Genomic DNA, 72089 nt, shown 5'->3' on the forward strand with positions numbered 1-72089 from the left:
TGATCCAAATTCTAAAGTCATGATGGCACCTACTATAAATCCACCAGTAGGTAAGCCTAACCCCGTAGTCGGAACCACCATCACAAGTGGAAGAAAAGAAATGAATAGTAATGATAATAATAATAAAAATTACAATGAATGAGATAAATATAACAAGATAACCTCCAAGACCTGGTATCAATCGGTGTCGATCTACTAAAATAAATAAGAAAGTACAAGGTTTATACATATACAATAATAGTAATAATAATATAGATTGTCTCCGAATACCAAATAAAAACTAGTCCAAAAAAAATAGAAGGAGATAGGCAACTCCAAACACCAAGAGCTCACCTAAGTCTCAAAGATTCAAGAGCTGCTCTTCACGACATCCAAATCAGTAGTGAAAACTCGTACTATGATCTGTAGGGTGTAGAAGTGTTGTATGAGTACCAACAAGAAGAAGTCAATAGGCATCGGCCGACTGAACTCCAAATATAAAGCAAGTATAAAAACATGTAAGGAAGGAGTATAAATATCATAAGTAACTAACAAGATTAATACAGAAGCATGCAATAAGAAACATCTGATATAAGAAAGAGAGAGATAGGGAACAAGCAAGGAAACCAAAGATGTAACTGGTGGCGCCATCCCAAGTCCTAACCCTGATGACATACTACAAAAGAGGGAAACCACTAAGTGACAACCTACTAATCGAGGGAAACACAGATATCACATAAAGACCCAAAGGACTGTATCAACTAAATCCCTACACAAAAAGGTAGATAAATCATAACAAGGACAGCAACTACCTTCAAACAAGAGACCACCCTTTATACCGCCACAAGTTCATATATAGTAAGACAAGAATTCCCGAGCCCTAGTGTGCTCAGGAAGTTCACTCACAAATAAGTAAACCCGCATGGTATCATACTACCCACAAGTACAAGTTACTATAATGGTGATAGGTAAGGCATATATCCATGAAAGTCGTTCAGTAAAATCGGTAATACCATCTATACCAAGTACCTCATACCAAGGTATATACACGAACTTCTAGTCCTAGCAAGGAAGTAGGAACGATACCCCTTTACAGGATTGCCATGGGGGGCTCGAGAATGCCTCTATATACTTCCTGGTCCCAACCCAGGTCTTATATCAATCTGTAAATGAGCGCATCCTCGATGCCTCGAATTAATCTCATAAAATGAGTACATCCTCGATGCCTTGAATTAATATAATAAAATGAGCGCATCCTCGATGCCTCGAATCAATCTCATAAAATGAGTGCATCCTCGATGCCTTGAATTAATATAATAAAATGAGTGCATTCTCGATGCCTCAAATTAATATAATAAAATAAGCACATCCTCGATGCCTCGAATTAATATTGTAAAATAAGCACATCCTCGATGCTTCCAGTCTACTAAAAATAGTAGTAGTAAAGGTAGTATGACCCCCCCCCCATTCGAAAATCAGTATAAAATAGTTTGAGTTACAACCCAGCTTTCTAAAATCAATGCCATGAACCAATGTATGCACTAGATTCAACTACATCCATGAAAAAACAATGATCCAATGTAATGCATGTCATCACTATCTCCCAAACAACACTCATAATCACATACAATAATGATTCCACAAGCACCTTACCCTCTAGAGCATAGAAAGAGGACTAGCAGATGCAAGTGACCTCTAACTAAGGCCTATGGCTCAACTCTACTCCTCAAACTCAGTCACAAAGCCCAAAAAGGAACTCAACCCTAATTGGATAACAAGAAGGAGCAAATGAGGGGAACATGTGTTCAGCTAGACAATTAAAATATCCAAATTCCACTGGGAATACACCTTGAGATTACAACCATAGCTAGACCCGCCAAACAACAACAAGAAAGAGGGAAATTCTAGCTCTAAATCGAGAAATGAGATCCAATAATAGAACTCAAGCCTAACCGGGTGGAAATAGCTATACCAAGGCTTCAAGAAGGGTCCTATAATAGTGACGAGTACTAAGCCTCACCAATTCCGCCCAACAATGGCTACATCAACTAAGTCACATCCCAAAATCAATCCTAAGGCGCAAATCCACCAATCACCATAAGCATCGAACAAGCCACCTAAATAGGCTAGCTAAGGCCAAACTAAGGCATAATTATTAATTTTAATAACTAGACTGGAAGTCTCATATGGGTAACCTAGCCTAAAGCTCTCACCAGGACAAATAACCAAGAGTTTAGGAGTCAAACCAAACCTGCCACATACAATCAAAATCACAAGTAATTTATACTAACCAATACCTCCTGAAGCTCAATCAAAATAAAGAAGACAGTAGCCTACCCTGAAGCCGAACACGCACACTCCAACTCTACTTTTTGATAGTTTTTTTCTCCAAAAATAACTTCATATGCCTCTACGCTATCAAAATATTGATCACCTCATCAATATGAATATTTGGACAGTAAAATTATATTTTTTTGGAAACGAACCTAAATTTGGGTAAAAATAGGATTGTGGGACCCATGATGGGAATCCCAAAAATGACTCTGTGAAAGTATTCTAAATGTATTATTGATCTTGTAACCCAAATTGGAGCATAAATCATTTTCAAATCATCCTAAATCAGCCAAATAAAAAAACACCATTTAAGCACTAACTAAGCTCGGTCAATAGCCCGAACGGAGAATCGGAGACGTTAGTCGAGCGACCTTGAAAAAGATAGCCGATTGTTATGGAACCCCTTTGTTTCTTCTTCTTTGGAAAAATCCGAATTTTAACAACTTTCAACAACTTGTATGTTAGCTATTATATGGACCCAAGAATTTAAAGCCCGAATGGATTCTCGGAAATGTTAGTCGAGCATAACAGAAGACATGACCGATCTCGACCCATGCAAAGGAAATTGGGTATACTTGATTTTCTTCAATTTAGCTAGGTTCTGTACCTTAGTTGAATAGAACTAGTTTCCTATACTTGATCTTCCTAGTCGAGAGGAGTCCTCTCATTAGATATCTTCCATTTTATTTTTCGGAGGTAAGGCCTTTCACGTCCCCCTCCTTGTACTTGTAAGCTTACTTTTATATATATAAGATGAAACATTCGATTAAAAAAAAGCTCTGTCAACCACTTTGGGGTGAAACTTACCTCAAACCAATGCTTTCACACTTCCCTAAATCTACCAACACGTATCCAGGATTAACACGAACCCACTGGGCTTGGAATCACTCAAATTGGAGCTCCCTAGAAGGATGGGTCACTTCAAATGTGCATAGACTACCGACAATTGAATAAGGTAACTATTAAGAACAAGTATCCACTTCCTAGAATAAATGACTTGTTTGATAAATTGCAAGGGGAAAGTCACTTCTCCAAGATCGATCTTTGGTTCGACTATCACCAACTAAGAGTGAAGGAGTGTGACATTCCCTAGATGGCATTTCGGACAAGGTATGGTCACTTTGAGTTTGTGGTAATGAGTTTTGGGTTGATGAATATGCCAGCGGTGTTCATGGATCTATTGAATAGGGTGTTCAAACCCTACCTTGATACTTTCAATGTGGTGTTCATTGATAACATTTTGATCTACTCTTAGACTGAGGAAGAACATAAGGATTATTTGGGAGTTGTGCTCCAAATATTGAGGGATAGGCAATTATTTGTAAAATTTTGCATATGTGAGTTTTGGTTGAAGTATGTGGCATTTTTTGGTCAAATAGTGTCCAACAAGGGGATTAAGGTTGATCCTAAGAAAACGGAGTCAGTCAAGAAATTGCCTAGACCATTGTCTCCTTTGGATATTAGGAGTTTCTTGGGTCTAGACGGTTACTATAGGAGATTCGTCGAAGGGTTTTCTTCCATCTCTTATCTTATGACAAAGTTGACTCAAATAAAGGCAAAATTCATATGGATGGATGAGTGCAAAAGGAGTTTCCAAAAATTTTAAGATCGACTTACCTCCACTCCTATTTTGACTCTAACAAAAGAATTAGAAGGGTTTGTGGTTAAATTGTAATGCTTCAAACATTGGTTTGGGTTATGTCTTAATACAAAATGGTAAGGTCATAGCCGATGCTTCTAGACAATTGAAAGTGCATGAGCATAACTACTCTACCCATGATCTTGAGTTGGCGGCTATTATTTTTGCTTTGAAAATTTGGCGGCACTACCTCTATGGGGTACATGTAGATGTGTATACCTATAACAAGAACAATAGATGCAGACATTCTGGAATCATAAACTGGAAAACCGATCATAAAAGCCTTCAATATGTATTCACCCAAAAGGACCTTAATCTAAGATAAAGAAGGTGGGGACTATGATATTAGTGTGCATTATCATCCGGGTAAAGCCAATATGGCTGCCGATACACTTAGTAGAGTGTCTATGGGGAGTGTGACACATGTTGATGAGTAAAGAGAGAGTTGGTGAAAGTTGTTCACTAGTTGGCTAGACTAGGGGTGAAGTTGTGCAGTACCGGTGATGGTGGTATGGTTGTCCAAAATTGGTCCTAATCCTCTTTGGGGGTTTATGTTAAGTCGAAACAAGACCTTGATCCGACACTTGTCAAGTTAAAAAAGTTGGTAAAGGAAAAGAAGGTAGAGGTTGTTTCATAATGGGGAGATGGGGTGTTATATTATCAAGTTTGGTTATGTGTTCCGGATGTGGAGTGCCTAAGGAGTTTGATCTTGATGAAGGCACATAATTCTGCATACTCCATTCACCCCGGTTGGACCAATATGTATCGAGACTTGAAAGAGTTGTATTGGTGGGGTGGCATGAAGAAGGGCATAGCGAGGTTTGTGTCCGAATATATGAATTGGCAATAAGTGAAGGCCAAATATCAAAGGCCGGGTGGCCTAGCCTAAGATATTGAGATCCCTACATGGAAGTGGGAAGAAGTGAATATGGATTTTATAGTAGGTTTTCCTCACACTCCGAAGTGTCATGATTCGATTTGGGTAATTATTGATAGAATGACTAAGTCAGCTCACTTTCTACTGGTTAAGACTTTATATAGGGTTGGAGATTATGCAAATTAGTATATTCGGGAGTTGGTGAGGTTTCATGATGTGGCATTGTAAATCATTTCATATCGTGCTACTCAATTCACTTCTCACTTTTGGAGATTATTTCAAAAGGGCCTCAGTACAAAAGTAAAGTTAAGCACTGCATTCCATTCTCAAATCGTTGGGCAAGCTGAAAGGACAATTCAAACGCTACAGGATATATTAAGGGATTATGTGTTGGAGTTCAAAGGTATTTGGGATGATTACCTACCTTTCATTGAATTTGCTTACAATAATAGTTATCACATGAGTATTGAGATGGCACCCTGACGCTTTATATGTGAGAGGATGTAGATCTTCGGTTGGGTGGTTTAAAGTCTGTGAGATGACCTTGTTAGGTCTGATTCGGTACTTGATACTTTATATAAGGTGAAGATCAATAGAGAAAGGTTGAAGAAGGCTCAAAGTAGCCAAAAGTCATATTCTGACACTAGGAAAAGAAATCTTTAATTTAATATAGATGGTTGGATGTATTTGAAGGTTTCACCTATGAATGGTGTGGTTCAGTTTTGTAGGAAAGGAAAGTTTAGCCCTAGGTATGTAGGGCCTTATAAAATCCTAAAGCGGGTTGGCAAAATTGCATATGAGTTGGAATTATCTTCGAAAATGACCATGATTCACCTAGTGTTCCATGTGTCAATGTTGAGAAAATATGTGGGAAACCCTAACTCCATTGTACCTTTGGAGGTAGTGAATATTGGAGAGAATTTGACCTATGAAGAAGTCCTAAATGAATTTTTGGACCGGCAAGTCAAAAGGTTGAGTAACAAAGAAGCTTCCTCCGTTAAAGTCCTTTGAAGGAGTCAACAAGTTGAAAGTGCTACATTGGAAGCGGAAGAGGATATGATGAAACGTTATCCCTATCTCTTTCATTCCACTCAAACCTAAGGTAAAATGTCATTCATGTTCAAATGTTTCAGAATCTTATGTTTCTGTTTTTCCAAGTCATTATGACCATGCATATTCATGAAGTTGAATTTTGAAGTTATGTTTTAAGCTCAAGTTTAAGGATTTCATGTTTGATGTATCTTAAGTTTCATTGTATATATGTTGGGTTGCTACTCCTCGTGCCATGTACTTTTCTGTGTCAATAATTCTCATTCGAGGATGAATGTTACCAAGGAGGATATTGTAAGACCCCAAAAATATAAAAGGTCCTAAACCAAAGAACCAAGGATGAATTTTTATAAAGTTGCACAAAACTGGTACCAAACGCTGACCATGGAAGCCTTCACGGACCGTGGTGCGCCACCGTGGTAAATATTCATAGGCTCACTCTATAGAGGAGGAACAACAATGGAGGACCACGTACCGTGGTGAGTACCATTGGCCATGAATCCCTCCATGGTGAGACCTCCCCAAAGTCCTAAGGAATTTTCCCAAGGCAGGGTCCATAGACGATAACCACGGGCCGTGTTGTGTTTCACGGACCGTCAAAGTGTCTGTGAAGAAAATTTAGAGACTACCCTATAAGTACCTTTTCTAAATTTCTCTAAGTCACTTATCATGGGACCCCACCACGTACCGTGGTGAGCACCACGGACCGTGAAGGCCCCTTGTGAAGTCTCTTCCGGCCAGATTTTTAAAGGGGCATTCTAGTCTTTTTCTATGTTTTAAATCAAAATGGTGTCATTTTGAGGACTGAATTCTCTTACCTAAACATTCTCAACCCTTCCAAGATCTCATTATTCACATTTAGACTTAAGGATCTCAAATTCTCTCTTTCCAAACTCTCTCAAGAACCTCAAAGCAAAACTAGGGCTTCCAAATTTTAGGCATTAAAGCCTTCTTTCTCCCTCAAGTGTTCTTAGGGATTTCATTTCCCCCAAGGTAAGTGGGTTTTCATCCATGGGTCGTTCCACCCATAGAGTCCAAATGTTTTCTCAAACTAGCTTTTAAATTTTAAATGATTACATATTATGGGATTTTACATGATGACTTTAAATGCATAGATCATGATATATTTGAAGTTTCCTTACATATATTTATGTATATTGACTCATGTTTTCAAGAAATTACGATGTTATTAAAGTTCCTATATGAAGGCTTGAAAAGAGTTTTAAGTCATATATGGTGGGTTGCTTTAAGAATGTGTATTTTATGCATTCCCATTACTCTTATCCATGCAAGAATTCTTTAAAGGCATTAAAAGGTTTTTAGGGAATGAACCCACCTAGTTTCTTGTGATAAAGCAAAGTTGAAATGAAGTTTGACTCCAAATAAATATTATGAAGTAAATGCTTGTGAATGGGAGATTTTATGAAATAATTGATTGATGACGGGCTTCTTAGCCAAAGTAAGGTTTTAATGTGAAAGGACAATTTTCTCATTGAATCAAATGAAAGGTTTTAATGACTTATTCCACCAATTGATGTTTTAATGTTAAATTTATATAATGTTTTGTTATGTTAATGTTTAAATGCTATTTCATGGGACTTGACAACGAATGTAGCATGTAGATGGGGGCTCGACCGAAGGTGTCCTTATGTAAAGTCTCATGTTGCATTAACTATGTGCCACCATAAAGGCCTTTCTCAACTATTTTAGGCTAGTGAATCCACGATTAGCCATTAAAGTAAAAGTTAAAGAATGTTTAAAGTTGATTGGAGTTCTACCTGGTAAGTAGTCTCCCTGTTCCAACATAGAGGGATATGTTGGATTCCATGTAATAGCTTGCATGGCCTTAAATGTCGGTTATGGACACTTCCCTACAAAATAAATGTTTTAATGTTTCACATGATGAATTTCTCTTGCATGCATTCACTTATGCATATTGGTTATTATGTTTCTCTTATGATCTTCATTCCATAGCATACTCAAATACTTAGTACATTCAAAGTACTAACGCATACTTTTGCCTACATGATATCATCATGTAGGGATTGACGTCGCTCTACACTCTCCTCCCCGTGGCTAAGTTGAACGTTGAAGGCTACCATTTTGGTAAGTTCCGATGTTGCGGTAACGGCACTCTTATCTTATATAGTTTATCTTATGTTTAGACATGTAAATGACGTTTGGTATCTTTTTGACTTAATATTGAAGGTGAGCTAGGGACATGTTTTAGCCCCCGCTAAATCTTAATGTAAAAGGTATGGTTGGACATAGTAAAGGATGTTATGTTGTCTTTGACTCTTATTGATGTGAAGCCCCTTAGTCTGTATATCCCTTATGTTTTCGCTTGATTTGTTTATCATTAATAATGAAATGCTTAATGAATGCTAAGAGGTTTGGGTGAGGTACCTCCGAATGTATCATTCGTCGTGTCACATCTAGGCCCTAGACTTGGGTCATGATAATTATCCATCTAAGAAGGAATGAATTCCAAGAAAGTATTTAGAGATTGATCGAATAAATTTCACACGATAAGGAATCAAGAATAGAGTTTCCCTAAAATGCTAGATAGCCTCCCGAAGATAGGAAATAGACGTCTCTAAACCGATCTGTAGGACATTCCTATGCACTTGCTCATATCCGACGAAACTGGAGAGCCTAAGCTCTGATACCACTCTATCATGACCCAATTTGTCAAATCATGATGAGACCAACTATCAACCCACTAGTAAATAAACCTAACCCCATAGTCTAGAACCATGGGCAACAGACCCTCACAAGTAGAAAAAAAGAAACCAATAAGAATTATAATACTAATAAGAAGAAGAAATGCATGCCATCACTAGCACCTAAACAACATGCACAGTCACACACAATAATGACTCCATAAGGACCTTACCCTCTAAAGCATACAAACAGGACTAACACATGCAACTGACCTTTAACCAAGGCCTATGGCTCAACTCTACTCCTCGAACACAATCACAAACCTCAAAAGGGAACTCAACCCTAACTGGGTAACAAGGAGGAGGAAATAAGGGGAACATACATTCAGCTAGTAAATCAAAATCTCCAGATCCAACTGAAATACACCCCAAGATTACAACCACAGCTAGCCCCGCCAAATGGCAACAAGAAAGCATAGGAAAATTCTAGCTCTAAATCCAGAAATGAGATTCAACAATAGTTCACAAGCCTAATCGAGTAGAAATCACTACACCAAGGCTTTAACAAGGGTTTTACAATAGTGAACGACAGTAAGCCTCATAAATTTCGACGAACAATGGCTACATCAACTAAGTCTCAACCCATAACGAATCCTAAGGTGCAAATCCGCCAATCACCATACACTTCGAACAAGACACCAAAATAGGCTAACCAAGGCGAAACTAAGGCATAATTATTAATCTTACCAACTAGAATCGATGCTCAAAACGTCCTAAATCAGTCTAACAATTAAAAGAAAAAACATCATTAAAGCCCTAACTAAGCTTAGGCAGCCCCTTTGGGGCAAATGATTTCTCAAACCGATGCCTTGCATGCTTCCTCCAACCTACCAACATGTACCTACGATCAATACGAACCCACCAGACTTGGAGTCTCTCAAATTAGAGTTCCCTACCTCCAAAAATTGTCAAAAGAGGGAATAGGGTCGGGGATGATCGCATCTGTCTTTTAACTTAAAGACCAACAAAATTGGACTTCGCAATCATGGAAGGCACTTCGTGAACACAAAGGATAAAAAGACCTCACTATCGCAATCGCGGAAAAGACCTCGCGATTGCGTATATCTAGATGGCTGGAATTTGCGAACCCGACCACCAAGGCTCGCGATCGTGAAGGGACATGTTGCTTGCAGCAGTAGATGCTGCACCAGCTCAACTTTGATCTTTAAAAAGCGCCGACAAGGTGCTCGGGATTTGTTCGGAGTCCCGCACATGCAAATGAACTATGTTACCCCCATCAAATTCGACGTTTTGCAGTCAATGGTGCAGCCAAAATTTCTATCTGAGGTCATCTCAATAAAAAGTGGGTCCCACATCAATGCATCATTTTGCCAAATCTACAAAGAGGCTCGAACTGAGACTGAAAGTCTCGGGACACGAACAAAAAGTTCTAGACCAAACTCAACATTTTGGAGCTAACCGCACTGACATAATTTCAATCCGTGCATATTTTCGAAGAGTGTTGACCAAACTCGCACTAATTACCTCGATGCTCGTGCAGACCATGCTATAAACTTAATTTGATCATTTTGGAGCTGATAGAACCGTCAAAATTTTGTTCTACGGTCGTTTTCTTGGCTTTTTGATCGAATTCAATTGTTCAAACTCCAAGAGCTCCAAAATAGGAAATCGGGCAGAAAACCCAAACGAACGATCAGGCGACCGAACGGTCACTGCCAACAAGTCATAAATGACTTGAGATGGTTATAGAAAAACTCTAAATGCTAAAAATATTGGAGAAAGGCGAAAATGACCTTGAGAGAGTCATTACCTAAAGATTCAACATTGTCATTTAAAATAGTGAAACATCATTTTACTCAAGCATATCAATATTCTTTTACAAGAGAAAATAACTATTCTTGTCCCATCAATTTTCATGCTTTCATCACTCATTCACAAGTTGCAATAAAAATTCAAAGATCAAATAAGTAAATGACATAATAAAATATTCAATTTAAATATTAATATGAAACTTTTAAAAATATATCATATATTTACTAGGGCAGTCCGATACACTAAAACTCCCGCTATGCCAGGGTTCGGAAAAGGGCCCGATCACAAGGGTCTATTGTACGCAGCCTTACCTTGCATTTCTGCCAGAGGTTGTTTCCAAGGCTTAAACTTGTGACCTCCTGATTATATGGCAACAACTTTACCAATTACTCCAAGGCTCCCCTTCATATCATATATTTACTAAATAATTGATATTTTTTAAATATCAATTTTGATGCTTTCATTACTCTTTGATCAACATTGTTTTAGAATTCTTAAGTTCCACATCATCAGTGTCAATCAAGCAAGTATTTTTTTCGGAAGACCATTCCAACCCATATCTAATTGCAAACAAGTATTTGTAAGATGTAAAAATATAAACTCCTTCATAACTACAAATATAAATAATTTTTACTTTATATAACTAATCGATCAATTTTTATAAAATTTATTAGAAAAGATCCATAAAATTCAAGAAGAATATATGAATACATATTTAATAAGATGAAGAGTCCAATACCCACTTTCCATTAGATTTCTTGTTAACCTTTTGTTAATCCTAGAGAAATAAAATCACAACATACACAAAGAAAGAAAGAAAATAATATACTCACAAAAAAGAAATTAGCAAAGAGCATGGCTATTGTATCATCTCATTGATTAAATATATTATTAAACAGAATTACGAAAGTGACAAGAAATTAACAAAAAAGAAAAAGAAAAAACGTCCTTTTCTACTGTGAAATCTCACAAGACCAATTAAACGAATACCTTGTTTACTCATAATAAAAAGGAAGCAAGAGAAAATGATATACAATTTACATTGGCTGTTATGAAAAAAAAAAGTTGAAATTCAAAAATTAGGGATAGAAAAGTGACGATTCACTTTCTTTTTGATGCTAGCCTTTTAGGGTTTTGATTATTAATATAAGAAAGAAAGAGGTAATTTCGGCATAAAATAATTAGAGGAAAATAGTTTGGAGGGAAATCATTCTACTTTTGTTTTCATTTTTGTATTATTAATGAAAAGTTGTTCCTTTCAAAAATTGATACAGCTCACCAGTTTTTAATATATTAGAGGTCAATTTCTGTGAATTCATCAATTTCGCTCCTAATACTTGGAACAAAAAAAATTACTTATTTAATTAAATTATTTTTAAAATATAAAATTATAAGAACCTGAATAGCTACAAATTTTGTCACTTTCGTTGCTTATTTTCTCGTAGTTGAGAAATTTGTTGCCAATTCAACACTAAATATGATTAATGATACATTTTTTCTATTTAGTTACAATATTTGTTTGTCGCTAAATCTTATTTTTTTTAGTAATGATTAATTATGAGTAAGATCATATAAAATTATATTGAATCAAACTTTATATAAACATCTAATTACATGAAATCTGTTAAGATTATTTTGAATAATATTTATCCAAGTCAAATAACAATTTCCAGGTAGTACTTGTTTAAGACGAAGGTTGAACTACACTAATTATCAGTGAAGATTTGATTAAATTATATTCAAATCTTACTAATAAGGGCAGCCCGGTGCACTAAAGCTCCCATTATGCGCGGGGTCCGGGGAAGGGCCTGACCACAAGGGTCTATTATACGCAGACTTACCTTGCATTTCTGCTAGAGGTTGTTTTCAAGGTTTGAACCCGTGACCTCCTAGTCAAATGACAACAACTTTACCAGTTACATCTTACTAGATATAACTAAAATAATAATTACATATCAGGCGTAATCTTATAAGTGATTTTTGGGAGAGTGATGTATATGTAGACCTTATCCGTGAAGGTAGAGAATATATTTTTGTAAGACTCTTGGCTCAAGTAAAATAATACAAAATTGGTTTGACAAAACAATATCGTAGTGAACAATTCATTTTGAGAAGAAGAAAGGAAAGAACAAAGTTATTAATATGATAATATTTATTCAAATTATATTCGAAACTTACAAATATATATGTCTGTAAAACATAATTGAATTGAACGATGAGCACCTATTATTAGACCAAAATATACCTTTTCAATAGAATAAGTTCGAATCAAATAACAACTCTCAAAACACTTGATCAAGATGAAGTTTGAGGTGGGATTAGTGAAGATTTTATTTACCTTTCGAACAATTAATTAATAAATATTAATTAGACATAACTCCTATTTATTTAAATTATATTTAAAACTTAAAAGTTAAGATCTTGTAAAATTGAATTGATAGAAATTTCAACTTCTATAATTAAGCTAGCTCGATAAATGTATTCCAAGTGGACTGAGTCATTTAAATACAAAATGAAGCACCTCAAGGCTTACGTTTGATCTTGTGTTAGATAAAACGTCTCACCTTGTATTAGATAAAACAACTCAGGTGATCAATTGTGCTCACATGATATTTATTTAACGTCTTACCTCAGTTGTGCTCACGTGATAAGATTAATCTTGCGTTGATTCTCTGGTTTATTACATGATATTGATGAATTTTGTTGTTAGATAAACACCGCTTATATATAAATAAATGTTTATTGAGAACTACAGTTGCTAATTCGTTTGATTTGTAAAATCAGGTGAAATTTATCCCATCATCTAGTCCTTCTAGTTTTACCTTACCTCATAAGTTGCGTATTACTTTGTAAATGACCTCATATGCTCAGTAATATGAGACATAGTTGAGCGTTCATAAAAAATGGCGTCGTTATGATGGACTGGTTAATGATAGTATTTGATTGACTTTTAGATTCAACCATGAGTGTAATTTATGTTATAGTTACTTGGTGTTTTGTTTTGTTGCTTGCAAAAGCAGGGCAAGATGGACCAAGCAGGTGATGAAGAAAGTGTCGGTGACACAGGAATCACAAATAAATTTGCAACGAATGAAGCACCCATAGAAATAGATGAGGCTTGATCTATTCTCTTATCACCAGAGGTAGGAAATGTCATTTTTCAAATCACCAGGCCTATGCTTCATCTTCATAAAATGAAGGGGTTATTTGGAGGCCAAATGATTTAGTATGTAAACCGATACTTGAACAACTTCGTGGATGTTTGTATCACATTTAAGATGAGGAATTTAAGTCAAGAATCCATTCGGCTAAGATTGTTTACTTTATTTCGCACCAGAAAGGCTACAACGTGGCTTGCAGATGTCACACAGTGAGAGGGTATCCTTGGCGTGGCCAGCGGAACCACTGCTGGTCCTAGGCGAACCACTTGGTCTGATCACTCATTTAATCATTCAGCAGAAGACTCATCTTAAGAATAATTAGGCTCAAGTGATCAACTCAACATCAACATCGATAAGTAAACATTAGATTGAAAATACTCAAGTATAAAATAACTTAACATCATAAACCAAACAATGAAAATATGGTTTAAAATCAAACTCTGAAAGAATCAATCAAACTCAACTCTACTCCATCTATGACGCCTCTAACTCAATACTACAAAGATGCCAAGAAAAATCCAAGGCTACCTCAAATGACTACAAAAAAAAAGAAGAATGAAAGAAATCACAAGAAATCCTCCAGCCGTACTGTGGCCGGACCAGAAAGGAGGGGGAAAGCGAACCTCCTGCCAAGGTCTCACCAAAAGTTGGATGGAAAATGGTCTCCAAAGATGCGTCTGTTGAGGAGGACTATCACCTATCTCTACATCATAAAATGATGAAGGCCAAATGACCTCAATACATGAAATATACGAGTATGCAAAATTTCTTAAAGGAAACACGATCAATAAACTCAACATCAAATAACACAATTGAAGAGACTCAACTCTCAAGGTTGGTTAAATCAAGTCAATATAATATGCAAGATTATAAATAAACAATTCTTTGAAAATAGACTAGATAATATGTAGCTCAGTAAGAATCATGACACATACTATCATTGAGTTTCTCTAACCGACAACCATCATTTATGAACTAGTGATGTGTAACATTCCTCAAAATGCTCACAAGTGCCTTAAGAATGACTTGGAAATAGGCCACTCGTGTAGCTCATTATCCTTATTCTTAATGGCAAATCTGAGTTCGAAATGTCGATCAATGGTTCAAAACCTGCAGAAAAATCATCCGTGTAAAATTTTAGGACTCTTTTATCGAAAGATGAATTTTGTCAAAAATTCCACAACACAGTGAGGTGCGCGACTACTATGCGTCGCCCACCTTTTCCCATTCAATGTAATATTTTCCTGAGTCAAAATCTAGCAAAAAATCTCATTCGCTTAAAATTGGCCTATCCGGGAGCAGCTCCGCGTCGCGGACCTAGGGAAGAAATTTTGCCCGAATTCAGTTTTTAAGTAAGGACAATTTAGATTTTTTCCTAATGGTTAGTTAATGAATCTGAACATTTTTAGAGTCTAATTCTACTCTATAAACTACCCTTAATTTCATTCATACTTCTACAATTCATCTGCTCAAATATTTCTCTCTCTACAAGAGATCTCAAGGAATCCATTGAAGACATCAAAGGAATCAACAACTCTCAAATTCTTCCAAATTCCTTGGTCTTCTTACTCAAGGTATGTGGGTATTGATTCATGAATTCATTCATCCATTAAGCCCAATCAATTTCTCAAGTTTTCTATTAAATTCAAGTATGGAATTTTATGATCTCTATTTAAATTGCATGAATTATGATTCTACTTATGATTATGAATCTATTTTTAGATAAATTGATGGTTATTGCATTGAATTGAAGTGTTTTTCCATGAATTCTCCTACATTGATCTCTAGGGTTCATGATATGAATTATGGGTATTTTCAATTATACTTTCAAATGATATTATCTTTATGAATTATGCATGAGTTGTAAGAAGGTATAGGATCATGCATGTTTTTAAGTCAATTGATCATGTATTCATATTTTACCCTAATTTTCAAGTATGAATTATGATTGTAAGATGAGTTATGAGTTGATCATGAGTTAAATGATTTATGAAAGTTTTATATGAGTTAAAGTTGAGATTTATGATTCTAAAGTTAAAGTTATGATGATGATCAGAGTTAAGATCAAAAGATGTTTAAAGATGGTGATAAGGAAAATTCTCACCAAAGTTATGAATTCCTATGAATCACTCAGTATATCAGCTATTCCTAATATATTTTAAGGATGGATTGATAGGCAGTTACTATCTTTCCCTACTATGTTGTGATAATGTTTATGAGTTTCCGTTGTTCTATTGACTAAGCAACGAGAGGGATTCTAGATGGAGTTCGGTTCGGTAATGCAGTTAGTTACCCAAGGGAATACTAGTAGCAACCTAAAGTTACAAACTATGTTGACCACGTAAGTTGCCTTCATTTCCTAGCTAGTGGATCCATATATAGCACAGTTGAGTTAAGTTGAGTTGAGTTATTTTTGGAGTATGCCTGGCAAGGTAGCCTCCCCTATTTTGATGCAAAATTCATCGGCCTCTCTCGATGCAAGAGTAATTGGAATCCATGTAATAGTTTGCATAGTATTAGTTATCGGTTAATGGTCCAATCCCACACAAGTTGAAGTCAAAATTATGAGATGTCAAGTTATGAGGAACTTTTATGATATGCATTGACCAGGAGTTTCTTATGGTTTAAGTGGCTTTTAAACTATACTAATGTTCATTATTATTGCCCATGCATCCTATGGAATATTGATTACATTCTTTACTTGTTCAAGCATACCTCACATAGTTAGTACGTTCAAACGTGCTAATGCATATTTTGCCTACATTGTCTCATAATGTAGAGACAGATGACACTCACTATCACCCCACTCGTGGCTAGACATTTGCTTTAGATTTCAAAGAAATTGGTGAGTCTTCATTCTACCGAGGATAAGGCTTTTATTCATGTTACTATTTATTTCATTTTCTTCTATTGTTATGGTGAGCTAGGAGTTTGTGCTAAGCCCCCATCAAATACTAGACTAGAGGCATGATTAGACGATATTATGGTGTAGTCTGCTTGGATATTTACAGAGTTGATCTCCCTTAGTCCAATTCCCCACTTAATGATTACTTTCGCTCATGTTTATTTTGTTCTTTACCTTATGTAAGCAATGTATGCTAAGATGGATTATAGTTGGGGTACCTCGCATCTCGATCGCTATGTTACGATTAGGTCCTAGGTCAGGTTAGAAAAAACTTGATATCAAAGCACAAGGTTTAGAAGATTCCTAAGGAGTCTAATGTGCCGCGTTACGTAGAGTCTTATTCATTGATATGAAGAATACCATATCCATGAATAGGAGGCTATGAAATATCTTAGGAAAAAGTCTCACTTCTTTCATGATATATGTCGTGCGGTAGAATGGTTAAGCCTTTTCCCTCTAATGCTTGTTCTTTATAATTTTCAGAATATGCATCCATGAAGATACCCCGTTAGAAGGAATGTGGTTGAAGAGGAGCAACAATATCCAAATGACCCTATAGATGATCATGTTTCCAATGCCAAGGTTCGAGCGATCTTTCTAGTGCTTGCTCAAGCCGTTATGGCTCAAGTAAATCATGAGGTAGTTGCTCCCGTGAATCTGAATGCTAGTATGGCAGTAACAAGAGTTTGAGATTTCATGAGGATGAATCTTCTGGAGTTTTGGGGTTCTAAAGTTGATAAGGATCCCCAAGAGTTTGTCGATAGCATCCATAAGATTGTTGAGATAATGGGAATTAGCCCGTTAAAAGGGAAAAGTCATCTACGTAACAATTGAGGGGTGTTTGTCAATTTTTGCTTCATCAATGGAAAAGTGAGAGACCTAGAGAGGCGGATCTTGTGACTTGGGATGAATTCAAGGGGGTATTTCTTGATTGCTTCTTCCAATTAGAGTTGAAGGAGGCCAAAGTATAAGAGTTTATCAACCTTAAACAAGGTGTTATGACTGTGAGGGAGTATGACTCAAGTTTGCTCAACTATCCAAATATGCTCCGTTCATGGTTGCCGACTCAAGAACTCGTATGAGCAAGTTTGTATCGGCTGTGTCAGACATGGTTGTTGGGGCTTACAGTATGGTTGTCTAGTTGTTTGCTTGGGTTTTATGCTACTTTCTGTGTTTTGGAGCTCTTAGAGTTTGAATGATGGACTTTAGAAAAACTCTAGGAATAGCCTTAAAAAGGAATTCTGAGGTCTCATCTTCTTCGAAAGGGTCAATATAGGCAAGCCGCAGGGTCCTCTTGGCCCCAAAGCTTTCAGTGCGAGTTTGTGCCATTATGGATTTTAGCTTTAAATCTTTGGCCTAAGTTTGACCTTGATCAACATTCTTGGAAAACAAGCTTGGATTGAAACTCTATCAACGCGATTAGCTTCAGAATGTCGAGCTTAGTCTAGAAGGAACTTTACCGGGTCCTAAGTCTTCCATAGTGAGTTTGAACACTTACACAAGATGTGGGAAAGTTTAAAGTTCTAGAGTTGACTTTGGTCAATATTTAGAGAATTATTTGTTGTATGCAAATTTTGTTAGTGCCATTCACTCTGGAATGTTGAATTTTGGTCTAGTAGGATCTTTCATTTTGGTCTTGATCTCTTCTTTTTGGTTTTAGGTATTTTGGTGAAAAGTTGAGTTTGAAGCTTAATGGTTCCCAAGGGGGTATTTCGATCATAACAGTGTTTTTTCAGAAATCTGAAAAACCTATTTAATCGGGAATATTAAATTTAGTGGAGAAATATATCTGATTTATTTTTATCGAGTCCCAAATGAATCCCAAATGAATCCTAAAGGTCCATCCGGAGAATTTGAAGAACTTGAAAAGAAATCTGATATCTGATGCTGACTTTTAGAAACCCGAAAATATCTTTTTACCGACCAGAAATCACTTTTAGAAACTAGATCTATATTTTTAAAGCCAAAAATTAGCATTCAGCCCTCATTTTTAAATGCAATTTCTCTTATTTTAGACTAGTGTAGTCTTTTGAGATGACAATGTGAGCTCGGTACTCTCATCTTTTTAGGCCTTCAAGCTTTTCTAGTGTATTGATTTTTGTGGAAGAAAGTCCTGTTAGTAGTGGATGTTGTAATGACCCACTAGAATATTACCTCTATTTTCCAATCTTTGCAGTGTTTAGAGATTTACTGTAGTCACCCTAAGCCATTTAGGACTTGTTGGGGCTCACAGTATGGTAGGCTAGTTGTTTGCTTGGGTTTTATGCTACTCTATGTGTTTTTGAGCTCTTAGAGTTTGAATGATGGACTTTGGTAAAAACTCTATGAACAACCTTAAAAAGGAATTCTGAGGTCTCATCAACTACGAAAGGGTCAATTAAGGCTAGTCGCATGGTCCTTTTATCCCCGAAGCTTTTAGTGTGAGTTTGTGCCATTAGGCATTTTAGATTTTAAGCTTTGGTCTAAGTTTGACCTTGGTCAACATTCTTGAAAAATAAGCTTGGATTGAAAATCTATTAACGCGATTAGCTTCAGAACATCAAGTTTGGTCTAGAAGGAACTTTTCCTTGGGTCCTAAGTCTTCCAGAGTGAGTTTGAAAACTTAGACAAGATGTGGGAAATCTTAAAGGGCTAGATTTGACTTTGGGTAACATTTAGAGAATTATTTATTGTATGAGAATTCTGATAGCGTCATTAACTATGGAATATTGATTTTGGTGTAGTAGGACCTTTCGTTTTGGTCTAGAGATCTTCATTTAAATTTGGGATGTTGAAAAAGTTATGTTTTAAGCTTAATGGGTCCCGAGGGGTATCTCTATCATAACAGTGTTTTATCGGAAATATGACAAATCTATTTAATCGGGATTGTCAAATTTAGTGGAGTAACATATCTAATTTATTTTTATCGAATCCCGAATGAATCCCAAAGGTCTGTCCGAAGAATTTAAAAAACTTGAAAACAAATTTTATATCTGGTGCTGACTTTGAGAAACCCGAAAATATCTTTTTAGCGACCAGAAGTAACTTTTAGAAACTAGATATTCATTTTTTTAGACCCGAAAATTAGCATTCAACCCTCATTTTTAAGTGCAATTTCTCTCATTTTTTTCTATTTTTTGTGATTCAAATGTTGGGTTTCTTGAAATTTATGTGGCTATGCATTGGAGTGCTCAAGATTGTTTGGGACCTCTCTGTGAGGTATTGTTCGAGTTTTAGTTGTTGTTATCTCACCTTCTTTATCTTTAATGGTGATTTAAATGAATAGGCTGAGTCCAGGCTGATTCGATCCTCAAGTTGTGTTTTGTTTTGGGACACAAGTTTAAGGAGAGAAACTGAATATTTTGGTGTAGTCAATTTTAGAATTCCTGATGCAGGTCCCACAATATCGGTTTACACCCAATTTTGGTTCCGTCCCCAATTATTGCTAATTAGGTGTCTAAACGTGTGTAATGACATAATGATCAATATTTTGATAGCGTGAACGATATTGGAGGTGATTCGTAAATGCAAAGCTTTAACTTGGCAGATTCAGAGCACGTGTGATAGGCTTCAAGGTAGGTTATGATCCCTTATCTTGGCAGAGCTTTATTAGATGTTTTCTAGTAATATTATATGTGATTTAGGTGTTTCATTTTGAGTCATAAGTTACCTTCCTTCTATCACATTTTCTTAATTCTGGTTGAACCTTAAACTAGCGTAGTCTTTTGAGATGATAATGTGAGCCCGGTACCCTCTTCATTTTGTGCCTTCAAGCTTTTTCAGTGTATTGATTTACGCGGAAGAAAGTCCTTTTAGTAATCGACATTGTAATGGCCCATAAGAATATTTCCTTCATTTTCCAATCCTTTCAACATTTAGACATTTACTGTAGTGACCCCAAGTTATTTAGGACTTGTTGGGGCTCACAGTATGGTATGCTAGTTGGTTGCTTGGGGTTTATGCTACTTTCTGTGTTTCAGAGATCTTAGAGTTTGAATGATGGACTTTGGTAAAAACTCTAGCAATAGCCTTAAAAAGGAATTATGAGGTCTCATCAGCTCTTAAAGGGTCAATTAAGGATAGCCGCATGGTTCTCTTAGCCCCGAAGCTTTCAGTGTGATTTTGTGCCATTAGGCATTTTAGATTTTATGCTTTGGCCTAAGTTTGACCTTGGTAAACATTCTTGGAAAATAAGTTTGGATTGAAACTCTATCAACATGATTAGTTTTAGAACGTCGAGTTTGGTCTAGAAGGAACTTTACCTCGGGTCCTAAGTCTTCCAGAGTGAGTGTGAACACATAGACGTGATGTGGGAAATCTTAAAGGCCTAGAGTTGAATTTGGTCAACATATAGAGAATAATTTTTTGCATAAGAATTCCGTTAGCGCCATTAGGTTTGGAATGCTAAATTTTATCTAGTAGGACCTTTCGTTTTGATCTTGAGATCTTCTTTTTGATTTGGGCTGTTCAGGCAAAAAGTTGAGTTTTAAGATTAATGGGTCCCTAGGGGGTATCTCTTTCATATACGTATTTTTTCAGAAATATGACAAATCTATTTAATCGGGAATGTCAAATTTAGGGGAGTAACATACATAATTTATTTTTATCGACTCCCAAATGAATCCCAAAGGTCTATCCGGAGAATTTGAAAAACTTGAAAACTAATTTGATATCTTGTGGTGACTTTTAGAAACCCGAAAATATCTTTTTAGCGACCATAAGTGACTTTTAGAAAATTGAAAGGCATTTATTTAGAGTCGAAAATTAACATTCAACCCTCATTTATTAAATGCAATTTCTCTCATTTTATCTCAATTTTTTCTAATTCAAATGTTGGGTTGCTTGAAATTTATTTGGCTAAACGTTGGAGTGCTTGGGGATTGTTAGTGGACCTCTTTTTGAGGTATTTTTCAAGTTTTAGTTGCTGCCATCTAACCTTCTTCATCTTTAATGGTGATTTAAATGAATAGACTGAGTATAGGTTATTTCGATCCTCGAATTGTATTTTATTTTGGGACACAACTTTAGGGTGATAAAATGAATCTTTTTATGCAGTCAATTTTAGGATTCCTGATACGGGTCCCATAATATTTTTACACTCAATTTTGGGTCTGTCTCCAATTTTTGCTAATTGGGTGTCTAAACGTCCGTAATGACATAATGATCAATATTTTGATAGCATGGTGGATATTAAAGGTAATTCGTAAAAACAAACCTTTAAATTGGCAGATTCATAGAGCGTGTGATCAACTTTGAAGTAGGCTATGATCTCTTATCTTGACAGAGCTTTATTAGATGTTGTCTTGTATAAATTATATGTTATTTAGGTATTTCATTGCTGAGTCTTAAATTGCATTCCTTCTATCCTATTTTCTTGATTCTGGTTGAACCTTAGACTAGCGAGTCTTTTGAGACGACAATGTGAGCCTGGTACCCTCATCTTTTTGTGCCTTCAAGCTTTTCTAGTGTATTGACTTTCACGGAAGAAAGTCCTTTTAGTAGTAGATGTTGTAATAAACCGCAAGACTATTTCCTCCTTTATCCAATATTTTCAGCGTTTAGAGATTTACCGTAGTGACCCCAAGTCATTTAGGACTTGTTGGGACTAACAATATGGTAGGCTAGTTCTTTGCTTGGGTTTTTTGCTACTTTCTGTGTTTTGGAGCTCTTAGAGTTTGAATGATGGATTTCGGTAAAAAATCTAGGAACAACCATAAAAAGGAATCATGAGGTCTAATCAACTCCAAAAGGGTCAATTAAGGCTAGCCGCATGGTCCTCTTGGCCCCAAAGCTTTAGTACAAGTTTGTGCCATTAGGCATTTTAGCTTTTAAGCTGTGGCTTAAGTTTGAACTTGGTCAATATTCTTGGAAAACAAGCTTGGATTGAAACGCTGTCAACGCAATTAGCTTCAGAACGTCGAATTTGTTCTAGAAGTATCTTTCCCTCGGGTCCTAAGTCTTCCAGTGTGAGTTTGAACACTTAGACGAGATGTGGGAAAGCTTAAATTCCTAGAGTTGACTTTGGTCAATATTTAGAGAATTATTTGTCATATGAAAATTCCTTTAGTGCCATTACCTCTAGAATGTTGAATTTGGTCTAGTAGGACTTTTCATTTTGGTCTTGAGATCTTATTTTTGATTTGGGGTGTTCGGGGGAAATGTTGAGCTTTAATATTAATGTGTCCCGAGGGGGTATTTTTATCATAAAAGTATTTTTTGGTAATTTGATAAATCTATTTAATCAGAGAATGTTAAATTTAGTGGAGTAACTTATATGATTAATTTTTATTGAGTCCCGAATGAAACCCAAAGGTTTGTCCCGAGAATTTGAAAAACTTGAAAAATAATTTAATATCTGGTGCTGACTTTTAGAAACCCAAAAATATCTTTTTAGTGACCAGAAGTGACTTTTAGAAAATTGATCTACATTTTTTTAGAGCTGAAAATTAACATTCAACCCTCATTTTTTAAAATGCAATTTCTCTCATTCTATCTCAATTTTTTGTGATCCAAATGTTGGGTTGCTTGAAATTTATGTGGCTATGCATTGGACTGCTCGGTGATTGTTGGGGGACCTCTATTTGAGGAATTTTTCAAGTTTTAGTTGCTGCCATATCACTTTCTTTATCTTTAATCGCAATTTAAATGAATGTGGTGAGTACAGGCTATTTCGATCCTCGAGTCCTATTTTGTTTTGGGACACAAGTTCAGTGTTGTAAAAGGATTTTTTTCACGTAGTCAATTATACGATACCTGATACGGGTCCCAAAATCTCATTTTACACTCAATTTTGGGTCTATCTCCAATTATTACTAATTGGGGTCTAAACATCCGTAATGACATGATGATCAATATTTTGATAGTTTGGCGGATATAGGAGGTGATTCGTAAATGCAAACCTTCAAATTGGCAGATTTAGGGCGTGCGTGATTGGTTTTGAGGTAGGCTATGATCCCTTATCTTGACAAAGCTTTATTAGATGTTGTCTAGTATAAATTATACATGATTTAGGAGTTTCATTGATTAGTCTAAAGTTACCTTCCCTCTATCCTATTTTCGTGATTCTGGTTGAACCTTAGGCTAGCGTAGTGTTTTGAGATGACAATGTGAGCTTTATACCCTCGTCTTTTTGTGCAGTCAAGCTTTTCTAGTGCATTGACATTCGCGGAGGTAAGTCTTTTTAGTAGTGGATGTTGTATTGACCCAGAAGAATATTTAATGCAATAATAAGGTTATGATACCGAGCCCATGATGGGCCGGTTATGATATATGTAATGATGACTCCTTGAGGAAAAATAGAGACTACGTAAACATTATTCTTTCTCTTCCTTTGGCATGTCCTAATTGTAAGTAAAATGTGATACGAGCTCTAGGGTAACTTCATTTTAAGTCCTAAATGTAATTCGTATCTCTTATTCACTTTTGAATGTCAAACTCTTGTAGTAAGTTGAACTACTTTCCTTGAACTCCATAGTTTGAGAAGTACTGGATGCATAAGCTCCTAGTCCTAAGGAATACGTGACGACGGGTATCTCTTATTCTATGAACTGCTAGTATTACTTTAGCATATGGCTAGGGTCCCTGAGATCCTAAGTGATATAGGCCTCAATGGCATTTTGAAGGCACTCGAGATGTCTACACTACTATTCTGGTCCTCTTACGATAGCTTAATCTTCTTACATTGTCGAGTCTCTGATAATGATTTATATTGTATATGGTTACTCACTACTTGATTCATGTATACTATAATACATCTGACACTGAGTCCCATAAAGGGCTAGGTATGGTATATGATGATTATGACACTAGGTCCCATAAAGGGTTGGGTACAATATATGATAATTATGACACCGAGTCCCATAAAGGGCCGGGTACAGTGTATGATGATATAATGACACCGAGTCCCATAAAGGGCTGGGTATGATATATGATGATATGAAACACTGAGTCCCATAAAGGGCCGGATATGGTATATGATTCGTGGATCAGGCCAAACGTTCCTCGGTATTAATATTTAATACGTGGATCGGGATGAATATTCCTCGGAATTACTATATGATACGTGAATCGGGCGGAACATTCCTCGGCATTACTATATGATATGTGGATCAGGACGAATGTTTCTTGACATTACTATATGATATGTGGATCGGACCATCATTCCTAGGAATTATTATACGATGTGTGGATCAGGATGTATGTTCCTCGGTATGTACTTACTATATACATGGATCGGGCTATACGTTCCATAATGCTAATAATATGTATGTGATTATGGTGACAGAATGATATAGATGGTACACCGAGTCCCCTAACAGGCTGGGCACAGTACGTGATGGTAATATGTATGACTTTGTTTTATACGGTGCGAGTACGGTAAATGGATAAATGTTATACTTTCCCCATGCATACCTATGCCAACTGTAATCTCCTTTTGATGTCTATGCTTTACATACTCAGTACATATGTCATACTGACCTCCGTTTCTTTGGGGGGCTGCGTTAATGCCCACAAGTATAGATACACACTTTGGGGATCTGTCAGCGTAGGAAGTCCATTCAGCAGTTCAGAAGTGCTCTATTATGACGGAGCCTAGTTTTGGTATTAACCTTCGATGTATATATTTATTTATTCACGGGTACAGCGGGGGCCCTGTCCCGCCTTATGTTACTGTTCTTACTCTTAGAGGTCTGTGGACATGTATGTGGGTTGTATATGCATGTATGTACAGTGGTGCCTATGATAAGCCTCGCCGACTTATATGTTATCCTTCCTGTTGATGTGCTATAACTTAAACAGGGGATAGATTTACTTACAAATAGTCGGGATATATGCGAGTGCCCAATTCGGGCACCCGATACGGCCTACGGGTTTGGATTGTGACAAAAGTGGTATCAGAGCGGTTTGGTCCTCAGAATGTCTATAGACCGTGTCTAGTAGAGTTTTATTTATCGGTGTGTGGTGCACCACATCTATAAACAGGAGATGTTACCTTTCTTTCTTGTCTTAGATTGTGCGATAGAGCCCAGCCATAGGAAATGAAATTCCTTTTTTTCTAACCTTTGGTTTCAGCTGAAGAACGACATCCACAGAAGAAAGTGACGGATGATATTGGAAGCTACACAATATACAGGTAAGTAATGAGGCAAAAGAGGCATGCTGGGTAAGGTAAGAAGATTGAAATATGATTGAAATATAAAGTAGAAAATTGAAAGGAAAAGTAGACAGGAAAGTGTAACGGATGCAGTTCGAGTTGGACATATGAGGTAAGTCCATCATTTAATACTATTTTTGATATTGGCACCCTGTGAGGCTGTTATATGAATATATATGTATTCGCCCTGTGAGGCATTGTTGGTTTTTCCTGAGTCCAGGTTTGGGATAGTAAGGAATATAGAGAAAACTCTGCCGAAAGTTTTTTAGAAATAGAAAGAGAATGAGATATAAGGTTGTAATATATCTTAAGAGATTGTATCCACGATAACGATAAGATCCGACTAAACTAGGAGTACAACTGACTTTGGGAAATAAGTTAATTACAACATGGGTGGCAAGTAGAAGGTCAATACTGATATGGTGAGAAGAATGGTGATGGATATGAATGTCTTAAGACATCCTGCGAGGTATTAAGGATGAAAATGATGAAGAAGGATAAGGGGTTAAGTACGCTTGCTCCACCAGGTGGAATTAGCCCAGAATAAGGATCGTGAATAAAAGTTAAGAAATATTACCCTCCGGGATTGACCTTTAGTAGAATATAGTGTGAATATAATGAGGATCATCATGAAAGTACGTAGAGACTAGTAAAGAAGTAACTAAAGAATGTGATTGTGAGTAAGATTAGGAGTTAGCATCAAGTACACGATAAGGATGAAAGCTCGTGAAGCAGAAAGAGGTATTGTGTATATGTACCTCCACTTGGGAAATAGTGGGATCCCTCGAGGATAGGGAGTGGAAAATTGCAAAACAACTAAGGCATTGTGAAATTATTAAAGGAACAAGTGGTATCCTTTGGGAAAAAAGAGTGATAAAAAACGTGAAACATGTGTGATGAGAGCATAAGTGCCCCCGAATGGAGAATCGGACACGATTATAAGCACCAGTAAAGTACAGATTGGGTTGAATGAAAAGTGGCTTCGGCTAAACTACTACATTAGTTATATGACTCGAGTACCAGTACTTAGACTAGATTGGGTACTAGTTATTGAGAATTCTGAGCACCACATGGTTATATTAAGGTTTCTTACAGGGGCAACCTAAAGTATAAATGAGTTAACAGAAGGTGTAGACATGGTGTAGTATGTCAAATGTGTTGGAACAGAGTCATATGCGTATGAACAGTTGAAAATAAACAGAGGATGACATGGGTACACCCTAAAGGGGGGAAGTGACAAGAGAAACACAAGTGTGAGAGGAAATCAACTAACACTGTCACATGTTGATGGGACCGCTTAAATTTCAAGCGATATCCCATACTAGCACGAGTTAGTAAGAGCTCAAGGCCAATAATAAAAAGATAGAAGCCGCGGTATCTGAGACCGTGCGAAGAATCATGGGTGCCTACAAAAAGGGGTGAATACAATAAAACAGTAGGACTGAGCAAACTAAAGGCCGCGGAAAGGGTAGTAGGGTCGTGTTTGAGTAAAGATTAAGATATGGCAACACCATCATTGGTTGCATATATCAGGACGTTCAAGTAACAAGGAGAATAGAAAATCTCCTACGGTAGGAAATGAGCAAACCAAGGAGTACGTAAAGGAAGAAAAAAAAGAAGTAGGACAAAATAGCGTTAGCACGAGCAAGTCCTAGTGTGAAGTCGATATGTAAAGCAAGATGGGCCGGGAGATGAAAAGACTGCATTTACCTCCAACCAGTGGTATAAGAGCAGTTGTGCAACCTATGAATAGTTTTATACAGCATAAGACCATGTGAAGGAGTACATGATAAAAGGAGTTATGATATTTTGGAGACATTACAGAGGAATACAAAGAGAAGTTAAATCAAATGTCCAAAAAGGACACAGTCATGGTTTAATTAAAGATCTACCCCGACACCGGTTGTAAGATAGAAGAAGAGAGGGCAAGGTGAAATATGAAGACTAGTGAGAAAATGCTAAGGTAATACTTGGGCTAAGATTAGTGCCTTCACACATTATTACAAGGATGGCAATGGAATGTTACACGAGGACTTTCTAGGGGGGTTACCCATCCTAGTACTACTCTTATAAAAGCACATTTAACTTCGAAATTCTGGTGAGATCCGGTGCGTTAGTGCTGTTATAATCGCACGAGATGGGAGAATCCAAACTAGTGGTGAAGTAACAACACGAGATTATGTACCTAGAGTGTTATAAGTTACGATAAGGAAATTGTAAAAAAACTTAAGTAAAACAAGCAGGATTAGCCAATTACTAACAGATGGTGCACTTGTATGCCACAATTCTTCAACATAATAAAAGTTAATGATAAGGCAAACTACGGAATGGCTATACAGGTCATTGTGTAGGGGGACTTCAGCACAACTTGGTAGCCAACTCTGATGGGCAAAAAGAAAAACCCAAAAGGCGAGGGTACCAGTTGATGTTATCTAAAGAAGGCAAGAAGTAATATACGAGGTCGAAGATTCCACAATATGAACTTGGCTACAAGACTCACGTTACAATCCCTGGACAGATAATTCTACATGGAATGTTATCCGCAGATTAGCAATATCAGCCCATGTTCCTTCAATCAAGGACTACCTGTCCAGCCGAGATTGTGTAAAATTATAGGTTAAGAGGGTGGTAGGACCTTACGGAGTCCCCATAGCTATTATCCCAGACAAAGGAGCCTAAGTTACATTTAACTACTGAAGATCAGTCTGCAAAGAGATTAGGAAGATAGATAGGTCTTCGTACACCATTTTACCCTCAAATTGATGGACAAACTAAGCTTGGTATCTACACGGTAGACGATATGTTGCGGGCCTATACGGTTTACCCCAAAGGTAACATAGATAATTGCCTACCACCTATCAAGAGTACTTATAATATTAACTATCATTCCAGTATCTAGGTGGCCTCGTACGAGACTTTGTATGAAAGATAGTGTAGGTTGCCAATTGGTTGGTTAGGTGTTAGTAAAACACGAGTAGTAATCCCAGACGTGGTTCAATAGGCAGTATAGAAGGTAAAGCTTATTCGGGAGAGATTATTAGCAGCACAGAGTCGACAGAAGTCATACGCAAATAATCGACATCGATCTCTAAGGTTTCAAGTTATAATTAAGCACTCTCAAAAGCGTCGCTCATAGAAAAAGTAATGAGAGCCAGCAAAAAAGAGGACCTTAGTCCGAGATGCATTGACCTTATCAGATCCTCTGTTGAATAGGCAAGGTTGCCTATGAGTGGACTTACCAACAAATCTGGAAGTGGTATATCCAGTCTTTCATGTATCAATGCTTTGCAAGTATGTTAGTAATCCAACCCGGGTATATCCCGTAGAGGGTATCCAAGTTACATAGGAGTTATCCTATGAGAAGCAACCTATCGCCATCCTAGGTTGGCGAAGCAGAAGATTGTGAACTAAGGACATTGCTTCCTTCAAGGTATTATGGTGAAATAAATATCGTGAAGAGATGACTTGGGAAGAGGAGGAGGAAATTAAACACAAGTATCCGTACCTAATCCTTATGCTATAGGGAATCGCAACCTTTGGTACTCTAATAGTGATAGCTCGATGAAAGTATATGTTATTGCAATAACAGAGAAACTCTCCATATAGTCTGTATAAGATCTTGAGGAAGGTTTTGGTTCACATTCAAAGATGAATGTTCTAAAGGTGGGAAGGATGTTACACCCCATACTTTTGTACCTTGGAACGCGTTCTTAAGTCTCTTGAAAGGCTCTTAAGTTTCTTGGAAGAATCGTAAGCCTCTTAAGTTTCTTAAGGTTTCCTAAAGTTTCTTAAAGCTTCTTAAGACTTCTTAAGAACTATTAAGTTTCTTAAGAGTTATCATGTGAGCTGGACAATCAATAACACTATCAAACAACTCTAAGAAAACGAGAATGCGATACCCCATAGTAGAGAAGATTGGAAATAGAGTTAGAAGAATCTGGAAGAAGTTGGAGACCAAACAATGAGTCGCAGGACTCGACTTATTTACGTAAGCTTCCAACATGGAAATCTTACATACTTAAGCTACTAGAGTACATACCAAGCATACGTAGCAAGTATTACATAGGTTCATAAAAGAAGATGAGATTACAAACCCACAAGGGGGAAAAGAAAGTGCTATGTGGCAGCATTGGCGAATGCCACATGGCATCAACCAAGAGTTCCATGTGACAACAGCTAGGAGTGCCATGTGGCAGCATTTGCAGCAAAGGGGTGGGCCCCACATGCCAATGATGGTGTGACATATGTCACCACATAGGGCTTGATATGTGTCACCACTTAGGGGTTGACACGTGTCACCTCCTAAGGTTTCCTATATATATATATATGTTTTATGACTTTAATTCATCCTTATCCTTTAAGCTTTATCTTTATCAAAAAAAGATTCAAGAAAAGAAGAGAAGAGAAAACTTGAAGCTACAGAGAGAGAGCTACAGTTTTTGGAAAAAAAGGTGAGTTCTCCAATTTTTCTCCGTGAATTAATTATCTAGGGTGTACCACGATAATATGAAGGTGTTATTAATGAAAATATTTTGTTTGGAGAATCCCAAAATGTTAGCAAACAGCCATGAAATTTTAGGCACGCTAAAGGAACTTCCGAGGCAAGTTTCGACGAGTTTGATGAGTTTTCAAATTGTAGTTTATGATGTTTATATGAGGTATATTACATGTCTTAAATAATTTTGGAAGTGGAAAAATTGTATAAGGATGCTTGACGTTAGAAACAAACTAAATTGAAGTGGTTATGGCTAAATAAAAGTCGAGTAGTGGGTTGTCATTGTGGTGCTGCGGGTGAAGCTGGTTGGGTTGCGTGTTGCAAGGATTTAAAGTGTTTTAAAAAGGGTGTGGGTTCTTATGGTTGCAGCCACATGACTCTCCATTTGGTATGATTAAAGATTTTGCGAAATAAAGATTAAAAAACTCTATTTTCGTATCGTAGTTTGGAGCTAGTTGTTTGGAGCTTGTATTGTGTAAGGTTGAAGTAATTTACTTGTAAATATACTGCTGGTTGTTTTTGGTGGTTTGGTTTTTGATATTGTGTCCAAGTTTAAATCTAGGGGATGTTGGAGTTATAGGGGAGATATTGCTGGATTTTCGGTAGATTCGGAACTAGTAACAAACTAGTCGAGGGTAATGGATAAGGAAATAAATCCTATGAGTACTTGGGTGTAGAGTTGTAAATTGGAAAGTGAAAGGTCATTATCCTTAGTATTACTTTTATGTTAAATAGGTTCAAGAGACGACGAGGTGAAAGAGTAATCCTTAAGAGGTATGTGAAGCTTACCCTTTCTTTTCTTTTGGCATATCTTAGCCTTAAGTGATTGATATATGAAATGTAGGGATAATTCCATTCATATAACCCCAATTATGAATCATAAGTCTTATTCACTTCTCGATGGTAGAATTCCTATACTAGTTGAGTTATTGCCTCCCAAGGCTTCTATATGATGGAGAGTAGTAAGTATGTAAAGTTATCTCCTTTCTCTTGGAATGCTTTGGCATAAGTACATAGATCTACCCTTCTTTCCTCTTGATATGTCTTTGAAATAAGTGTCGTGCTATGATGGTAAGGTAATTCAATAATAAGTTTATGATATCGAGCCCATGACGGGCCGGGTACAATATATGTAATGATGACTCCTTGAGGAAAAGTAGAGAGTAGGTAAAGCTTATTATTTCTCTTCCTTTGGCATGTCCTAATTGTAAGTAAAATGTAATACGAGCTCTAGGTTAACTCTACTTTTAAGTCCTAAATATAATCTGTATCTCTTATTCACTTTTGAATGTCAAACTCTTGTAGTAAGTTGAACTACTTTCCTTGAACTCCATAGGTTGAGAAGTACTGGATGCATAAGCTCGTAGTCCTAAAGACTATGTGATGATGGGTATATCTGATTCTATGAACTGTTAGTATTACTTTAGCACATATCTAGGGTCCCTGATATCCTAAGTGATATAGGCCTCAATGGAAATTAGAATGCACTCAAGATGGCTACACTACTATTCTGGTCCTCTAACGATAGCTTAATCTTCTTACATTGTCGAGTCTTTGATAATGATTTAGATTGTATATTATTACTCACTACTTGATTCGTGTATACTGTAATACATCTACACCGACTACCATAAAGGCCGGGTATGGTATATGATGATTATGACACCGAGTCCCATAAAGGGTCGGGTACGGTATATGATGATTATGAAACTGAGTCCCATAAAGGGCCGGGTACAGTGTATGATGATATGATGACACTGAGTCCCATAAAGGGCCGGGTATGGTATATGATACGTAGATCAGACCAAACTTTCCTTGGTATTACTATATGATACGTAGATCGGGCCAAATGTTCCTCGACATTACTATATGATACGTGGATTAGGCTAAACATTCCCCGACATTACTATATGATACATGGATTGGGTTGAACGTTCCTCGACATTACTATATGATATGTGGATCGGACCGAACATTCCTCGACATTACTATATGATACATGGATCGGGCCAAACGTTCCTCAACATTACTATATATGTGGTTTGGGCCATCATTCTTTGGCATTATTATATGATGTGTGGATCGAGCCGTATGTTCCTTGGCATGTACTTACTATATACATGGATCGGGTTGTACATTCTACAACACTAATAATATGTGAGTGCTTATGGTGACAGAAATATGTAGATTGTATACCGAGTCCCCTAATGGGCCGAGAACAGTACATGATGGTAATATGTATGACTTTCTTTTATACAATGCGAGTAAGGTAAATGGTTAAATGTTATACTTGCCCCTGCATCCCTAAGCCAACTGTAATCTCCTTATGATGTCTATGCTTTACATACTCAGTACATATGTCTTACTGACCCCCCTTTCTTTGGGGGGATACATTCATTCCTGCAGGTACAGATACACACTTTAGAGATTTGTCAGTGTAGGAGTTCAACTCAGCAGTTCATAAGCACTCTATTGTGCCGAAGCCTAGTTTTGGTATTAACCTTTGATGTATATATTTATTTGTTCATGGGTACAGCGGGGGCCCTGTCCCACTTTATGTTTCTGTTCTTACTCTTAGAGGTCTATGGATATGTATGTAGGTTGTATATGGGTTGTATATGCATGTATGTACAGTGGTGCCTATGATAGGACTCGCTGGCTTATATGTTATCCTGCTTGTTGATGTGCTATAACTTATAGATAGCCGAGATATATGTGAGTGCCCAGTTCGGGCACTCCGTCACAGCCTACGGGGTTGGATCGTGACAATGAGCTAGGGACATGTCTTAACCCCCACCCATACTCATGTGTAGAGGCATCTAGTTGGACAATTATTTTGAGTTTATGTTGTCATATGACATTATTCATTTACTAATCATGATTTAGACTCTCTTATGATGTTTCCACTTTTACTTTACCGTATGTATGCTTATGATATGTACAAGAGGCTTGGTTGGATCCCTTTGGGGTTTCGATCTCCATGTTACGACTAGGACCTAGGTCCGGTCATGACAGACTTGGGGAAAGATTTCTTAGGGTTTGCGGGAAAGTCTCTGAATGTCCTCCATAGAGACCTTCATGTTAGATGGAGAACATCACATCTCGTGAACATAGTCATGGTGCACATCCTGCATGAGGCCTGCAGAGTGACCACCACGAAAATATACCACAGTTTGTGAAGAGCTCCATGGCCCATGGAGGTCATCTATGGTACTTCTCTTGGAAAGTTTCTTCGGTCCTTAGGGGAGGGGTCACCAAAGAGGGATCTACAGTCCATAGGGCTCACCATGTTCTATGGGCCCTCATCATGGTCCCTTCCCTGCAAGTCTGAGTCTCTGAATCTCTATCATGGTTGCTCACCACAGTCTATAGATTGCTCCTAGTTTCCATAGTTCTTTAGATTGCATCCTTTCACCTGGTACCAGTTTATGCATTTTTTGAGATTTTATCCTTTCTTCCTTGTTTTAGGACGTTCCAACTTTTGGGATCTTACAATTAATTTTACCATCATTTTACGAGGAAATAGGGTTGTTACGTTTCTTACTACTAAATTTATCTTTTAACTGGAGTCGTACTACTTGGATCTTTTTGATAAACTGAGTTTAGATATTTATGAGGCGTTGAGGATGTACTCCTTTGCTACTTGAAATATTAGAGGGATCTGGGATGTACTCACTTTTTGCTTGTCGATCAAGGTTTATGGGCCGTTGTGATGATTATCTTGGTCATATTGATGATCTCCAGTTATACTGTTGGAGCAGAAAGTCCTGGATTAGGACCAGGTAGGTATATATGGACATTTCTAAGTCCCTCTTGGATTTCTTTATCTATAAGACCCGTTAAAACAGGTAGAGGGAGGTGCGCAAGGGTCCTACCCCACTAGACGGGACTGAGGGGTAGGTATATATATCTTGGTACTATGGCACTACTTATTTTATTGCACTACTCTCATTCATATGCATTTTCTATCACCAGTATAATTAGATGTGGACTTGTTGGTCTTATAGAGGCCGTACAGGTTTTTAGTTTGTGATCATGTACATGTCGGGCATTTGGGGCTCGGTAAGGTTTTTGTTGGGTACTTGTATACTTATGGTAATACGAAGGGTGGTTCTATTGTTTGAAGGTATGTCCTACCCTTATTCTCTCCTATCTAACTCTCTTATGCAAGATTGATCTAGAATAGCCTTCCTAGCTTCTTTGTGCTACTTGTGGTTATTTCTATTGGTATGCCTTTGGTTAGCAGTCTCCTTTAGTAGAGATTTGTCATGTATAGGTTGATGGGATAACACATCTTGTTTCTTCCTTTACTTCTTTTACCCTGCTTTCTTTTCTTTCTTTTGGTTCTTCCAGCTTGTTCCTATTAGGAGCTTTCCATTGTTTCGTTACTACTTGTGATAAATGCTCCCGCCTTATATTCCTATTTTTCATATTTTATCTTTGGAGCTCAATCGGCCTATGCCTAAAAATTACCACTTATTGGTTCTAATACTACACTTCTACACCCTGCAGATTATAGTATGGGTTCTCACTGCTTATTTGGGTCTCATACATAAAAGCTCTTGGGATTCAAAGACTACAGTGATCTCTTGGCATTCAGAGCTGTATATCTCCCTCAGTATTAGATACGACTAGTCTTTATTTTGTTTTCACAGACAATTTGTACTTATATCTTGTTTTGTATAAGCTTTTACTCTAGTTTTAACTAGAAGCTTAACTACTGACTGATACCAGGTCTTGGGGATTTATGGTTGTATTTATTTGATTCTCTATTCTTCTCATACTTGGTATTAATATTGTTATCTTCCATAGTCTTTGCTTTCCTATGATAGCCTATTGTCTTAGGCTCTGAGCTATGGGTTAGACTTACCTACTGGTGGGATATAGTAGGTATCATCATGACTCAAGAAACTGGATTGTGATAGATTAGTATCAAGGCTTTAGGTTCGTCGATATCGTTGGGATAAGAGGTATTGCCTAGTAGAGTCCTACGTATTGATGCAGAGACGTCCGTATCCTATCTTTGGGAGGCTATAAGGCATTCTTAGAAAATTCCATTTTTTACTCCTTATCATATGCCTTTGTTTCATATGACCTCTAAAATGCTTCTTTCAACCCAGTCTCTCTTAGATAGATAGCACGAAGTTTCTTATAGACATAGACGGGATGCCTACTCAAATTACCAAGGCCTCGATGCTTGTTCAGGACACCGGTGAAGTTCAATTGTAGTATGAGGATCTGGGGGCAACCCAGGCTCTAACAGAGTTAGTGGTCACTATGACTCCTCAAAATTATATGTTCGGGAATTCGAGTCTATTTAATAATACGCCGTAGCCAGATGTAGTTGTGGGTGCATCAAGTGGCCCTCAACCTAAGGTTAGATCTATAGGCATTCAATAAGGTTCTTCATTAATTTTTGAGTTTTGGTTGGGTTTCTTAAGTGGGACAGGAAGACTCCCACATTGTTTCTTACTGAGTAAGAGTTAATTCAGGGGTTGATTATTGGATTTAGCCAGCCCTTTCTCTTAGCATTGAAATACTTAACAACAGTTGGATCTATTTTTCCCATTTCATGAGTTAGGTGAGGGTCATAGAGTGTGCGTATATAAAGACTTATAGTTATAGCATTAAGAGGTTATGCCAACAGCACAGTATAGATAACATCTCACCCCGAGTTTGGTATCATCTCAGTAAGGGCTAGCCTCACTCTAGACCTATCAAACCTATGGTAGGAGTACCTCAGGTTCTAGGTGGTTTTGTGGTGGGTTATGGTTCCCATGATGGATAGAGTTCCTGACAACCTTTTAAGGGTTTGCATTTGGGGCATTCAAGTTTTGTGACTCATTTTATTCGAGTAGAGCCATCTCAGCAAGTGAATTCTCATAAAGATTATTATGAGTGCATCAAGTTGGGACACTTTGCTAGAAATTATCGTATAGGCCACATTCTCAAGCAATAGGCTCGAATGGTTTAAGCCCGTAGGGCCCTAGTACTGTCAGCTAGGGATGGTCCCCAGTGTGTTAAAGGTAGTAATCATTTGGTTAGAAGCAGCCAGGGCAGCTCGTTGCATACTTCATATAAGACTTTAGCCTATGTGGGTTGCTTTGAATGTGGGGGAATTGTTCATCGATCTAGAGAGTGTCCCCGATGTGGGGCGGTTGCTCAGTCATCTCAGTTTGGATAACCTTTTGGGTTAGTATCACCCGCAGTCAAAGGTGGCACGCCAGATATTGCAGTTACTGGTACAGGTGTTCAGTTCAAGGCCAGGAACAATCCATCCCATGCGTGTGCAGGTCATACAAAGGACAAGGCACCAAGTATCAATCGAATTTGTGCAAATTTTGTTTATAGGACCTTCCTTGCTTGTAGTGCTTAGGTGTTGGGGTCTTCGTACCTATCAGTGATTACTTGATTTTTTAGATTCATCTTGTGATTCTTGTAATTACTTTACTTGGACTTATATGGGCATGCTTACTTATCCTAATTTCTTGCCTATTATTTGCTATGACAATTTTACTTTAAACTATGTGTATGTGATTATCTCCCTAGGTGATTTCTTTTAGTAATGTATCATTTTGGTTTTACTGTTATGTTGTAGTAGTGGTAGAGTTATATCTTATGGATGTTGAGCTTAGTTGATTTCCTAATGGATTTTTGTTTAGCCATCCTAGAGTTTGCTTATATTGGTTCTTTCCCTTTCCTAGTTTCCCCCCTTTCCTAGTGTGCTTAGCTGGTGTGAGGTTACTACCGAGAGAAGGGTGTGTCAATACTTGTGGACCTTGTGATCTACTTTAAATATCGTTCGTCGATTATTTCTTTTTTTTGATCTCCTACTCATAGTTCCTAATGTGGCGAAGTTAAGGTTTGCCCTTCAGATTATCTTGGTTGTCTCTTCCTGGTAAGTTTGATGGTTAAGTTGAAAGTTTAGATGGTCGTGTGATGTGGAGTTAGATGGTTGTGTTTGAGTTGGGAAGGCTTGAAATAGAATTGTCTTTTTTTATTCTAAGTATGGTGATGTTTTAGCTTGTATTTTTTTTTTGGGGGGAACAGACCCTACACGAGGCTCCCACCTCTCATGCACAGTCAGGGGTTAAGCAACACCCCCAAGCCTTAACATAAATAAATAAAGTAAAAATACACGGAGGGGGACATAAACCTTACCTCCGATCCTATGTTGGTTCATAAGTCGGCTAACCTACTAAGGTTGGCTAACTCATTCCCATTACAAAATAAAGGCTAACTAAAAACTAGAAAGCATTAAACCTATGGGAGGACTCCTCCCGGTACAAGTCGATTAAGTAAGCATAAATGAGGGAGACTCTCCCCTTCCATAAGAAAAATAAGAAAGTAACCTACACTAGTCCTCTTCAACTACGCGACGAATCACATAGTTAAACTGAAACAGAACAAGTATACGAAACTTCTATCTCGCATGGGATGAGAAAGTTCTATTCATCTTGCCCTTTTTAGTCTTGTCATACCAGGTAAGTCCAAATGGAGAGATGCATCAACTTTAATATCATGATTATAGCAGCTATGGAGGATGAAAAATGGAAGGAAGTGTATTAGTCAGCCGCTTTGGAGCTGTATTAGTCAGTATGTTTGGAGATGTTGTGGATTGGGGATCCAACTGCAATTTAAGGGAGGCTTCAACTTCCTATTGCCTTTCTAAACTGTAGTATCCTGCAGTAGAATTGCACATTAAGAGGTGCAATTCTGCTGATTCATGTTGCAGTTCTGCAAGCTTCTTGGATGCTGCATGTTACTGGAGATGTTGTGTATTGAGGCTTGTATCCCCAAATGTTCTCCAGCTACCTGCAACTGCATAACACCAAGCCAACAAGACCAAAAACAAAGATCCACAAACAGAACTGTTGTGGATGGACCAATTGCTGTGGATGTAGCTCCTCATGTTGTTATTGTTGTTGAAACAGTTGTACCTGTTGCACCATGCTTTTGCTGTTGTATATTGCAACCTGTAGGAGAAATAACCTTGGTTTGAGTGTTTAACTGATGGAGCCTTGCCTTTTGGAAGGTTCCATTGCTGCTGTATTATGTGTCTGCACTCCAATAAATAATCAAACAAGGAGTTCCAACTAGCTTGGATGTAATGGTGTTGATGAAGGTAATAAAGGATGGTATCTGGCATGGTTGGATTGTTGGTGAAGGCTGGTGATGCTCCTGCATCTCTAGAATTTGTCTCCCTTTGTTTGGATCTCTGTATACCTGCACAAACAAATAGCCAAAGAAACAAGGGAATGTGGGGGGGGGGGGGGTATAGTCTGCTGCAAACCTGTAGCCAGCTTCCTGGTGCCTCTATAGTGGATAAGCTCAATTGTTTGTTGTTGCAAGTTACCTTGGAGAAAGTAACAGACCTCAAAGAGTGCTTTGGAGCTTGTTAGCTTTAAATCGGCTAACTTTTTCAAGGCCGCTCGACTAACGTCTCCAATTATCCGATTGAGGTGAAACTTCTTGGGCTTTGCAATTACTATATTTTCTGTATTCCTGCAACATTTGGGGGTCTTTTGTACAAAATGGAGACTCCAAGTTATGAAGTGCATCAGTTGGAGACTTAAGTCAACTAACTTTTTCAAGGTCGCTCGACTAACGTCTCCACTTATCCGTTGGAGGTGAAACTTCTTGAGATTTGCAAATACTATATTTTCTGTATTCTTGCAACATTTGGAGGTCATTTGGATAGGCTGGAGGCTCCAAGTTGTGAAAAGCTTCATTTGGGGACTTAAGTCTGATAACTTTTTCAAGGTCGCTCGACTAACGTCTCCAATTATCCATTTGAGTTGAAACTCCATGGGATCTTCAGGAAGTGTATTTGCAGTAATCCTGCACAATATGGAGGCATTTTGGGGATGCCTGATGTATTTGTTAAGTACTGTTGGTTGCTTTTGGTCTCTTGTGCTGCTGTTATGAAGCTGCTGTTGTTTATCAATTGGAGCCACTGCTACTTCTGTAATGTGGCTTGTGCAAAGTCTGCTAACATTTGAATTCCTATACCTGTTAAGCCAAGAAGGAAGAGAAGACAAAATACAAACTATTCTACTTCTTACCTCTAAGGTTAGACTGGTTATTCTAAGAAAATAATAAAGATAGTAATAAGGAAGGGAGATTTTCCTTTTGCCAAGAGTTCTAACTGTGAGATCTTCAAGGTATTTATAGCTATGCATAGATAAAAGCATGTTGAATTTTGAGTTAGAACCAAAAATGGAATGAGTTGGGGAGGTTTCTTTAGTCTCCTGAGTTTCTTTCTTCTGAAAGAAGGCATTTCCAGCTTGTCCATCTCAAGGTATGCCTTAGCTTGTTTGGGGAGATCATGCACAGTGAAATAGAGTTCAGGAGATTTGCAATTGTGGCTGTGTTTGGATAAGATATCAGATGTGTAATTTGCTTCTCTAAGGATGTGTTTACAGCTGAAAGTTTGGAATTGGTTGATGATGTTGTTTAAATTGTCCAGCAGCTCCTTTATTGACCAAGGGGGTTTTGCTTCTTATTGTAACCACCTGATTAGTAGTTGAGAATCTACCTCTAACTCTACCTGTAAATAACCAAGATGAATACACAAAGATAGACCAAAGATAGCAGCCCTGATTTCTGCTTGGTTGTTAGTTCCTTCCCCCAATGGAACTGCATAGGCAAAGATAAGGTCACTATGAGTATTTCTAAGTATTCCTCCTCCACCAATGTTGCCTGGGTTGTTTAGGGCACTATCATCTGTATTTAGCTTTACCATGTGATCAGCTGGTTTGATCCAGCATACAAGGGTAATTTTGGTGTCATGGTAGCATTGCTCCACTAAAATGACTAGGTCCTTCCAGTTATTTGGCCATTCAATATAAGGAAAAGCTGTGATGAGCAGGTTAGAGATGCCTTTGTACACAGAAAATTTGACTCTTGAAAGGTTAGATTTCTTCCCACCATATTTGGAAGCACATCTATTCTTTCATAAGTTCCAACAAATGAAGATAGGGATTGCTTGTAACAGGAGTTTATGTGCTGCATTCTTGTGTTTAGATGTCCACCATCTCATAAGCATATTTATAAGAGGTGTATAATCCTTTTTATGCCCAAAGAATCAGCAAACACCCTCCAAATATTCTTGGCAAAGGTTTCTGCAACAAAAGTGTGATCAATGGTGTCTTGGCCAGGGCTTTCACAACAATGGTACTGAGAGGGGGGTTTGCCAAAGCTGGTTATTTTCTCATTAGTAGGTAATTTCCTTCTAAGAGCTCTCCAAACCAGAAAGGAGCATTTGAAAGGTATTAGTTGGTGCCAAGTACATGCATTCAGCATAGTATTTGTCCTCTTGTCTCTAATGAGCTCCCAGGCAGAAGAACAACTGAACTCCCCATTGGTAGTAGGAATCCAGTATGGATGGTCCTGTTTGAGGGGTTGGTAGCTGAATTGAGTTGCTAAAATGTTAGGAACAAACTGAGGAGGGGATTTTTGGATAATGAGATCAACATTCCATTGGCCATTAGTTAGAGAAGCTGAAACTTGGGTGTGGTTAAACCTACAGCTGTTAGCAGAAAAATGAGCTAAAGGGCCAACACCCAGCCAGTTATCCCACCAAAAATGACAAGAGCCAGACTTAATTTGCCATTGAATGTGAGGCTCAATGTTGTGTTTGTTGTTTATGAGGTGCTTCCAAATTAAGGACTGACCAGTGTCCCACTTTTTTGTAATAATATTGGCCCTCTGACAGTATTTGGATTTAAGGAATTCTCCCCACAAGGTGTTCTTGGTTCTAAGGGTCCACCACTGCTTGTATTGAAAAGATTTGACCACATTAGTGATTTGTCTAAACCCTATGCCCCCTTCATCATAAGGATAGCTAAGGTTCTTCCATGAGGACCAGTGGTACTTTCTCTTGTCATTTTTCCATCCCCAGAAGAAGTTAGCAGTGATGCTCTGAATCTGCTTAATGATGGTTGAGGGAGGGATGCTGGCTGAAACCAAATGTATTGGCATGGCTTGTATTGTTATGTAAAAGAAGGGTTTTATTGAGATTCACGAAAGAGATAGAGTAATATAGTTATGATAGACTAGTAGTTAAATAAAGAGGTATAATTGTTGAGTGAGGGTGCCTATATTGTTAAAATTTGGTACATCAGGTTGGCTCTGGGGTATTTTTCCCTAATTATCGATCTTTGGGTATTTATCTACCAGTACTTGAGAATTCAGTTATGAGCATATTCTAAATTGGTTATGTGTTGTGGCATTCCTTAGTTGCTCGTTAAAGATGGGGAGTCTTCTGAAGGGACTCACTATCAGGATGGAGTTAAAGAAATTTGTGGAATAAATAACTCCTTACTTGCTTCAAGATGTGAGGTTCGTCTGTCATTATGAATTACAATCGTGGAGTGATACATGGACTCATGGCATTTGTTTTGATTTCTTTTGGGCTATATTCTCATATTGGTTCAGTTTTTCTAGATGTCCCATTTGTAGCAGAGTGACATAGGAGTTGGTTTCAATGCAGCTTTTCTTTCCACCCGTGGATTTGGTCATCCTTTAGAGTGGGCTTTTCGATTTTGAATGATAGATGTCAGACCCAAGTTATTGGTTATTGGGTTAGAACTTTAGGCTTGTACCTTAGGCTGAGTTACTTATTTTAGTCTTGCTTCTCTTCGATGTTAAGGTGGTGCATGCCTTTCCTTCATGGTTGTTGTTCGCCGGTTATTTGGATAGTATTTAGGTAGTGATGGGAATTGTTAGTATGGTTTGGGATGAATAGGATACCTATGCTGACTAGATATGTCTTGGTTTGGAATATAAAATAAAGAATTCGACTTGGGAGTTATTTAGCATCTTCGCTTACTTATTGGTCGCTTAATTCAGAGGTATCTTTGTGGTTTTGGTTTATCTCGGTTAGTCTATTACAGTCAGTTGAGGTTGTCCTTGTTGGATGGAATTCATTATGAATAGGGAGAAATTTGAAGTTGGGTTGAGTTATGGAGAAGAGAAGTGAATTTAAGAGTTTTCCCTTGGCTAAGTTCTGGGTTGGCATTTCCCGACCCAAGAAGGGTTCTATAGGTCTGGAAAAGTGTACAGGCCTAGCGTTCTCATCTTTTTGTGCCCTTGGGTTCTTTTCTATCCTTTGACTTTCGAGGACGAAATTCCTTTTAGTAGTGGATATTATAATGACCCTTTAGGCCATTTTTGTCTTTTTTGACCTTTTCTGTATTTGGAGATTTCCTATAGCGACCGCAAGTTATTTATGACTTGGTGGCATCAATAGTTCGGTCGCCTGGTCGTTTATTTGGATTTTATGTCTGTTTCCCTATTTTGGAACTATTGGAATTTGGATTGTTGACTTGGTCAAAACACCGTGAAAACAACCTTAGAATGGAACTTAACGGTTCCATTAGCTCCAGAATGGAAAAATTAGGCTCGAGATGATCGATAAGAGTTTGGGGTCATTTGGCGCTTTTATCTTTGAAATTTGGCCTATGGTTGACTTTGGTCAAAATTGTTTGAAAATGCACTTGAATGAAAGTTCTGACAGCGCAGTTAATTTTATAATGTTGAGTTTGGTATAAAATGACCCTTCGTTCACTTCAAGAGTATTCTTGTTTAATCCCGAGGCCCTTTGTGGAATTAGGCTCAAAATGACACTTTTTCACTTTTAGTCGTAAAAAACTTATATGGAAATTTTGACTGCACCATTGAGTATAGAATGTCAAATTTGGTTTGTAATATCATGTAGGCAAAAGAATATGCATTAGTACTTTGAATGTACTAAGTATATAGGCATGCAACATGATAAAAACATTAAAACATTCGTAAGATAAAATACATGAGTGACTGCACGCATGGGTAATCAAGTAGATAGCATTTAAATCATACATATATGGGAAGATGACCATAACTAACATTTAAGACCATGCGAGCTATTACATGGAATCCAACATAACTCCCTACGTTGGATGGGGAGTCTACTTGCCTAGGGTAGAACTCCGTCAAATTTACATTCATTCTTTAACTTTAACTTTAAGGGCTTTCATGGATCAATTAGCCTAAGCCTAAAAGGTCTACTATGGTGGCACTTAGTTAATAAGACAAGGGGTTGCTACTAGGATTCCCTTACCGAATCCCACCTCAATGCCCCATTTGGTGGTAAGTCATTCCTACGAAATAGTTTAATACTTTAAAATATTCATAGCATACAGCTTGATAATTCAAAATATTATATTCGGTGGAATAGCTCATTAAAATATTTGGTGATTCAAATATGCAAGAATTGTTCTTATTGCATAAAGAATCCGTCATTCATAGCATTTCATCGTTCTTTTATTTTATAAGACTCCCTTTTGATCATAGACAAACCTTTCATAAACATTTATGTGGAGCCAAAGCTTTCAAGTCAAACTTCATTGAAAATATAATAAAACTAGGTGGGTTCAAATCACTTCAAAGTTCAAGCATGTATGCAAATGAAATTATGTATACATACTTTGAAATTTATCAGTAAAGAATGATGTTTTAAACAACTCAGCATGAATTTCAAGAACCTTTAAAGAGATAAATAGAGAAAATACTTGCAAATCATTAATCCATATATATGAAATCATTTTGCATTAAAATAGACTAGTAATCATTAGTTTAACCATGATTCATTCTATTAAGTAGAAATAAGAATTACTCATAAGAAAATCTTACTGTAAATCAAGAGATTTAGTTGAAAGAGTTTTGGACTACATGGGTGGAAGAACCCATTGATAAACACCCACATAACTTAGAGTAGAGCTTAAAGAAAATAAACATAATTTATCATATAATCAAAATACTTTAGGCATGAGAGTGGAAGGAATACTCTAATTTAATCCTTACATACGCTAATATAAGATAGGTAATTAAACCTCAAATACTTAATAATCTATGCATTTGGAATCATGATATGAAAACTCATAAAGTTTCATACTTGAATTAAATAGAAGAATTTGCTAATTCAAGGATCCATGAATCAATACCGACGTACCTTAGAGTAAAACTTAGAGAACATAAACATAATTTATCATATAATCAAAATACTTTAGGCATGAGAGTGGAAAAAATACTCATTGAAGCCTTACATACGCTAATATAAGATAGGTAATTAAACTTCAAATACTTAATAATCTATGCATTTGGAATCATGATATGAAAATCCATAAAGTTTCATACTTGAATTAAATAGAAGACTTTGGTAATTCATTTGGGCTTCATGGATGAAAGGATCCATGGATCAATACCCACATACCTTAGAGTAAAGCTTAAAGAAAATAAGCATAATTTATCATATAATCAAAATACTTTAGGCATGAGAGTGGAAGAAATACTCTCATTGAATCTTTACATACCTGAAATCTGAAGCTTTACTCAGAATCGAAGGACTTAATGATCACTCTTGAATACTAGCTTTTTCTCTTCATCTGAACATTTTGTGTACTACCCAGAGTATAGAATCACCATAATAGTATTTCTAAACTACGAAGAACTAAATCTATATTTTTAGAATGATTAAAGAAGTGTATAAGGAGAAGAGTTGCTTGAGAAAGCTTGATGAACAAAATGATGAAATAAGGTGAGTATTTATAGGTGTAAAGGAAGGGCCTAACAATAATTAAAATAATTATAAAAAAATATGAAAATTTAATAGAGAATTGTGTTGTCATGGGTGATGTCAAATGGAGGACTATTGATGTCATGGGTGATGTCAAATGGATCTAGATCTTCTATGGTTGGTAAGATGAATCTTCTTTTTACGGAATATCCTTTTTTTGGAGCTAGTTTTCAACAAGATAACTTTCTAATTAGGATTTGGTGTCTTCATATAAATTGTAGATCTAGAAGTTTTGTTTCATGTTGTTCAAGAATCAAATGATTTGGAGCACCTACAGTGGGATATGAATTTTCTTCTACAAATACTCTATTTCGTCACAGCACTAGGGCGTATAAAGATTAATTTATTTGACCTACTTAGCCTCCAAATCTTAAGATATGGCCTTTACAAAAGTTATAGGTAATGTATGTAAGGGTTACTCAAAAATTTGAAGCACCTAATTTAGACCATTCTATGAAAACTTATGCTCAAAATATAGAAACAATAGCATTTTAATCAAGAATTGAAACTCCATATATAACATTTTTAGGGGGTGTTACACTTTTAGATAAAGTATCAACTTGTTTTTATCAAATCATATTTTCTTTCAATTGAGGTAATCTTTATGCATGCTTTATAAGGATTGTCTACTTGACATGAATGACATCCAAATATGCCTTCAATATTTTTGATTATTTTTCTAAAGTAAGTCCCCATTAGTATGGTATCTAAAATACCATCAATGATTGTTGATCAATTTTCTCTTAAAAATCAAGGCTCACTAGTAGTATGGCAATTTGGTATGGAAATGAATAAGGTCCCTATAAAGATATTATGTTATGAATCATGATTTAGATAATTTCTATTAAGTGTCTATATTAATTATGTTATAAAATCATGATTTACAGGAGTTATTCTTATGATTATGAGTCTTCATGAATGATTTGACATTATTAGATTCTTACAATTGGACTATGAATATGAATATATTATGACTATGCATGTTTTCTGTTGGGAGTTACTTCGCATAGAATTAGACTAGTGGCGAATACACAGGTCTTAGAACTACCAGCCACTGTAGTATTGTCCCAATTGGACTTAGCTTACTGGATCCACAATAGCTCATTACTCATGTTTTTATGTCTTGGTAAGCATATTCAGCGCTTTTTGGTGGGGCAATATACAATACTCCATGTTGTGGCTCACATAGTTATATGTCGGTTAATGGTACCTCCCACATTAAGTGATGATTTTCATAATATTGCATTGACCTTGTATTATGTTTTATCAACTCAACTTATTAGATTATGCCATATTTTTACTTAGTCAGTATATTTATCATGTATTCACATAATCATGTTATTATGTCATGATCATACATGTTCTTCATACTCAGTACATTCCAAGTACTGGCCGTATACTTTTTTTGTGCCTATATTGTTTATAATTTTAGATATGGCGCCCCTCATCCAGATTGCAATTAGCCCAGACTTCTAATCCACTCGTCCAAATTTGGTGAGTCCTCATGGTTCAAGGATATGCCCACTTTATGCTTTATGTCATTAAGACTTACTTTCTAGTTATCAGAGTATTTTGTTAGCTAGGGATTGTCCTAGCCACACTTGTGTAGTAGAGGCCTTTGTCAAACATAGATTTCTCCATTTTGTTCTTGTACTCTAATTTTTGGTTTCATTTTGAGATTTTCAATTTGAGATTTATATTCCCCTTATCTATTTATTTTACTTATGTTGTTATCATACAGTCACACTATGCTAAGTGGTTCGTTTAGAGTCTCTTAGAATTCTATTCACCATGTCATGTCTAGGGGATAGTTTTAGGGCATGACACAATTAACTTTTGCCAAATTTTCCTCATATTCACACACCTCACATCCTACAATAAAAAAGGTCTCTACAAATATAAAAGAGTTTTTCAAGAAATCTTCAAAGAATCAACTTTCCTTTGCTAAATGTCTCCGAAAAGCAGGTATCAACTCAAAATCACTTGTATTTGGTCTACATTTTCAATGCAATTTAATGTTTTAGTGTTGATTGAGGTAAGAATCTGATAAACAATAAATGAAATTAGAGATTATGGCTAAATGGGTTTTTGGTTTTGGTAGAATCTAAAGCATAAAAATGTGATCTGTTGTGTTTCAGCATGAATGTTTTTTTGAATGGGGATTCAAAAGTCTGAGTATAATTTTTTAATTGTTGTTCTTGGATGTATTGAATTGACGGGTAAAATATTTGAATCGGCGTTTCACTGATTTTATGCTGAATTCATAGAAAGTTGTTGTAATGAACCTGTATTTGAGGTTGGCGTTGTATAATTCTCAGTTGGAGGCCATTGGTGGAATAAGGGCAATCCTATGATTTGATACTTTTAAGCATGAGAAGTTTGTTATGAGCGTGAGTGTTTGTGTATTTCTCCCTTGTTGGATAAATATCGTGTGAGTGATTTGGGACATTCTTTCTTGTGAGTGTATGTGAATCAAGGTAGTGGTGATATTGAAACTCCAAAATCTAGACAAAGGAGCATGGGAAGAAACTAGTTGTTTTGAGTTATTTCTTGATGATGAATTATGTCAGTTGATTATTCTAGAGCTAATGTGGTGCATTCTTGAAAATATTTTTTGAAAGAAAGAGGGGGTATTGAAACTTTGCATGTATGGGCTAATTTCTAGTACTAACCGAAGTCATATTCTTTGTGATTAATTTTGTTTGTGAACGTGAAGTCATAATGATGAATTGTATTCTGAAAAGATTAAGTCTCAATGTGCTTTGATTTTAGTTTTCTTGAGGGAAAACAAAAGATTAAGTTTGGGGTGTTGATAAGTGGTGGATTTACCACTTATTTGTGTCCATTTTCTTGTGATTTTGTGCCTTCTAATAAAATAATGAGACTACTTATGTGTGTTTTGTTAGTATTTAAGGTGAAGGATGCGAAAAAAAGGATGGAAGAGGAAAAGAGACAAAAAGAAGCTAAAAAGGGGAGTTACTGTAAAGGGGAAATTGCCAGGTCCTTCGCAATTGTGAATTAGGGTCTGTATCTACAATCCCGCACCGATGGAAGAAGTGGCACTCCTACGATTTATTTTCTGTTAAACAGGATACACACCAGTGAAAAATGTGTCACACCTGCGACTCCGCACCTGCGAATGAAGTATCACTCCTGCGATGATCAATGAATAGTAGATACTTACAATTGCGAAGAAATTATCGCCACTAAAAAGGTCACACCTGCGATATCAGGACCCGAATCCGAGTGTAATGACACCTTTCCTTTCCCCCAATAAGTCAGCCAAAAACCCAACATTTATGGAGAATAAAGCGGAAAAAGTCTAAATAAGTAAGTAATAAATAAAAGCGAAAGTCTTTTAACTTAAATATCCCAAAAGATTTGTTATCACATGTACAAGCCTTCTAATACAAGATACTGAAATAAATACAAGTCTCAATCTTTGTATTTCAAATAGAACAATGTACAAGATAAAGAGGAATAATAAAGATGGCCGACAACAACAGCTACCTCTCGAATCACTTCAGAAAGCCTCGGATAAAAGATGATAGAGCTGGATCACTGTCCAGGCTTAGAACCTACCCAAGTGTAGATAGCAATGGTGAGTACCACAGACATGGTACCGATCAAGTGAACAACTAAGACTAAGCTAAGATAATAAGACACACATAGTACTATAATACCATCAAACCCCTAGACTACAACCTCCATGAAAATTAGCCCAGTCTAATAGTTCTAACAGCATTATATATATATATAAGTGTCTACAATAGTGCAACTCAATTATCAAATAGGATCTCATCAGTCAATAAATAGATTGGGGGATATAAGGGGTAAAACAATCAAAAATGGCAAAATATATATGATGCAATGAAATGCAATGCAATGTCACATATAATGATGCATGTCTGTCTTAAATTATACACATCCGCAAACTAGCAGGCCAAAACTCATGGAGGCCACACATTGACCATGTATCCACCAGAACCTTTTCCCTTCGGCATAAATCAATTCTCGAAGGAACCATTTCCCTTTGACATTGCTAGAACCATTTTACTTCGGTATTTTTGGAACCATTTCCCTTCGATATAAATCATTTCTGGTCGGAACCATTTTTCTTTGGCATAAATTTCGAATCAAATTCCATCCCAAAGTATCGGAAGCAATGCAAATAGGCAATGTCCATGTAAAATACAGTGTTGGAATGATAATATCAATAAGAAAAATCTTATATCACAACAACATATTCAAGTATTCACAATACGTCAAGTATCAATTCATATCGAACACAACATGCTAAATCATATCATTTGCCATCTATTACCCCCTTATTCATTATCAAGTCCATTTGAACATCAAATAATCTCAATTAATCCTCAAAATCACTTCCCATTACTTCCAAACATAGAAAACATATTAGACCTCTAAAATACCAAAATGGGCTCGGGACCTCTAAAAATTCAACCAATACATCTTTTACACCAAAGACTATCTCCCAAATCCAACGTAGTCGTCTGAATTCCATTCCTAGCATCGGAACTCAGAAAGTTGACCAAAGTCAAACCTTGGCCTAAAATTCATTAAATTCCTAACTCAAGACCTCAAATATTTGTTACAACTTCAATTCTGATTCCCTAAACTCTCCTAGATCAATTTGCCCATTATGGAGCTATTGGAAATGACAAACTTTCATTCTGAGACTTGTAGCTCTGGTTGACCAAAAATATCACTTATGAACACTTAACGCTTATCAAAACCTAAAATTTCCAAAACCCAACTTTTTAATAGAATTTTCTCAAGACCAACACTTGATACTAATTAGAAACGACTAGGAGCAACTAGAGGCAATGGAAAAATAGTCATTTCATGAAAAATTTCAAAAATGACCTTCGGGATTATTGCATCATCCACCAACAAAAACAATGTTCATCCTCAAACATAAAGTGAAGGAAGTACCTGAAGTTTCAAAAAGTTGTCGATATCGGGCACACATATTGGACTCTGTCTCCCAAGCAGCCTCTCCAATTATGTGATGTTTGCATAATACCTTGACTGAAGCTTTCTCCCTTATCCTAAGCTTACGGACCTGTCTATCAAAAATGGTTATGGACTCCTCGTTAAGCATCAAATTTGGACCCAACACCACTGAATAAAGAGAAATGACATAAGACTCATCTAGAACATACTTCCGAAGCATGAATACATAAAATACGAGATGCACAACTGAAAATCTAGGTGTCTAGACGATATGTAAGCCACCTCTCCCAAATATCCCAAAATCTCATCTGGGCTAATGAACTGAGGGCTAATATTTCCCTTTTTCCCAAACTGTATCATGCCCTTCACGGGAGACACTCAGAGTGATAGAGGATCACCCTCCATAAAATCCAAAGGTCGAACTCTCCTATATGTATAACTCTTCTTCCTACTTTGGGCAGTCAAAAGTCTACCCTGAATCATAAAAACAAGCTCCTTGGCATCTCTAAGAAGATTTGTGTCAAGAAAATCATCTTGGCTGAATCAAACTACTCAATTTGAGATCGACACCACCTACTATACAATGCCTCAAATAGGGCCATATGAATACTGAAGTGATAACTGTTGTTATAAGACACCTCAGCTAAGGGAAAATAATGATCCCATCTAGCACTGAAATTAATAACACAGGCCTGAAGCATATCCTCCAATACCTGAATCTTCTGCTCGGACTGTCCGTTAGTCTATGGGTGAAAAGTTGTACTCATATCAAGCCTAGTACCCAACCCAAGCTGTAATGCCTGCCAAAAGTGCAAAGTAAATAATAAACCCCGATCTGAAACAATAAATACTAGAACACCATAATGCATAACGATCTGACTGAAATACAACCGAGCTACCTTATCTGTTATGTACCTCACCTTAACTTGAATGAAATAGATGGACTTAGTTAGTCTCTCAACAACCACCCATATAGAATCATAACCACCCACGGTGGGATGTAAACCCTTAATGAAGTCCATATGATCATTTCCCAATTCCAAGTGGAAATAGGCATCCTCCGACTCATATCCCCAAACCGATGGTGCTTACACTTTACCTATTGGAAATTCAAACACTTGGACACGAACTCTACAATATTTCTCTTCATCACACACCACCAATAGTTCTAGCTAAGATCATGATAGATCTTTGCCATACCTGGGTGAATAGAATATCTGGAACAATGAGCCTTCTGTAGAATGAACCTGATCAAATCACCTACTTTGGGAACACAAATCCTACCTTCAATCCTCAAAACCCCATCTGTATCGAGTTTGTCCTCCTTGGCCTCTCCCCTAATCACCTTGTCTCGAATAAGACAAAACTTTTCATCATCCCATTATCGCTCCTGAATCTGCTCAACTTGTGAAGATTGAGCCTCAATGAAAGTAATAAAGTCTCCACTCTTCTTAGATACATGTAATGGGACAGAACTGATGGCTAACCTCTGCACATCCCTAGACAAGGGTCTCCTGTCAACACTATTTACTACAAGACTCCCTATACTAGGAGCCTTCCAACTCAAAACATCAACCACCATATTGGCCTTTCCCGATGGTATAAGATAGTCATTTCATAGTCCTTTAGTAGCTCAAGCCAGCTACGCTATCTCAAGTTTAGATCCCTTTGACTGAACATGTACTGAAGACTCTAGTGATCGGTGAAAACCTTACAATCTACCCTATATAGTTAATGATGCCACAGCTTCAACACAAACACCACCGCTGCTAACTCTAAGTCGTGTGTAGAGAAGTTTCTCTCATAAGCCATCAACTATCTACATGTATAGACAACTATCTTTCCCTTCTACATCAGGACCCAACCTAATCTATCACCAAAAGTATCACAATACATAGTGAAGTCCACACCCTCTTCAGGTAGGGCCAATATAGGAGCTGAAGTCCACAAAGTCTTGAGATTTTGAAAGCTCACCTCGCACTCATCGTACCAATAGAAATCCACAACTTTATATGTCATTCTAGTCAAAGGAGCTGCGATGGTGGAGAAAACCTACAATAAACACCGATAAGAACTAGCCAATCCCTCAAACTACAGATCTCAGTAGGAGAAATAGGTCCAGGTCATTCTCTAAGTTCCTCAATCTTGGCCGGATCCACCCTAATACCCTCATTGGATACCACGTGTCCCAAAATGCCATAGAATCAAGCCAAAACTCACATTTAGAGAACTTTACACATAACTTTTGCTCTCTCAATTTCTAAAGCATCGATCTTAAATGAAAAGCATGATCCTCCTCTGTTTTGGAATATATCAAAATATCATCAATGAACACAATCACAAAGTCTAGATATGGTTGAAACACCTCATTCATCAACTCCATCAATGCCTTCGGGGCTTTAGTTAGCCCAAAAGACATAACTAGAAACTCATAATGGACATAAAGGGTCCAAAAAGCTATCTTAGGAATACCAGATGGTCTAATCCTCAACTGATGGTACCCTAATCTTAAGTCAATCTTAGAGAACACAACCACTCCTTGAAGCTGGTCAAACAAATTGTCTAAGCGAGAAAGAGGATATTTTTTCTTGAAAGTCACCTTATTTTACTACCTATAATCAATACACATCCTTATAGACCCATCCTTCTTCTTCACAAACAGAATCGATGCACCCTCATGGTGACACACTAGAGCAAATAAATCCCTTACTCAACAAATCCTGCAACTGGTCCTTCAACTTCTTCAACTATGCCGGAGCCATGAGATAAGGCAGAATAAAAATAGGCTTAGTGCTTGGCTCCAATTCAATAGAAAAATAAATATCCCTATCTCGAGGAACTCCCAGAATATCAGTCAGAAAAATATCGGCAAATTACTTAACCACGGGAATGGACTCTATGGGAGGTGACTCAACACTAGTATCTAAAATAAAAGCCAAATAATACTTACATCCCCGATCAATCAAGCTTTGTGCATAAAGATAAGAGATAGTTCCCTTCCACTCAACTCTCGGGTCACCAAGAATTGCTAAGGTCACAACCTTAGCATAACGGTCAAGAATAGCATGATAAGGAGGGATCCAATCCATACCCAATATCACATCAAAGTCTACCATCCACAAAATGATTATTTCTACCCAAGTATCATATACCCGCCTAACAAAACAAGAAAGGATCGATACACTCAATCCACCACTAAAGGCTCACCCACAATTGTAGAAATATGAATAGGCACGGGCATGTGATCACAAATCAAATTAAAATCGGATGCAAAATATGCAGAAACATAGGAAAATGTAGATTCAAGATCAAATAGAATAGATGCAGGTCGATGACAAACTGGGATGATACATGTAACAACTATATTAGAAGCCTCGGCCTTGGGTCTCCTTGAAAAAGCATAGAACTAAGCTCCCCTACCTCAACTAGTATGCATGATGCCTCTACTTCCACCATGTGGTACTATAGTCCCACAGTACCCCTACCAGGAGAATGTGACCACCTATATAACTTCTTGAGCCCTGCCTCAACCCCAAGACGGAGGCACTGGTGCTCTCCCTAGAGTAAAATAAGTTCACTGTGCACCAGTGTGAACCTATTATGGGAAATAATGAATCACATGGCCAGGATTCTTACAACCATAGCAAGATCTCAGTACCAAATATTGTTGTGCTGAATCAGATGAACTCATCTAACTACCCCAACCCATTGGACTCTATTGTGATCAAGGATAACCCTGTCCCAAATTGTAGGATCTAAGAGGTGTTTGACAACTCTTGGAAGCTAGCATTGATGCATGAACTAGTCCTCTACGGTGGAACAAACTTCCTCTTCTATAAGAATCTCTACTTCCAAATGAGGTACCCAAAAACTGATGAGAAGAATAGGCACTTTTGGAGTCCCTGAACTTCTCTCTCTCCATCAACTCTGCCTCCTTTGCATCACTAATTGTAGACTGGAAGGAAGCCCCCTTTCGGGCAGCTCGAAACATCGATGTATGGATAGAGTAATCCATCCCTCGCACAAATCTGCTAACCCACTCTCTCTCATTAGAAAAAAAGGCAATAGTATGTCTTGACAGCTGGTAGAAACAGGTCTTATACTCAACAATTGTAAGACTATCCTACCTCAAATCTCAAATTATAATCGTTTTTTCTCCATCACACTCTAAGGGACGTAACTATCATAAAAGGCAGTAGTGAAACTCATCCAAAGTAACCTGTTGTGATTCAACTAGCCTGGTACTCAAATACACCCTACACCACTCTTAAGTTATCCCACGCAAATGAAGTGTAGCATAGAAAACCCTATGTGTATTACCAAACCCACTATCTCTAATAACTCTCTGACGTAATCAAAAATTTGTATGCATCCTTAGTCTTCCCACCCTGAAACTACGGTGGGTCCCTCTTCTGAAACCTCTCATATCGATGTGTCTTATCAACTGTCATTATAACTGCATATGCATCTTGAGATCTCTCTTGCTGAACTCCACCTCATCAGTCATAGGACCTATGGGTGGCTGACCCACCGGACTCTAAATTATGGGATCCTAATGTTTTTCCAATGTTTGTGCTCTAACTCTAGCCTGTGAACCATATGGCATATCTGCAACACCCTGAGTAAGGCCCTCTATTATCCCAACATCCACAGTAACATATCCTGAAATAATGGTGATGCGACCTCAGAAAGGACTTAGTCCCCACCAATCTCAACCCATGGCTCTAGAAAAGCCTCTCTAGCCTGACTTTAGACTAGTGCCGCTCCTCAAGCATGGCCTCTACCTACAACCTGCCCATTTCCACGACTCCTAGCTTTGCCTCTACCTCTACCCCTAGCTGGGGTCCTGACGTCAACCTCGGGGACTACTTCCTCTATACTAACAGTTGTAGATCTAGTCCTAAGCATCTACCAAAAGAATACATGACACTCAGTACTATAATAACAACCTTACACGATAAGAAGAATGAATAACAGATGTTTCCTATCAATATTTATAGCCTCTCAAATATAAATACAAACATCTCTATACCGATCCTTCAGACTCTACTTAAATTTGTCTTGTACATGTGAGATCTATGAACTTGTCACTCTGATACCATTTGTCATGACCCAAATCCGGGTGTAATGTCAGTTGTCCTTTCCCACCAAACAAGTCTGCCTAAAATCTAATATTTATGGAGAATAAAGTGGAAGTCTAAATAAGTAAGTAATAAACAAAAGAAGATGTCTTTTAGCTTAAATAACCTAAAGATTGGTTGTCACATGTAAAAGCCTTCTAATACAAAATACTAAAATAAATATAAATCTCAATCTTTGTAGCTTAAATCAAACAAAGTAAAAGATAAAGAGGAATAGGAAATATGGATGGCATTAACAGCTACCTCTCGAATCACATCAGAAAGCCTTGGATGAGAGATGAGAGAAATAGTTCATTTACCGCATTCAGAACCTATGAAAGTGTAGATAGCAAGGGGGAGTACCACCGACAAGGTACCCATCAAGAAAATGACTAAGACTAAGCTAAGCTAATAAGACACATGTACTCTTGGTAGACCATCCAACAACTAGACTATAACCTATATGGAAATCAGTCCACTCTAACAGTTCTAATAGAATAATAAAAGTATACATATAAGTCTCCAGAATAGTGCAACTCAACTATAAAATAAGATCTCATTAGTCAATTATACAGACCAGGGGGATATTACGGGTAAAACAGTCCAAAATGTCCAAATATATATGATGCAATGAAATGCAATCCAATGTCATATTTAGTGATGCATGTCGGTCCTAAATGAAAAACATCCACTGACTAGAGGCCATAACCCATGGGGGTCATACATGGACCATATATCCGCCGGAACCATTTTTCTTCGGTATAAATCATCTTTAGCCAAAACCATTTCCCTTTGGTATTACCGAAACCATTTTTCTTTGGCATAATTCTTGAATCAAATTTCATCTCAAAGTATCAGAACTAATGCAAATAGGCAATGTCCATGTAAAATACAATGATGGAATGATAATATCAACAAGTCACACCTCATATATCAAAAACATATTCAAGTATTCACAATAAATCAAGTATCAATTCATATCGAACACAATATGTTAAATCATCTCATTTTCCATCTATTACCTGCTTATTCATTACCAAGTCCGTTTGAACATCAAATAATCTCAACTAATACCCAAAATCACTTCCCAATACTTCAAAACATGTAAAATACAAATACATGATCCTACAAGCTTAAACATAGGTTTAGAAATTCACTTGCCTCTATTTCAATCTTGAACTACTCTAAAATCTGAGCTTTACCCTTACGTCGACATTCCAAATCAAGATAATCTATTCAAATAAGTAAAACTCATAAGAATATGAGTCTAACGATACCAAATTGGCATTTTGAACACCAGGCCCAAATGTCACACGAAATACTCAATTTTGAAAACTCAACAGAAATCTAAAATTTTTACATGAAAATGATCCTTGAAGGATTTATAAACTAATGGTGAAACCCAATTTTAATTTGTATTTTGAAATAGACCTCAAACACCAATTTTAAAAAATAAAAAAGTTCTTGGTGAAACCCCTAATTTTTTTAAGCTTTACCATGAATTCGAAGTTAAAATCACCGGGTAATAAAATACTAAAATAATGAACAATTAACCACACCAAGATTGTCGAATAGCCCCTTCAAAATTGCCTAAGCCGAGCTTCTAGGATTCAACAATGGTGAAAATGGAATAAATCCTAATTTTTGGGAATTTTAGGTCTGCCAGTCATTACACTTCACAATCACGACACCCTCCTCGTGATCGCAAAGAGTAAAATTTGGTCAGCTTATTAAAGCTGATCATCGCTATCATGGAGAAGGCCTCGCAATCATGATCCCTATAAAATAAAAACTTTATCATCGCGACTAGGCGTACCCGATCGCGAAGAACAAAAGCACTTGCACCAGATATCAAATAACACAGTAGTTTCACCAACTCTCAAATCTCGAAATTGACCCTTAGGATTCATTCAGAATCATGAGCACACAAACTTTATATGCTACCATACTAATTTTTATGTTATGAACTAAATGGAACAATTGGAATTCAAATTTGAGGTCTTTTTTACCTAGAACTTGAAAAATTGCAACTAAACTAACTTAGGCCTTCAAAATACCAAAACTGGCTCGAGACATCTAAAGATGCAACCAACACTTTTTCTAGAACAAAGGACATCCTACAAATCCAATGTAGTCATCAGAATTCTATTTCGAATATCGAAACTCCAAAAATTGACCAAAGTCAAACCTTGGCCTAAAATTCATTAAATGTCCAACTAAAGACACCAAATTTTCGTTACAACTCCAATTTTGATTCTGTAAACTCTTCTAGACCAATTTCTCTAATATGGAGTAGTTGTAATTGATAAAATTCTGTTCTGAGACTCATTGCACTGGTTAACTCCAAATACCAATTTTGAACACTTAAAGCTTATGAAAAACCAAAGTTTCCAAAACCCAACTTTTTCATAGAATTTTCTTAAGGGAGAAAAAGGTAAGGTTCCTGATTTCGTTCTGTGAATTAATTATTTAAGGTATACTTTGGTGATGTAGCAGAGTTGATTACATAAAATTCCACTTTTGGGCAGAAAGGAAGAGCTACAAGCAGCCCGCTCAGTTTTAGCGCGTTTAGAGAAGTTTCGAGGCGCAATTTGGCAAGTTTTTGACAATTTTGGATAAGGTAAAGTTTCTCCTTTCAATTTGGACTATATGGGATTGTTATGGAGTGTATTATATGCCTTTTATATGGATGGAAGTATAAATATTTTATAGGAATGCTTAACGTTCGAAACAAACTAAATTGGAGTCGCTAAAGTTAAATTGTAGTCGAAGCAAGGTGTTGTGCTTGTGGTGTGCGGCTACAGGTGTGTGGTGGTATGTTGCAGGGATGGAACATGGTCTAAATGGGATGTGGGTTCTGATGGTTTCATCCACATGACCCCCTGCTTCGTATAATTAAAGGTTTTACGAAATGAAGCTTTAAAAACCCTATGTTGGTATCGTAGTTTTAAGCGAGTTGTTTGGAGGTTGTATTGTGTAATGTTGTCATGTTTTAATTATATATGAGATGTGTTTGTTTTTTTTTGGTTTTATTTAGTAATGGAGAGTGTAATTAGAAGTTTGGATAGGGCAAGTTATAGGGGAGGTACTGCCCAATTTTTGTTAACTCCGTAACTAACGAATAGACTAGTCAAGAAGAGTAAATAAGGAAATGATTCCTATGGATGATTGATTTTGGATTAAGGGGATAGAGAGTTGAAAGTTATTAATATCAGTATTAATTTCGTGTTAAATAGGTTCAGAGGAAGACGAGATAAGTACGTTTAAGAAGAATCCATAAGAGGTATGTAAAGCTTATCCTTCCCTTCTTTTGTCATGTCTTCAAGTTAAATAGTGAATGATATGAGCTAGAGGGTAAATCTACTCATAAATGTTGAGGGTAAATCTACTCATAAATGCCAAGCATAATTCATGACCCTTATTTACTTCGTAATGAAAGCACTCTTATAGTAACTGAACTAGGGCTTCTCAAGACTTCCATACGTTAGGAAGTGAGAAGTACATAAAGTATATCTTTCTTTTCTTTTGGCATGTCTTAGTCTTAAGTGGATTGTGTATGTAATGTGAGAATAATTCCATTCATAGAACCTCGAGTGTGGTTCGTTAATTTTATTCACTTCTTGATATTAGAACTCCTGCGAGAGCTGAGTTATTGTCTTGTAAGACTCTTACATAATGAAAGTATTATACGTGAAGCCTATCCCTTCCTTTTCCTGAAATGGCTTAATGTAAGTGAAACGATGTGTTATATGAGCTAGAGATAGTTCCATTTATAAGTTACGTGTGTGACTCATGACTTGTACTCACTTTTGAATGATAAGGGACTTGAAGTAGTTGAACAATGACCCTCGAGCCTTCTGCATATTAAATGATAATTGGATGTGTAAGCTCCTATACGTAGAGGCTCTTTGACATATTTTATGATGATATTCGGGAGGTATATGATATATTACTAAGATTTACGTGCATATGTATGCATTATTATATTATATAGGGATCAGGCCATACATTGCTAGGCACTAACGTATTATATGTATAGGGATCGGGCCATATGTTCCTTGGCACTAACATATTATATGTATAGAGATCGGGTCATATGTTCCTCCGTACTAATGTATTATATGTATAGATTGGGCCAAATGCTCCTCGACACTAACCTGATATATATATGGATCAGGTTGTACGTTTCATAATGCTAATAGTATGCATATGCCTATGATGATAAAATGATGCATTTGTTACACTGAGTCCCCAAGCGGGCCAGATACGGTATGTGATAATGGTATACATGACCTTATCTTGTAAGGTGCAGGTACAATACTCTGTTAAATTTTATACTTGTCCCCTCTACACTTATGGTAACTGTAATTTCCTTATGATGTTTTGTACTTTACATACTCAGTACATATGTCTATTGACCCCCCTTTTTTCGGGGAGCTGCGTTCATTCCTGTAGGTACAGACACAGGTTTTGGGAGTCCGCCAGCTTAGGATTCCACCCAGCCAGTTTGGAAGAAGCTCCATTGTACCTGAGCTGAGTTTTTGGTACTTAGTATTAGATGTATATATTTGCTTATAGAGGGATACGACAGGGGCCCTGTCCCACCATAGGATATGGTTGTTATTCTTAGAGGCCTGTAGATATATATATGTGGGTCATTTGTAAGTTTTTCTAGTTGTTCCTATATGGCGTGTTATAACATTATTACCCTACGGCAGCCTTGTCAGCTTGTATGTTTTCTTATCTGTTGGTACACTAAGAGTCTAACAAGATATGAGTTTACTTATAATTGGCAAAGGTACATGCGTGTGTCCAGTCCGGGCACCCATCACAGCCTACGGGGTTGGGTTGTGACTAAAGTGGTATTAGAGCAGTTTATCCTTAGAGTGTCAACAGTCCGTGTCTAGTAGAGTCTTATTTATCGGTGTGTTATGCACCACATCTATAAACAAGAGGCTATGAGACATTTAGGATATTCTCTTTCTTTCTTGCCTTACATCATGTGGTAAACCTATGTTATTAGGATGATCTCTTGCTAATATATCCTCATGCTTATAGTGATGCCTCCGAGGAAAGCAACAACTACCCAGAAGGGCAAGACAATAGCAAGGGAAACTGGTCAGACCCCGAGTATTACTAGGGCTCATGCCAAGTGTATGCCGGGGATTATGCTCTAGTCAGCAAGCTATACTACGCTGCTACCTCCAGAGGAGTTTAGAGAAACAGTAGCTATAGGTCTCGAAACCCCAGCACCTAAGCCTCCAGCCCCACAGCCAGGGCCAAAAGATAGGGCCATGAGAGATGCGGTTAATTGCTGACTATGATAATGGCAGGGCAGGCTTAAAGGCATGGCCTAGGAGCTGATGATGTAGATAGACGTGACAGCTTGAGGGTTCGTGACTTCCTGACTTGTAACCCTCCAGAGTTGTATGGGACAAGACCCGTGGAGGATCCACAAGAGTTCGTTCTATAGATGCAGTGTATGTTGAGAATACTTAGGGCTTCTGAGCCTGAGTCTATTGAATTGGCTTCATGTCGGCTGCATGACATAGCTGTTAATTGGTATCAGTCCTGGGAATTATCAAGGGGTGAGGGTGCTCCTCTAGCAGTCTGGGATAAGTTTTTGGAAGCCTTTCTTAGCCACTTTCTACCTCCGGAAATGAAGCAAGCCAGAGTTGATAAATTCTTATAATTGAGGAAAAATGGCAGGAGCATTAGAGATTATAGCCTTGAGTTTGACTCATTGGTGAGATATGCACCCACTATTATAGGTGATATGGTTGATAGGGTCATGGGGCTAGATCATCACTTAAATGATAGTTATATGGCCATGGCTTCTCAGCCACACATGGATATTGCTCGGGTACAAGCGTATGCACAAGGGGTGGAGGATCAATAGAGAGGGCAACAACCTTATAGAGATTATGATAGGGGCCAACATAAGAGAGCCAGGTCCGGCTGTTATTCGGGGGAATTTCGTGGTGAGCAGCCTCAGCAGTAAGTAGGTATCCTTCCCAGCAAACCCAGAGTGCACCCTCAAAGTTCATGGGTAGGGGGTTTGATAGCATAGTGTATTCAGGAGCCGGTCAAAGCTCCAGGGTTTCAGGCTCATAGATGAATAGGGGTTTGCGTCAGTCGAGGACACTTTTTCCTTAGTGTCGTCATTGTGAAAGGGCTCATATTAGGGAATGCCGTTTTGTGACAGGTGTTTGTTTCACTTGCGGTCGTCAAGGCCATATCATAAGAGAGTATCCACTCAAGGGTAAACCAAGAGATGCAGCTTAGCCTAATGGGTCAGTTGTTGGTTCTTCTTTTTTGGTGGTTGTACGCCTTGTGGGACAGGGTATTCAGACACCAGCAGGCCATGATAGAGGCCATGGTTGAACTTTTAGTTTTAGAGGTCCTTCGAATTTGCATCTATGCCTTAGCTAGCAAACAGGATCAGGAGGCGTCACCAAATATGGTTACTGGTATATTATCAATTTTCTTTCGGAATATATATGCATTGATATTGGGAGCCTTGTGTGGCTGTAATATGGTATGGTACATATATAGATATACATGTCGGCACTGTGAGGCACTGTTGGTATTTCTTGCATGCAAGTTTTGAGATAGTAAGAAATATAGAGGAAACTCTGCCAAAATTTTCCTCAAAGTGAAAAGAGAATGAGAGATAGAGTTCTAGTGTGTCTTGAAAGGTCATGTCCACTATAATGATAAGAGTTGACTTAACCATGAGTATGACCAACCTCATACTAGTTATACAAGAATAGTTGTGCAACTTGTGAACATACTTATACAGTACAAGACCAAGCAGAGGAGTGTGTGATACAAAGGGGTTATGAGATTTTGGGGATGTTACAGAGAAATACAAATAGTAGGTAAACCAAGGAACCAAAGGGATATTGCCATGGTTGAAATAAAGATCTACCCCGATACCTATTGCAAGATAACAAAAAAAAGAAAGGGCAAAGAAAAACCTAAAGCCTAGCGAGACGACGCCAAGGTAAATTTTGGGCTAAGTTGAGTGCCTTCGCACATTATTGCAAAGATTGCAATGTAATGTGTGACAAGGAAATTGAAGCCAAGTCAGAGTGAAAGGACCATGGAAGAGTCTAAGATAACAATGAAGCAACGACATAAGATCATATACCTAGAATGTTACAAATTGGGTTAAGGGAGTTAAAAAAGGGCTTAAGCAAAACAGACAGGGTTAGTTGGTTACTAATTGATAGTGTACGTAGATGCCAAAGTCCTTCAGAGTTATACCAGTTAATGATGGAAAAAGTACGAAGAGGCGATGAATATCATTTTGTGAAGAAACTTCATCACCACTCAGCAGCCAACTCTGAGGGGCAAAAAGAAAAATTAAAAAGTAAGGTTACCAGTTGGTGTCATCTAAGGAAGTCAAGAAGTAATACACCAAGTCAAAGATTCCACAATACGACCTTAGTTAGAAGACTCACTTTATACTCCATAGACGTATGATTCTATGTGGGGTTGTTGTCAATAGGTTAACAATATCAGCCCCTATAGGTTACTCAGACCTACCTGTTAAATTGAAACTATATAAAGTCATAAGTTAAGAAGGTAATAAGACTTTATGTAGTTCCCATAGTTATTGTCTCAGACAAAGAAGCCCAAGTTACAGTCAACTATTAAAAATTTGCCCACGGAGAGATTAGGAAGACAGATAGGTCTTCGTACAACATTTTAATCTCAGGTTAATGGATAGACTAAGCTTACTGGCTGAGAGCTAGAAGGTATACTGTGGGCCTATACGGTTGACTTCAAAGGCATCTAAGGTAATTGCCTACTACCTTTCAAGATTGTCTCTGATATTAGTTATCATCCTCATATCTAGATGGCTCCATACAATACCTCGCATAACAGAAAGTGTAGGTTGCCAATTAGCGGGTTTGAGGTTGCTAAAATACAACTAATAGGCCCAGACAGGATTCAATAAGCGGTATAAAAGGTAAATCTCATTCAGGCAGGGTTATCAGCCACCCAGAGTCGACAGAAGCCATAGGTAGGTGATCGACATTGACTTCTAGAGTTTCAAGTGGCTGAGTCCAAGGTACATTAGTCCTTATCAGATCCTCTACCGAATAAGCAAGGTTGCCTATGAGCTGGATCTACCAGTAGATAGAAAGCAGTACACCCAGTCTTGCATATATCAAGGCTTCATAAGGGAACTAATGATCTATCCGGAGTATACCCTACAAATGATAACTAGGTCATAGAGGAGTTATCTTATGAAGAGAAACTGATCGCCATCCTGGATCGACAGATTAGAAGATTATGGACTAAGGGCGTAACTTCTTTCAAGGTGTTATGGTGAAATAAGAATCGTGAAGAAATGACCAGGGAAACTGAAGAGGACATGAAACACAAGTATCTATACCTATTCTCGATGTCTACAAGTAACCCCAACTCTTGAAACTCGTATATTAATTACTTGGATGAAAATGTGTGTTATCGTAATAGAAAGGAATCTCCTTATAATCTGTATAAAGTCTTAAGGAAAGTATTATTTAACATTCGGGGATGAATGTTCTAAAGGGGAAAGGATGTTACAACCCACCCTCTTGAGCTCGGAATATTCCTTAAGTTTCTTAGAAGTTATCATGTGAGCCGCATAACTTATGACACTATGAAACAACTCTAATGAAGGGAGAATGTGATACCCCATAGTAGGGGAAGGTTGGAGATAGGGTCAAGAGAAGTCGGAAGGAGTTGGAGGATAAGTAGTGAGTCGTAGGACTCGACTTATCTACGTAAGCTACTAACTTAGAAGTTTTGCATACTTAAGCTACTTGAGTATATACCAAGCTTACGTAGCACGGATTATATAAGTTTTTAAAATAAGATGAGATTACAAACCCATGAGGAGGAGGAGAGAATGATACGTGGCAGCAAGGAAGGAGTGACACATGGTAGCAGCTGAAGCAAGCAGCTGAACCACCTGCCTTCTTAGAGGGGTGGACCCCACTGCCATGTGGCAGCCCTTAGTAGGTTGCATAGATACGGTGGCTCAATAAGGGCTGGACACGTATCACCTTAAGGTGATGACATGTATCACCTCCAAGGAAGCCCATATATATACATGTTATATGACTCTTAAGGTCATTCCTTATGCAAAAAACTTCAGCAACAACAAAGAAAAAAAACCCTAAACCTAGAGAGAAAGGGACGACGACCAAGAGGGAAAAAGGTAAGGTTCCGATTTCGTTTTGTAAATTAATTATTTAAGGTATCCTAAAGTGATTTAGCAGGGTTGATAATATAAAATTCTATTTTGGGGCATCAAGGAAGAGCTACAAGAAACCCGCTCAGTTTCAGCGTGTTTAGAGAAGTTTTGAGGCGTAATTTGGTAAGTTTTGGCTAATTTTGGATAAGATAAGGTTTCTCCTTTCAATTTGGACTTTATGGGGTAGTTATGGAGTTTAGTATATGCCTTATGTGGCTGGAAGTATAAATATTTCATAGGAATGCTTAATGTTCGAAACAAACTAAATTGGAGTCGCTAAAGTTAAATTGTAGTCGAAGCAAGGTATTGTTCTTGTGGTGTGCGGCAGCAGGTGTGTGGTGGTGTGTTGCAAGGATGGAACATGGTATAAATGGGCCATGGGTTCTTCTGGTTGCATCCACACGACCCCCCTGCTTCGTATAATTAAAGGTTTTACGAAATGAAGATTTAAAAACCCTATGTTGGTATCGTAGTTTTAAGCGAGTTGTTTGGAGGTTGTATTGTGTAATGTTGCCATGTTTTAATTGTATATGAGCTGCTCGTTGTTTTTTTTGGTTTGATGTAGTAATGGAGAGTGTAATTGGAAGTTTGTATAGGGCAATTTATAGGGGAGGTACTGCCCGATTTCCGTTAACTCCATAACTAACGAATAGACAAGTCAAGAAGAGTAAATAAGGAAATGATTCCTATGGATGCTTAATTTTGGATTAAGGGGCTGGAGAGTTGAAATTTATTAATATCAGTATCACTTTCATGTTAAATAGGTTCAGAGGACGATGAGACAAGAACAGTTAAGAAGAATCCATAAGAGGTATGTAAAGCTTATCCTTCCCTTCTTTTGGCATGTCTTCAAGTTAAGTAGTGAATGATATGAGATTTAGGATAAATCTACTCATAAATGCCAAAAGTAATTCACAACCCTTATTTTCTTCTTAATGAAAGCACTCTTATAGTAACTGAACTAGGGCTTCTCAAGCCTTCCATACGTTAGGAAGTGAGGAGTACGTAAAGTCTCTTTCTTTTCTTTTGGCATATCTTAGTATTAAGTGGATTGTATCTGTAATGTGGGAATAATTCCATTCATAGAACCTCGAGTATGGTTCGTCAATCTTATTCACTTCTTGATATTAGAACTCCTACGAAAGCTAAGTTATTGTCTTGTAAGCCTCTTACATGATAAAAGTATTATACATGAAGCCTATCCCTTCCTTTTCCTGAAATGGCTTAGTGTAAGTGAAATGATGTGTGATATGAACTAGAGATAGTTCCATTTATAAGTTATGTGTGTGACTCATGACTTGTACTCACTTTTAAATGATAAGAGCCTTGAAGTAGTTAAACTATGACCCTCGAGCCTTTTGCATACTGAATGATGATTGGATGTGTAAGCTCCTATACCTAGAGGCTCTTTGACATATCTTATGATGATATTCAGTAGGCTTCTGATATATTACCAAGGTTTACATGAACGTGTATGCATTATTATATTATATAGAGATCGGGCCATATGTTCCTCGACACTAATATATTATATGTAAAGGGATTGGGCCGTACGTTCCTTGGCACTAACGTATTATATGTATAGGGATCTGGTCGTATGTTCCTTGGCACTAATGTATTATATGTATGGATCAGGATGAATGCTCCTCGTCACTAACCTGATATATATATGGATTAGGTTGTACGTTCTACAGCACTAATAGTATGCATATGCCTACGATGATAAAATGATGCATTTGTTACACCGAGTCCCCGAGCGAGCCAAATATGGTATGTGATAATGGTATACATGACCTTATCTTGTAAGGTGCAGGTATAATTCCCTGTTAAATCTTATACTTGTCCCATGCACCCCTATGGTAACTATAATTTCCTTATGATGTTTGATACTTTACATACTCAGTACATATGTCGTACTGACCCCCTCTTTCTTTGGGGGGATGTGTTCATGCCCGCAGGTACAGACACAGGTTTTGGGAGTCCGCCAGCTTAGGATTCTGCCCAACCAGTTTGGAAGAAGCTCCATTGTACCGGAGCTGAGTTTTTGGTACTTAGTATCGGATGCATATATTTACTTATTCAAGGGTACGGCAGAGGCCCTATCCCACTATAGGATATGGTTTCTATTCTTAGAGGTCTGTAGACATATGTATGTGGGTCGTTTGTAAGTTATTCCAGTTGTGTCTATACGGCGTTTTGTAACATTATTACCCTACGGCAGCCTTGTCGGCTTGTATGTTTTCTTATCTGTTGGTACATTAAGAGTTGAATAGGAAACGAGATTACTTATAATTGGTAGGGGTACACGCATGTGTCCCGTTCGGCACCCGTCATGGCCTATGGGGTTGGGTCATGATAGTTAAAATGGTTATTTCGCAAAAAAATCCAAAAATGACCTTTATAGTCATTACATGCGATTGTTGGGCCACTTCTGTGACTGACATGCTATAGTAAAGCCCAATGCTGCTCTTTCAAACTTGTTTAAAATTCAATCCGGATAAAAGGTACCTCAACCATTTCAAAACATATCATAGACCTAATATCATATCTTTGAGCTAATTTTGAGAGTAGAGGTCCACCACTCAACTTGAAGAGTGAAGATTGTGAGCTTAATTATGTACATTTTTTTATCTTTCTTTTACTTTAGGTTTGATTTGAATATTTATAGTTGTAGTATTTGATTTTCAAATTTGGATATTGTATTAAAGATAAATAATATTTGGTTTTTAATTCTTGTTTTATGCTTTTACAATTAATTGAATATTATCTTATTTATGATATGAGTCTTTGATTCTCAAATTGATCTCATGCTTTAATTGATTTCCAAGGTAGTAACCAACCCAATGACTTATATATTTATCTTAATCTTGCTTGATAAAGAGGCTTAAGAGTAGAGAAGATTGATTAGCTTGATTTGAGAATTGATAAAGGACTAGTGATGCTATATTGGTTTTTTATTTTGGTATACTTGCTTATTCGAGACAATTAGTCAAGATATACTTATTTGTGATCGATAAATATAAGTGGGTACTTAAGAATATACTTACTTGTGATTGAGAGATATAAGTGGGTACTTAAGAAACCAAAGGAAAAAATTATTTACACATGATAGAAAATAGATTTGGGACTGTAAATTCAATTCATGCTCATACTATCAATCTTAAATAGACAATATCATAAATATAATCATGGATAAATTGTCGAAACCCGCCTCCCCTCCCCCCTTCAAAATATTTTTATCAAGTTGTCGCGTTCAAACTAATAACTTGTAATTCTTTCTCTCTGAACCTTTGGCTTGGCTGACTATTAAGCAAAAGACATAACTTAATACTAAAAAATAATGGTATTGAGCACATCAAATGCTTGAAATACAAACTTATAAAAATGTCTGGAATACTCTAATTATGTAGAAATGAATGTTTAAAACACAATCTCTAAAAATACTAAACTAACTCTCTATTATGTCTATGAAGCCTCTAAATAACTGTAGATAGGTGTCTGGACATGGCCACAGCTACCTCAAAAGACTAATAAATAATGACTTAAATAAATTACTAAAAGATTTCCTCTGAATGCAAGTAAGTCTCATCAAAAGCTGAAAGGAAACTGATCTTCAATGATGTGCCTATTGAGGATCTCTAACACCTGTATCTGCATCATAAAACGATGAAGCATGGAAAGACGTAAGTACATGAAATATATGGTATGTAAAATAGTCGAAAAAAATATACTCATAAAATACTAAACTGAAATAAAGGTTGATATAACTGTATAAAATTAAAGCATACAAGTATAATGAAAATATCAAAGCTTTACAATAAAAACATAACAATACTTGCATGAAAACTTAAAAGCTTTACAATAAAATTATAACAATAGATGCAACGTACTACTCATGTTACCAAAGCCGTCCATTTTCTTGCAAGGATAAGCTACGCAAACCCAACTCATGGATCAGTAGAAAAGTTTGTATCAGGGACTTAAATGAGGAGTCTCCTAAACCAACGGTACTATCCTATCCTATTTTCGCTACATAGTTTATAGGATTTGAGTGGTCTAAGCTCTTACCCAAATTAGTGCTCAATACTATTCCCAATAACATGCACTATGCTCATATAATACTATGAGTAGAACACTGAAAATACATCTCTTTAAGTTTCATTGAACTTAACTCACTCAAAATCAATGCTATCTCAAACTCATTATACTTTCCTTTTAAATTAACTTATTTTCTCAATCTCAGTAAATGCATATACAGTTTACTCGTGTTTTTCAAACTTGTTCTCAAGATAAAGTAATGTACAAATGCTTTAGTTTACTCAAACTATGAAATCATGCATAATTTAAATAAATCCAACAAATTTAACTTCTCAACTAGTGTGGAGTTCATGTGAGGAATAATCATGAACTACAATCCAAGAAACTCAAAATTTCGTATAAGGAAACATAAACTCAATCAATACTACTCAAAACTCAATAGGATGAATGCAATCAAAATACAAAAACTCAAATCTGGTTAGAACCCTTGGTTAACTTTCTATTGACTGAATTTAAATATAGGGCATTTGGACGAACTCAATACAACACTCTGGGTAGCGTTACATACCTGGAATAATGATGTTCTTGGAAAAACATAAAGAACTCAAACAAGATGCTTGAACCCTAGTTATTTCTCCTCTCCAATTCTTGCTCTAAGTCTTCGAAGTGATTATGAGGGGAAAGTCTCGTATGATACAGATAAGGGAGTCAATTTAGTCCCAAAATATTAAGGTTTTGACTAGGAAAGGGTAGGGAAAAGAAAACCTTATAGGGCCACGTATTTGTACCTCCTACGGTTTGTAAAAGTTTCTACAATCCGTAGGAGCCATCTCGTAAAAAATTGGCACACCTAAGGGACAAGCTGGAATAGCAAGGTTTAGGTCTATGGATCCCTTCTACTAGTTTATCATGCGTTGAATCTACACTCTAGGCATGGTCGGCATTCAGAAACCATTGATGGTTCCCATGCAAACCCTTGTCCTGACTAACTCACCAAGCGGAAGACTTACTCATGAAAAGCATACTAAGATGGGCACAATAAGTTCTAAATAAACTTAATAATCTCAGTTTAAAACTCAAATATATATATATATATAAGAAACATAACTCAATGTTTTCAAAATATATTCAAATGAATAAACTAAATAAAGTCAACTTTGTCTAACTAGTCTATGAAGCCTCCAACACTGATTCTGAAAAGGGCACCGGGACAGGACCATGGCTACAAAAAACTAATAAATAAATGTCTACAAAGTAAAGACTCAATAGCTCCTCTGTATCCAAAGAGGTCTTACCCAAGTTGGATAGAAAACTTGATCTTCAACGTGCACCTATTGAGGATCTTTTAACATGTGTCTACATCATAAATTTATATAGCACCAAATGGTGTCAGTACATGGAATGTACGGTATATAAATACCTGGAAAAAAACTTACTCAAAATACTCAACTCTAAAAATAGCTCAACTCAATAAAGCATGCATATATGTAAAACAATGCTTTAAAAGATGTAAATAAGTAAATTCAACTCATTATATGAAAATATAATATTGTACTCTAGGAAAGTTTCTCTAACCAACAACCATCACTTATGAGCTACGTTATGATACAACAAACTATTATCATTGCCACATTTGTGCAATACCTTGTCAGGGTAAGGGACATAAACTCATCTCCTAATCTAATAAAAATTCCTATTTGGGGACTATGAGGAGTCACTCGAATGAATGGCAGATCCTATCCTACACTGGATATGTAGTTTATGGGATTCGAGTTATTCTATACTCTTGCCCAAATCAGTGCTCAATAATACTGCCAAAAATATATTTATTATGGGCAAATCTCAAGTGAGTATATCTACTAAATTAACTCATTTAGTCTCTTTTTGACTTAGCTCAAAACTCAAATCTTCTCAACTCATCTCATCTCTTTAAAAGTATATATACTCATAACTCAAGGAATGCATTTGGAAGCATAAATTAACTTCTAAACACAATCTCAGTATAGATGCTTAAAAATATTTATACACATGCTAAAAATAATAATTAAGAGATTTCTTAACTCAACTCATGCTCAAAATGACATTAAGAGACTTTTTTAAACTCAACTTATGCTCAAACTCTTCTTAATTAAATGATGAAAATTTATCATTCTTTAAATCAAACAATGCATAAAATAATTAACACAAAACTCAACTAGGGTGAAGTCATGATCTCAAAAACTCAACTCGTCAATGTATAATTAAATATATACTAAAACTCAATAAGAAATTATATAGATTACTAAACAATGCACTATATCAGAATTTAAACTCAAACTCAAAACAAAACTTAACTGTATGAAGATGTAGGGATTGAGGACGAACTTAGTCCAATGTTATGATAACCTTATATACCTGAAAAGAAGATTATTTAAGTAAAATGTGAAGACCTTGCTTGAAACTCTTGAACCCTAGCTCTTCTCCTTCTCTCCAATTCTTGATCTCAAAAGATTCTAAGTGCTAATAAGAGGAAAACCCTATTGGATATTGATAAGGGACTAATTTTAGTCCCAAAATTACTTAGGTTAAGTTTGGCAAAAGTAGAGAAAAGACTAGAATGCCCCTCACTAAAATGGGTTAGGCCGTCTGCATGCCCCTTCCTATGGACTCTAGGGTCCCTTTCTTAGGAACTGGGGTCCAATTTTGGATCCATCTAGATATGGGACAAGTGGGTCTACGATCAACTTCTACGGGTTGTAAACTGTTATACGGGTCATTGAAGGCTACTCGTGGAATCTTGACTGGGAAAGGTCTTGGGGTCTGTAGGGCCCTTTCTACGGTTCATTCAATCTCCTATGGGTCATAACACCCATTATTAGGAACTTTGTGCATACTCTAGTAGCTACTAGAATGTGACACTGATTTCTATAATTAGTCCTACGGGTTGTAAGACATGTTACGACTCATAGCTATGGTTCGTAGGAACTGGTCTCAAGTTCTAAAATTTTACTAAGTCTTGGTGGACCTTATGATCCTACCTATGGCTCATAGGATTTCCTATGGGTCATAGGTTCCCACTCATGGACTTAAGGCAGTCTACTCTCCTTAGCTTTTCTAAACTTTACTTTGGGTTCTCGGAATTAATCTAAGTTAGAATAATATGGGGTATTATAGTCCCCCCTTAGGGTCATAGACCCTGCTCTAGAAGTGTTCTGAGATGGGGCTATTCAGGGCTTGGTTTTTGGGACCTGTTATGGTTCGTAGATCCTTCTAAGGATAGTAGGGGCCCTCATCCTATTCATTTTTGAAAGCCAAGTCTCAAGGCTTGGTCTATGGATTTAGTCTACGGTCTATAGAAGTATTTACAAACTGTAAACATGGTTCGTAGGCTTCTGCCTCAAGAGATAGTATATAAGGCTCCCTTACATGGGCCCAACTATGGCCAGTAGAAACTTCTACGAGCCGTAGGTGTCCTTTATAGAAGGACACCATAAGCAAAACTCTTAACTTATATTTGGCTTTTCTAGACTGATTTAAGTTTGTATATTTTGGGGTATTATAATATGTCCCACTTGGGATCATTTATCCTTGAAGGGACATTAAATATGAGATGGGAAAAAGAGTATTACCTTCAACATAAACACTAGGAGGAACGAATAGATGAGGATATTTAGCTTACATAACGTCTTCAGTTTCCCATGTTTCCTCTTTAACATATTGATTTCTCTATATAAGTTTGACTAAAGCAGCCTTTTTGGTTTTGAACATGCAAAACTAATAATCATGAATCTGAAATGGAATATCCTCCTAAGATAATCTATTTTTCACACCAACGCTTTCTGTAGGAACAATGAGCGAAGGGTCTCCTAATCACTTCTTGAGCATAGAAATGTGAAACACTGGTGAACAACTGCTAGCCTGATGGTAGATTTAACTGATAATCTACATTACCAACTCTCCTTGTAATCTGATAGGGACCAATGTAATTGGATTTGAGCTTCCCTTTCTTCCCAAATATCATAACACCTTTCATCGG

Source organism: Solanum dulcamara, chromosome 8, assembly GCF_947179165.1.
Source record: "Solanum dulcamara chromosome 8, daSolDulc1.2, whole genome shotgun sequence".
In the NCBI taxonomy this organism is placed as follows: domain Eukaryota; kingdom Viridiplantae; phylum Streptophyta; class Magnoliopsida; order Solanales; family Solanaceae; genus Solanum; species Solanum dulcamara.